At 42.8% G+C, this 67,513-nt stretch overlaps 2 protein-coding genes and 1 pseudogene across 4 annotated transcripts; all 3 read right to left on the bottom strand.

The window, feature by feature from the left end:
* Positions 1 to 6,317: 6,317 nt before the first annotated feature.
* LOC112629828 lies at positions 6,318 to 7,162 on the bottom strand (annotated as a pseudogene).
* A 10,511-nt stretch (positions 7,163 to 17,673) lies between these two features.
* On the bottom strand, positions 17,674 to 54,443 carry ADHFE1 (alcohol dehydrogenase, iron containing 1). Of its 2 annotated transcripts, XM_025393456.1 has the most exons (14): positions 54,347 to 54,443; positions 46,732 to 46,769; positions 44,006 to 44,052; positions 42,445 to 42,498; positions 42,118 to 42,272; positions 41,465 to 41,661; positions 39,245 to 39,322; positions 37,633 to 37,738; positions 34,556 to 34,708; positions 32,493 to 32,591; positions 29,703 to 29,781; positions 29,432 to 29,528; positions 26,035 to 26,192; positions 17,674 to 18,202 (listed from the first exon to the last, which is right to left on the bottom strand). In XM_025393456.1, exons 1-14 carry the CDS (start codon positions 54,403 to 54,405, stop codon positions 18,119 to 18,121), a joined length of 1,404 nt encoding a protein of 467 aa, XP_025249241.1. In that variant the 5' UTR covers positions 54,406 to 54,443; the 3' UTR covers positions 17,674 to 18,118. The 2 variants fall into 2 exon arrangements, with proteins under 2 accessions (XP_025249241.1, XP_025249242.1); XM_025393457.1 differs by lacking the exons at positions 42,445 to 42,498; positions 44,006 to 44,052; positions 46,732 to 46,769 and having other exon boundaries at positions 54,347 to 54,412.
* On the bottom strand, positions 41,555 to 57,924 carry RRS1 (ribosome biogenesis regulator homolog). 2 transcript variants are annotated; one of them, XM_025393458.1, is made up of 5 exons: positions 56,564 to 57,924; positions 44,006 to 44,052; positions 42,445 to 42,498; positions 42,118 to 42,272; positions 41,555 to 41,661 (listed from the first exon to the last, which is right to left on the bottom strand). In XM_025393458.1, exon 1 carries the CDS (start codon positions 57,806 to 57,808, stop codon positions 56,714 to 56,716), a length of 1,095 nt encoding a protein of 364 aa, XP_025249243.1. In that variant the 5' UTR covers positions 57,809 to 57,924; the 3' UTR covers positions 41,555 to 41,661; positions 42,118 to 42,272; positions 42,445 to 42,498; positions 44,006 to 44,052; positions 56,564 to 56,713. The 2 variants fall into 2 exon arrangements, with proteins under 2 accessions (XP_025249243.1, XP_025249244.1); XM_025393459.1 differs by lacking the exon at positions 44,006 to 44,052 and having other exon boundaries at positions 41,635 to 41,661.
* Between the last annotated feature and the right edge of the window lie 9,589 nt (positions 57,925 to 67,513).

Here is a 67,513-nt window from a genome sequence, read left to right as displayed (position 1 = left end):
AACATTTATAGTTCTCCTTCTTTTAGCAGATATGTAGGAGATCACTGTGTTATAGAAATTTATCCACTCTTCTTGATAGATCCATCGCTTACTTACATTATTTAAAATTAGACTCAATGCAGCAAAGTGCATCCTTGTGATGTATCTTTATACATACTTCTAATATTTTTATAGGTTGCATTACTAGCTGCAGAAGTGCTAGTCATAGCATATGTATGTTTTAAATTTTGAGGGTTTTTTTTCCAAATTGTCTACCAAAAATTCTTAATCTGTTGACACTTTCAGTAATAGGCCATGAGGGGCTTATTCCCCACACCCTTTGCAATACTCGATATTATCAGTTTTAATTTCTTGCTGAAATGATCTTGTTTGGCTTTTGTGCTCAGCGCCCAGAATCTTGATCGTATTAGACTATTAGGGTCCTCCTAGCCCAGGTACTTTGTAGTTCGTGGAGAGGTGGATGGCTGAGGCCTCATTTTGGAATGCAAACAGTGTAACCCACATGGAGCAGTAAGTATATGCCACACCTGTGAGTACTGGTGGTAGCTTCTGTCCAGGACAAGGTTAAGCCTAAGGTCAACTCTGTTCTGGTCTCGGTTCCTCTTTTCCCAGGTCCAGGGAACTCACTGCTGAGGGTTCCATCCTGACTGCACACCAGTGCTCACTTACTGCTGTTTTTACGTTTGACTTCTACATTTACTGAAAGGGCAGTCAATTGATGTCAATGGAAGACTCTATTTTTTAATTTTTTTTTTTTTTTAAAATTTTTAGAGACAGGTCTTGTTCTGTTGCCCAGGCTGGAGTACAGTGGTTTGATAACAGCTCACTGCAGCCTTGAACTCCTGTACACAGGTGATTCTCCTGCCTCAGCCTCCTAAGTAGCTGGTGCCACAGGCACATGACACCACACTTGGCTGATTAAAAAAAAAAAAAAAAATTTTTTTTTTTTTTTGGTAGAAACAGGGTCCTGCTATGTTACCCAGGCTGGGCTTGAACTTCTGGCCTCAAGTGATCCTCCCACCTTGGCCTCCCAAAGTGCTGGGATTACAGGGGTAAGCTACCATGCCTGGCCACAGTGGGAGACTCTTTCTTTCCGGGGTTCTCTGTAAAAAGCTTGCCACGTGCTTGACCAGCGAGTGGCTGTGTTTCCCTCTCCAATCTGAGAGTTCTGAAGATCTAGCCCACCAAAGGCACTAGAATAAGCCCTGTCTGGGCTGGGTGCGGTTGCTCATGCTTGTAATCCCAGAACTTTGGGAGGCTGAGGTGGGTGGATCACTTGAGGTCAGGAGTTTGAGACCAGCCTAGCCAACATGGCAAAACCCTGTCTCTACTAAAAATAAGACAATTAGCTGGGTGTGTGCCTGTGGTCCCAGCTACTCGGGAGGCCAATATCGCACCACTGCACTCCAGCCTGGGAGACAGAGTGAGACTAAAAAAAAAAGAGCCCTGTCTGAGGAAGCTACATTTAGGCTGAAACCTAAGCAGTGCTCAGACTCTAGCATGGGTACGAATCACCAGGGGAGCTTGTTAAGATGCAGATTCTGGTTCTGAAGGTCTGGGATGGAATGTGGCTTGTCCCGGGCACACTGTGGAGTTAGAGCAGAATTGCCTTAAGGAGAGCAGAAGTTCCTGACCAGGATGCATTAGAATTATGAGCAGCTCAGGTCCTCCCCTAGACTATTTAAATTCAATTACTAAGGGTTCAGGCACAGGTATTTAAAAACACCTTTGGTGGTTAAAATATGCTAGGGTTGTGGGAGGTTGAGGCTGCAGTAAGCTGTGATCACACCACGGCACTCCAGCCTGGGCAACAGAGCAAGACTCTGTCTCAAAAAAAAAAAAAAAAAAAAAGCAAAAAAAAAAAAAGCTAGGGTTGAGAGCCATGGATGTGGCACAGTAATTCTCAAATTGTCCCCAGAGAGCAGCATCAGCATCACCTGGGAACTTGTTAGACATGCCAGTTCTTGGCCCCATCCTGTCTGCCAAATCAGGAACTGTGGGACAGGGCCCAGCGTCTGTTTGAACAAGCTTTTTAGGGGATGCTCATCCTTGCCACTGTTGAATGGAGCATCTTGATAAACATTCACAAGCCTGGATCCCAGCCTCATTCTTTCTAATTCCAAAATCTTGGAGTGGTTCCCAGAAGTATGTGGCTTTAAAAGCACCCATAAGGTGCTGATTCAGTGGCTGAGCAGAGGGGTGGCAGCTCTCAGCATGAGTGGGGGCTTATGTATGGCCTCCTGGCTCATGCTGTACAGTGTTCATCCATCACCTCTCAGGGGTCAAACTCAGACAAGATGCTGATGATGTTACTGTCAAACACTTACTATGTACCAGGCACTTTATACATGAGCCCTACAACAACCCGGAAAGGTGGGCCTATCATGGTTTTACGAAAGCGAGTCTCTAACCCAGGTCCGTCATGACTCTAAAACCCGGGCTTTCCACCATCTCAGAGTATCAGTTTTGGCAGATTAGGGGGGCACCAGGCTGTGGGCCTCTGAGAAACCTCTGTTGTGTAATCTTCAGTGGCTTATTTTGTGAAATTGGAGATATATTTGTAATTTTAGCAGTATAACATTCTCCTTTCAGTTCCTCTGAGGGAAAGAGAGGTGGTTTCAATCTTTAACTTATGCAAAGCGATGTTCTTTGTCTGTGAAGAGGACTCCTTTAATCAGAGGGCAGGTGCTTGGTATGTCAGGTTGTTAGAAAAAATACAGGATATCCAGTTAAATTTGACTTTACAATAAATAGAAAATAGGCTTTAAAAAATTATAAGTATGTCCCAAATATTGCATGAGGCATATTTATACTAAAAATTAGTTTTTATTAATAGAGATTCAAATCTAACTGAGCATCCTGTATTTTTATTTGCTACATCAGGCAAGCCTATTACAGTGAGTTTTCTGGCTTTAGTAATGAACCTGCCTCATTCTTCTGCAACCCGGGATGCTCATGTGTTAGAAGATGCGGCCAGGACTTGAGAAGGAGCAGAACTAAAACTTACCTGTCAGGCTCTGCAGTGACTGAGACAATCAGACACAGCCTGAACCTAATAACCCTTAAAAAAAAAAATAGCACTTATGTGCCAAGCACTATGCTATGAGTCTTTCATTCACTATTTTATTTAATTCTCACAGTCCTACGACTAGGCCCAGTAGTAGTATCACTATTTTACAGATGGGAAAAGTGAGGTCAAGAAAAGCTTAGTGATTGGTCTAAGGCAGGATTTCTCAGTTACAGCACTATCAGCATTTGGGGCCAAATAATTCCTTAAGCAGTTTATTTTTATTTTATTTTTTGAGACAGGGTCTCACTCTGTCACCCAGGCTGGAGTGCAGTGGCACGATCATGACTCACTGGTTATTTTTTGTATTTTTTGTAGAGATGGAATTTCACCATGTTGCCCGGGCTGGTCTCGAACTCGTGGGCTCAAGTGTGATCTGCCCACCCTGGGATCCCAAATTGCCGGGAATAGAGAGTGAGACACTGTGCCTGGCTAATTCTTTGCTGTGTGGTCTGTCCTGTGCATTTTAGGATGTGTAGCAGCACCCCTGGCCCTTATCTTGAGGGAGACAGGTGACAAACAGGATAAGTAAGTAGAATATAAAGCATATTAGAGAGTGATAAGGTAAAAAAAAAAAAAAAAAAAAAAAAGGGAGAAAAAATAAAGCAAGGAAGAGAGAATATGAGGGCTTAGAATGGATACTTGAACTTTTAAAATGGGTGACCTGGAAAATCAACCTCATTGAAAAGGCGATCTTTGTGTGAGGGAGCTGCAGCTATCTTGGGGAAGAGCATTTCAGGCAAGGGAACAGCTGGTGCAAAAGCCTGGAGGCAGAGATTTTTCTGTGTCTTTGAGGACTATTCTGGAGTCACTGGAATGGGGTGAGTGGGGACGGGGATGGGTAGTAGGAGGTGATTTCCAAGAGGTAGCAGGAGGTAGGGTGACCATATAATTTGTAATCCAAATGGGGCTAAGTGGTCACTGTTAAAACTATGCTGGGACAACAGATACAAACTAGGATTATCCCAGGCATGCTGGGTTAGTAAGGATTTAGTCATTACTCTAAGTGACTTGGCTTTGGGCAGAGCTGCAACATGACCTGACTCAAGACCTCTGTTTTGATTACTCTGTTGGAAGGGACTCAAGGCCAGTAAGGCTGAATTAGGGAGAATAGCTTGCGGGGGCGCCACCACAATACCCAAAGTGAGAGAAGATGGGGGTGTAGATCAGGGGCAATGGCAAAGGGGCCCTGAAAACTGGTCAAATTCTGGATATAATTTGAAGGTAGAACCAATAGGATTTCTGACCCTTACTAGGCTATGGGTGTGAGAGAAAGACAGGAGTAAAGACGGCACCAGCAGAAAATGAAAAGAGGAAGAAATGTGGGAGGAAGATCGTGTTGCAGGTCAAGTTCACAGGAAGCAGACCCAGATGAAATGATCATGCGAGAGGTTTGCTGGCCAGGGCTTTTGTGATCAATACCTGAGAGAGAAGCAGAACAAGAAGGATGTGTTGGAGGAAGTTGCTGGGTAGCCACTTGGTCCCAACAAGGGACTTGACCAACCCGATGGGGGAACTCTGAAGTTGGTCAGGCCCTTCAGAGTTACTCCAATGGGGCAAGTCAGCCAGGTCTCACACTTGACTTTCTGACTGTCGCTGAGTGAAGGTAGTTCTGGGAAGGGTTAGACCTCAGGCAAGGTGGCTCTCCTCCGTGGAAGTCAAGCTTTGGAGTGGGGTTGGGTTGTCAGTCACCAACACTCTCAGTGGCTGGGGAAAAGGGTGCCTTGGTCCCAGAGAATCTGGGTAGTGACTACAGCATCCATTACAGATTTGGCACTCAGTTTTGTACCTAGGAAGTTTGAGACAGCCCCTAGATAGTCAAGGGGGGATGCTAAGTGACTCTTGTCCCTTTTCTGCTGACTCCAGGGGCCAGCACAGCTTCTGAGTTCTTTCAAGGTGGCTTGCAACCCTTACTCTTTCCTAGCTTATGCTGAACTTCTGGAGCAGCATATTCCATAGAAATACAGTCCCAGACACACGGCTAACTTATTATTATTATTAGTAGTAGTAGTATTATTGAGCAAATCTTGCTCTGTCATCCATGCTGAGTGCAGTGGGATGATCACAGGTCACTGCAGCCTCGAACTCCTGGGCTCAAGGGATTCTCCCACCTCAGGCTCCCGAGTAGCTGAGACCACAGGCATGTGCCACCATGACTGACTAATTTTTTTAATCTCATTTTTTGTAGAAATGGGAGTCTTGCTATGTTGCCAAGGCTGGTTTTGAATGCCTGGACTCAAGGGATCCTCCAGCCTTGGTTTCCCAAAGTGCTAGGATTGCAGGTGTGAGCTACCATGCCCAGCTATGCATATCTAACTTAAAGTGGTATTGTATTCACACTTTAAAAGTTCAAAGAAATGGGTGAAATTTAATAATGTATTTTTTTTGAAACAAGCCTTGTTAAATGTTTGAACCGTTATATAAACATTTTTTTCCTTTTTCTTTGAAAAAAGGTAAAATTATGCAAAAATGCTTATGCTAAACAATAGGCTGGACACAATGGCTCAGGCTTGTAATCCCAGCACTTTGAGAGGCCAAGGCAGGTGGATTGCTTAGACCTAGGAGTTCAAGACCAGTCTGGGCAACATGGCGAAACTCTGTCTCTACAAAAAATACAAAAATTAGTCAGATGTGGTGGTGGGCACCTTTAGGTAGTGGCAGCTACTCAAGAGGCTGAGGTGGGAGGATTCCTTGAGCCCAGGAGATCAAGGCTGCAGTGAGCCGAGATCATGCCATTGCTGCCTGGGTGACAGAGGGAGACCCTGTCTAAAAAAAAAAAAAGAAGCTACCATTTTCCAGTTATCTTTGAATGTTATCTTTTATGTTTTACTTTTCATTGTGAATCATTGTGAACATATACAAAGATGAAAAGTGGAGCATATAGTACAATGAATCCTCAGTTACTTATCAGTGAACTTTAACAATGATCAACTCACTGCCAAACTTAAAAAAAAAAAACTTTTGTGTTTATTTATTTATTTATTTATTTATTTATTTTTAAGATGGGGTCTCACTTTGTCACCCAGGCTGGAGTGCAGTGGTGTGATCTTGGCTCCCCATAGCCTCCACCTCCCAGGCTGAAGAGATCCTCTCACCTCAGCCTCCTGAGTAGCCGGGACCACCTTTCTACTATCTACTGGTTAGTCTTGCAATATGATTTTAATAAAGTGTTACTTATTCTTGAACAATTTCTATGATGTCAACAGAGAGATATCAACAACAGTGATTGTAAAGTAGCTAGTCTTATAAGTCAAGAGTTAGGATCTTTGGTCCATTGCTCAGTCCATTTCAGGATCTAATCTATATTATTTTCTAGCTCTTATGGTTTATTGCTTGGCAGCTGATGCATGATTTCTTCCATGCAGGATGCTGTGACTTATTAATAAAGAACTTGAAAAATCTTACACTGAGTATTGTCTATTAGTTTCTTCTCAGTATAACCCCTTGCTTCAAGTCTTTCATACAATACATTGGTATCTGTTCCCAGCACAAAAACTATAATATATGAAACCAGTGTTCAGGGAAGAAGTCACCAGCATGGTAATAAACAGTAACTACCTTCTCTCATTTGGTTATCTAACTCATCAACTACTCTTTATCTTCACCTAAAATGAGACAATCACTCTTCATCATAGCCATCACACAACTGCTCTTCTTGAGCTAAATCACCCACATTAATGTTGTATTTCAGTCCTGAATTTTTTTTATTTTTATTTTATTTTTGAGACGGAGTAGTCTCACTCAGTCACCCAGGCTAGAGTGCAGTGGCGCCATGTTGGCTCACTGCAACCTCCGCCTCCCAGGTTCAAGCAATTCTCCTGCCTCAGCCTCCTGAGTGGCTGGGACTACAAGCATGTGCCACCACACCTGGCTAATTTTTGTATTTTTAGTAGAGATGGGGTTTCTCCATGTTGGCCAGGCTGTTCTTGAACTCCTGACCTCAAGTGATCTGCCTGCCTCAGCCTCTCAAAGTGCTGGAATTACAGGCGTGAGCCACCACGCTCGGCCTCAGTCCTGATTTTGATGTGAGTTTTTTGCCTAGTGTGTTTTTCCTATCCCTGGTTTACTGGTGAGCAGGATGTTTGGAAGCAACATGGTTCCTCGCTGTGATGGCTCTGAGTGCCTTGCTCACGCACCCTACCCTAAACACTACCCAAGCTTTTTCATCTATCTGTCCACATACTCCCTCATCCCATTTTATTTTGTAACCAATTCCACATATCGTATGATTACATCTGTTTACATCTGTAAGTATTTGAGTGTGGATCTGAAAAAGTTTTTTTTTTTTTACTTAGAAGAATGCTGTTTCGGCATCCTTTACTACTTCTGGTTTTTTGGTGAGATCAGAATTGCAAGTCAGGTCTCTAGGCTGAATGTTATGGCAAACTCTTATGTATTTAAACGGATGGCTTATTAATGACATGAGCAACCAGAGTTGCTATTAGCTGTTGATTTATGAAGCCACATGTTCAGCTTGTATGATGGATGTCATTAACATCAGGCTTGGCGGGCTCATTCATCTGTCTCTGCCCAGTGCTCTGCCGTCCTGAACGCGCTCAACAGATGGGGAATTTCATGGCCACAAATGGAATTGTTTATCCTCTCATTGTTCCCGTGTCAGCAATCAAACTAAATCCATTACACACCAATAAAAAGATCAGCCTGCTGCCAGTTCAGCTGTGGAAGGGGCCAAAGCTATGTTGAAGGGATTTAGAGTTTTAGAAGGGATAAAAAAGTAATAAGAAGCCACATAAAAATTAAGATCCCAGAGAAGAGTCTGAGTCTTTCATTCTAAAGCTGAAGGCTTTAAAGGATTTAAAAGGAAAGGCCAAGTAATTCAATATTTTCTTTAACACAAAATATACTCTAGAGACCCCTCTTTATGGATAGTGCATAGCTTTTATTGTGTGTTGATGGCTTTATTATCTCATTTCAAAAAGTCACAAGCACTCAAACTAGGCTTTGAACAAGGAGGAAATGTCAGATTCATAATGGAAAAGCTGCTAAAACTTTAATAGTGTTACTACTGGTAGGAAGATTTTCTTTTGTGTGGATAAATAGTTGTCTGTTCTTATAAAGTTGTTCCTCTTTGGTTTAGCTAGCAGGTTCTCTGTACACTGATTTGTAAAAGGAGGGTCCTCAGTTCTGTGGACCCCCCAGGCTGCCCTCCCAACATTCTCAATGGACTGTGGACCATAAATTTTTATTTATTTATTTATTTATTTATTTATTTATTTATTTATTTGAGACAGGATCTCGCTCTGTCACCCAGGCTGAAGAGCAGTGGCACAATCATGGCTCATTGCAACCTCAACCTCCCAGGCTTAAGCAATCCTTCCACCTCGGCTCCCTGAGTAACTGGGACTACAGGCATGTGCCACCATGTCTAGCTAATTTTAAAATTTTTTTTAGGGATAAGGTCTCACTATGTTGCCCAGACTGGTCTTGAACTCCTGGCCTCAAGGCATCCTCCTGCCTTGACCTCCCAAAATACTAGGATTACAGGCTTGAGCCCCTGTGCCTGGCCTGACCATGACTTTTAAAAGTGGACCTTGGACGCTTTTTGCTTTTTGCCAGATTGGTTTTATATCAGGATGTAAAAGGCAAGAGACCTTGGTGTCATCATTCACTGGTTATAGCTGAGTATCTGGGACATGCAGATTTCAAATTTATTTACTCAAAAAAGTTAGAGACGTTGGCCAATGGAAAATCAGGTTATCTGTAAAAAAAGAAATAAGACTGGTTGCATTGCTCTCTTTTTCATTCTATTCTGCAAATACTTAACGTACTACTGAATATGGCAGCTATTACGCTGGATGATAAGGATCTTAGATGATTAAGACAGTCTCCCCCTCTTAATAGATTAGATGGGGAGATAGACAAAAACACAAATGCTTGTAAGATGTGTTTACAGCACAGAGTGGTAAGTGGAGGCCTGAAGAGGATATTCTGAGAACTCAAAGGAGACCTCAACTTAGGGTTCCTTGACTTCCCTGGAGAGAAGGGTGGTGGAGAGGTGACAGGGCTAAGGAGTGAAGAATGGGCAGTAGTTTGCCATGAGGTTTGGAAGGTTATTTCAGGCACAGGTAAGAGCCTGAACAAAGCTATGGAGGCCTGAGATGGTTCCTGAGGGTGTGTGAAGCTGGGGAGACAGGAGACTGAAAATGGGGGAAAAGGCTAAGCTATGGTCAGACAATTTATCTTTTATCAAAGCACTCCTGGATGCAGGGTGGAGAATGGATTGCAGGGGGTTAAGAAATGGAAGCAGCGAAACCGTTAGGAAGCCGATTGCAGTGATCCAGGTGAGAAGTGGAGGGCCTGAATCAAGGGGTATTCGAGTGTGTCTGTATGTTTGGGGTGAAGAGGAAGGTGTGATAATAACTCAAAAGGTTGTTGAATTGAAAACCTTGAAAAATATGTAAAGTTCTTAGAATAGAACTTGTGTAACCTACACTGAATCAATGTTAACTCATATTTCTCTTTTTCCTCTTTGCGACTGTCTTAGTCAGCTTGGACTGCTATAACAAACTACCATAACCTGGGTTGCTTACTATCCATTTCTTACAGTTTTGGAGGCTGGGAATTCCAAAACCAAGCTCCCAGATGATTCGGTTTCCAGTGAAGGCTTTCTTCCCTGTTGGCAGGCAGCCAACTTCTCACTGTATTCATGTGGTAGAGACAGAGAGCTCTGGTCCCTTATCTCCATTGTAAGGGCACTAATCTCACCATGGGGCCCCACCTTCATAACGTCATCTAAATCTAATCACCCCCCAAAGGCCCCACTTCCTAATACCATCACTTTAAGGGTTGGGGCTTCAACATATGATTTTTTGGACGACATAGACATGCGCTTCATAGCAGGGACTGAGTAAATCCCAGTGGTAATAGCATAGCAGAATGGAAAAGCAGGAAGAGGAGTAAATGGAGGCATATGAGGAGCCAGGAAAGAAGAAGGTCATAAGTGAGAGGGGAGAGCACCCCTCCACATCATCTCCTGAAGTCTCTGCCCTGTGGGAAGAAGGGGAGGTGAGTTTGGTATTGGAGGTCTTGTGAGATGGTGGGAGTTTTGGGAACATTGAGGTCACAGCTGCCCTGGGCAGCAGCTGTAGCTGAGCTTGACTATTTCATGGAGCTGTGAGTGAACAGTTTGCCGTTCTTTCTGGATGACCAGTTTCTGCCAGCTTTTCTGTTTTGATATTTCATGATATGGCAGTCTCTTTCTTTATATTTAAGAGTTTTTAGTCATTATTGCCTGGCATAAACTGATCAGGATAACTGGAGGCAGATGGATGACCGGGTTTAGGGAATTTTTTCTACTTTCTGCTAGAAAGAATTATCTTCTACATAAGGTATGACAAACATTAGATCTGTCCAAGAAGCCAGCCATTTCACTTAGCCATTCAGTCAACAAATGTTACTGAGCGCCTCTAATACTGGTAAGGCATCTTACCACCTGGGGTTGCTGCTGCTTCAGGAATCAAGCTATGAACATGATTGTTTCCCCTGATGGATTGTGTGCTCCTTAAGGGATGGGACTGAGTCTTATTCATCTTTGTAGCCCCAGAACCTGGCACAGTAGTTGACACTAGGTGGTTATCAAGAGCAAGATCTATGTCTAGGTCCAAATCACTTGCTACCACTTGCTAGTAGTGTGACCTTGGTCAATTTATACAGCCTCTAAGGTTTGGTACAATCATTTGTAAAACAAAGATAATAGTAACATCTGCCCCATCATAATATTATACCATCACATTAGGGGTTAGGGCTTCAACTTATGAATTTTGGGAGGACACAAACATGCAGTCCTTAATAGAGAGTGAGCAAATCTCTATGGTCATAGCATAGCTATGTTTTGAGCATTAAATAACACAAACATGTAAAGCAGCTATAGTGTCTGGCACATAGGGGTTCAATCATATTATCGGTATTAGGTTTACAATAAATGTAATTGAACTGATGCCCTAGGACCTAGTCCGACAATGCTTCTTTGTATATAAACTTGGGCAAGACATTTTACCTCTTGGAGTCTCTGTTTTTAAAGTTTATCTGTCAAACAGAAATACCTGCACAGGTACCTAACAGAATTAAAATGAAAATAGAAAAGATTGCTCTGTTTCTTGATTACAAAAATAACCTAAATCCAGTAAATTAAGCATAAATATCAGAGAGTAAGAAAAGCTACCATGCTACTAGAACACCTTCAAAAGATGACACAAATTCCTTAACTTGATAAAGAGAATCTATAAAAGATCTATAGCTAACATCATACTCAGTGTGAAAGTCTGAATGCTTTCCTCCTAGGACAGGGGACAGGACAAGGATATCTGCTCTCACCACTCTTATTCAACACAGTAGTGGAATAGTATGCCAGTGCAAAAATGCCAGGAAAGGAAATAAAAGGCATATACATTGGATACAAAGGAATAAAACTGTCCCTATTCACAGGTGGATAATTATAGAAAATCACAAGAAATCCACATGAAACTTCTAGGATTAATAAGTAGTGCAAAAAGTTTGCAGGATACAAGATCAACATACAAAAATCAATCACATTTCTGTGTACTAACAATGAACATGTGAAAACAAAATTCAGAGCACAATGACATTTACAATTGCTCCAAAGAAAATGAAATACTTAGGTAGAATTGTAACAGAACATATAGAGGATCTGTGTCCTGAAAATTTTAAAATGTTGATGAATTAAATCAAAGAAGACCTAAATAAATGCAGAGATATACTGGATTTGTGGATTGGAAGAATCAGCATACTAAAAATGTCAGCTCTCACCAAATTATCAATAGGATTAATGCAGTTCCTATAAAATCCCAGCAAGAATATTTTGTCAACATAGATAAGGTTATCCTAAAATTTACATTGAAATGTGCAGGACTAGAATAGCTACGACAGTTTTGAAAAAGAAGGATAGGCCAGGCTACTTGGGAGGCTGAGGCAGAAGAGTCACTTGAACCCGGGAGGTGGAGGTTGCAATGAGCCAAGATCATGCCATTGCACTCCAGCCTGGGCAACAAGAGTGAAACTCTGTCTCAAAAAAAAAAGAAAGAAAGAAAGAAAAAGAAAAAGAAGGATAAAGGAGAGGAATCGCTCTACCAGTGTTAAAGATTACTATTTAACTGTAGTAATCAAAACAGGGTGGTATTGGTGGAGACAGACACACGCACTAGAACACAACAGGGAACCTAGAAGCAGAACCACACAAATATGCCCAACTGATTTTTGACAAAGGTATAAAAACAATTCAATGGATGAAAGAGTATCTTTTCCACAAATGAACACATGATACTACAGATAGCCCAGGTGTGCTCATGTGTGCATGCATACACACACTCCCCCCCTCAAATCTCACACCGTATACACAAATTAACTCAAAGTAGATCACAGACTTACATGTGAAACTAAAAGTTTTAGGAAAACACTTAAGAGAAAATCTTGAGATTTATGGGTAGGTAGAGTTCTTTGACTTGACATCAAAAGCATGATGAATAAAAAGGAAAAGGTGGTAAATTGAACTTCATCAAATTAAGAACCTTTCGTCTGTGAAAGACCTTGTAAGAGAATAAAAAGACAAGCCACAGACTGGGAGAAAAGATTCGTAAACCACATATCTAAGAAAAAACTTGTATTTAGAATATATAAAGCATCATCACAATTCAACAGTAAAAAACAAAACAAAACAAAACAATCCAATTAGAAGATGGACAAAAGACATGAACAGACATTTCAACACAAAGGAGATACAGATAGCAAATCAGCATGTGAAAAGATGTTCAGCATCACATGCCATTAGAGAAACACAAATTAAAACCACAATGAGGCTGGACGCAGTAGCTCCTGCCTGTAATCCCAGCACTTTGAGGGGCCAAGGTGGGGGGATCCCCTGAGGCCAGGAGTTTGCGACTAGCCTGGCCAACATGGTGAAACCCTGTCTCTACTAAAAATGCAAAAATTAACTGGGCGTAGTGGCAACACGCCTGTAATTTCAGCTACTGGGGAGGCTGAGGCAGGAGAATCGCTTGAACCCGTGAGGCAGAGGTTGTGGCGAGCCCAGATCGCATCATTGCACTCCAGCCTGGGGGACAGAGTGAAACTCTGTCTGAGAAGAAAAAAAAAAAAAAAAACCACACACACACACTGAGAGCTCACTACACACCTACCAGCAGCAACACCAAAATAAAATAAAATATAGTGGTTTGTTTGACAAGCATTATTCTCTTTTCCCACATGCAATAGATGGTATGAAGTTCACCCTGGTCCCAGGTAAATGTTGCCAAAGCCATTATGGGCCTATGTGCATGGTCACAAAGGTTTGAGAGGTTTCTGATTAGAGAAGCAACTTAGAGCCTTGGAAGGGATCTTGGTGGAGGTAGTTCTTTGGTCTCACTCACCTCCCTTGCAGTGCAGCAAATCATTTCACTCACAGGCCTGAGTGGTTTTAGAACACCCTTGTAGGAAAGAATATATGTTACTCCCTTGGGTCTTTTTTCTTTGCCAGCAAAACTGAAGACCATGAAAGTAATAATACAGACCTATAGGCTTAGGAGCCCATAGAGGGCTCTAGAAGGAAAAAAAAAAGTAAGTAAAAAAGAGATTTGGGAGTCTTAAAATTTCACTTAAGAGGCAAGGATATAACACCAAATTTTTGTAAGTTTGTTTGAAAATTGTAATCCCTGTGAACTGTTAAGCTGTACTGACATTAAAAAAAAAAAAAACCACCACTGACTTGCAGGTTGGCACAAATAGTCTAGTCTGGTCCATACTTGCAAATGAACTTTGTTTCATTTCTTGTTGCTTTGAACTAGTATTTATTTTGCAGAGAAGATTGAATGAGAGGGGAAGCAACATTTAAGGCAATTCTGAGTTATATATAATTTGACACTGTGAGCCAAGAGTCATAAAAATATCTACACCAGGCCAGGTGTGGTGACTCATGACTGTAATTCCAGCACTTTGGGAGGCCAAGGTGGGAAGATCACTTGAGGCCAGGAGTTTGAGATCAGCTTGGGCAACATAGCGAGATCCTATCTCTACAAAAAAAAATTTAAAAATTAGTCAAGTGTGATGGTGCTCGCATATACTCCCAGCTACTGGGGAAGCTAAGGCAGGAGAATCTCTTGAGCCCATGAGTTTGAGGTTACAGTGAGCTATGACCATGTACTGCACTTCATTGCGGGTGACAGAATGAGACCTTATCTCTTAAAAAAAAAAAAAAGAAAAAGGAAAAAAAATCTATATTGTAATGTTGAAATTGACTGTAGGGGAACCTAACCTGTGAAATTAATTTAGAATGTGAAAAAAGCCATATAAACATTATTCATCTATTCATTGCTAAGTTATTGGTAGGAGTAAAAATTTGGAAGCAATTTGATGACCTCTAATAAGAATAAATTATTAAATTCTTATTTAATAAACTATTACATACATTTGCATATGATTATGAAGATTATGCAGCAACACGGAAAATCCTTAAAATGTCATGTCTTAAGAGAAAAAAGCTGAAGATTACACTATCCAAATGAAAAAGATGGAAAGGAAATATATCAAATGTTAACAGCTGTGTTTGGGTAATAGGATGATTAGTTGTTTTTTTCTTCCTTTTCTCTCATGATTATTTTAATCAGTTTCCAATTTTATAAATTGGAAAATCAATTTAAAGCACCCAACTGAAAAAGACAAAAACTTAAAGCCAGAAAGAATGAAGTGCAGTTACTTTGAAGTTAGCTGTTGTGCGCATAGCTTCATGAGGCATTTCACAGGGGACGAAATCTCAAAACAGTTATTGCAATTTGTTAGGCGATTGCATTTATTCTGAGAGTGATTGGAGTGGTTGGAAAAACAGTGGAATAATAGCACGAGAAACTAGACCCTCCCACCCCCAGCTGCCAGTAATTCAACCTAGGGCTTTAAGAACCAATTTCTGTCCATTCAAAGTGTGCTTGGCCCTGGAGACTGCCTCCCCCAGGCCATTGTGATGGTGATGGCCTGGTCCCTTCAACAGCTCCCTGAGGACCAGGCACTTACTGGCAGAGCCTGGGCAGCTGTCTGGCGTGGTGTTGCGGGTCGTCGGAGACTCGCAGCCTGTGCAACGATGACCTGGAGGTGAACAGTCCCCTTTCTCATACCTACTCCCTGGAGGCAACAGCCCCCTCATTAGGGTACGGTTTCTAATCCAAACAACCATTAATCTTTCTCAGGGTTAAAAGGCCAGGAAAGCAATTTTTGCGCATTCGCGCTATTTTGATACTGTACTTGTCTGTATTTTACAAGAGCAGACTTACTTCATTGACCACTTGAAAACACCCCACAGCTGTGTCCACAGCTACTCAAACAATGCCAAGCCCAACATAGCCCTTCCTGTGCATAGAGAGAGACAGGAGTGCCAAATGAGCCAGCTATTTATTGTGGCACTCAACAATAACATAGAAACATGACCTATTTGGAACAAATCAGTATTCTGTATCAAAAAATAAATTAGGTATATGCATATATTTTAAGTGAAAATGCCACCATATTATGATAGTTTCATGAACATAGTATTTTTCAAACTCTTGAATACCATTCTATTAAATGTCCTTGCCTTGGTAAGTATTTTAATCCATATAAATGGAGTGGTGGCTCTTAAGAATTTTTCTTTAAGAAAATCTAAAGAAAAATAGGCTACAGAATTAGAAAAAATACACTTAATTATAGTCTCTGAAACATGAAAGTGTTTGATTTACAGAAATGGGCCTAATCTAGCTTATCCTCTTTTAATAGCTAGTGAGTCACAAAACTCACCTTTTCCATGTTCTCTAATTGTAAGGGACAGAATGATGGGTATCAAGATAAAAACACCGAGGCTTCCTAAATCTGTTCTTCATGCTTGACCTTTAAATTCTTCCTCTACAGAGTCATCATCAATATGAATACCAAACACTCCTCTTGGTGAGTCACATTTAGACGTCTGGCTACTGTTAGCAAAGGCATTGAACATTTGAGGCGGGGTGGGGGGAGAATGCATATTTGTATCTCAAATTATTTTACATCAAATTTTCCCAATTCAAAAATCTCACATTAAGGACCAGGTAATACATAAAACCTAGTCATAGTATTTTCTTTCTTTCTTTTCTTTTTTTTTGACAGAGTTTTGCTCTGTTGCCCAGGATAGAGTGCAGTGATGTGGTCTCCACTCACTGCAACCTCCACCTCCCAGGTTCAAGTGATTTTCATGCCTCAGCCTCCCGAGTAGCTAGGACTACAGGTATGTACCACCACACCCAGCTAATTTTTGTATTTTTTGTAGATATGGGGTTTCACCATGCCACGTTGCCCAGGCTGGTCTCAAAACTCCTGGACTCAAGCAATCCTCCTGCCTCAGCCTCCACTGTGCCCGGTCTCATAGCATTTTCAACCTGGAAGAGGCCTTGGTTGAATGAACTAAGAATCAGACAAAACTGAAATAAAATCCAGGGCCCTTGAACCCTAGCCTAATGCTCTTCTAATAATGTCATATCACATTGCAGAATGTATTATAAGTGTTCTCAAACTTTAAAAAGAAACAACAACAGAAAACAACTTATTCACCAGAGGATTGGTCTCTAATATTTTACCGCTGTGGATTTGTTTTTACCTTTTAAATATGTTACTAGTATTTTTATAAAATAAGATGAATCTGACCTAAAACATTAAAATGACATTTTTCTTTCCTCTCCCTTCCCTTTTGAAAAAATTAGAAAAGTAATACAAGCTTGTAACAAATCCAAACAATACAGAAGTTTATAAAATAAAAAATGAGGCTGGGAGTGGTGGCTCATGCCTGTAATCCCACCACTTTGGGAGGCCAAGGTGGGAGGATCACTTGAGCTCAGGAGTTTGAGACCAGCCTAGGCAACATGGCAACACCCTGTCTCTACAAAAAATACAAAAATAAATAAATAAATAAATAAATAAATGAATAAATAAGCCAGGCATGGTGGTGCATGCCTGTAGTCCCAGCTACTCAGCAGGTTGAGGTGGGAGGATCATGCCTGTATTCCCAGCGCTTTTGGAGGTTGAGGCAGGAGGATTGCTTGAGGTCAGGAGTTCGAGACCAGCCTGGTCAACACGGTGAAACTCCATCTATACTAAAAATACAAAAATTAGCCAGGTGTGATGGTGGGTGCCTGTAATCCCAGCTACTCAGGAGGCTGAGGCAGGAGAATTGCTTGAACCCAGGAGGTGGAGGTTGCAGTGAGCCGAGATCGCACCACTGCACTCCAGCCTGGGAGACAGAGCGTGACTCCATTTCAAAAAAATAAAAATTAAAAAAAATAAATAAATAAAATAAAGTGAACATTTTCTCTTAGTTCTCCACACCCCAAATTCCATTTCTCCAGTGATAACGTTTAACATTTTGATGTGCATCTTCCTTTTGTATGTATATGTAGATATATGTTTATGTATAGTTGAAAAAATAAAAATCAGATCATACTAATATATAACTATTCGGTAGCTTACTTTCTGCAAGCTTCCCAGTATATTACGGACACATTTCCAAGAGATTTACTTCATCTTTATTAACAGTACCATAGTATTCCACTGTCTAGTATACTATAAATAATGAACGCTTAAGGTTGTTTCAAATATTTTATTATTAGAAAAGTGCTGCCAGAAACATCCTTGCCATGCTTCTGTATGTACTGGTGCTAATGTTCCTATCAGACAAATTTCTAGACATGCAGTGAATTACTAGGCATAGGAAATATAATTTACACTTTTGAGTTTTTGCTCATTTGCTCATGAAGCAGGGGCAGAGTATTCTGTGTGGGGTTTGGTACAGGAACACTGACCCCTGAAGTCGACCCTGGGGGTCTAACATAGTGGTCATTTGTCCAGCCTGTTTTATGGAAGGAGCTGGACTCTGAGCTTTGGGGAATTTCTTGCAAGATAAATTTATATCCCACCTGTACTGGTAACAGCTAAGTTATGCCAAAGATGAAAAGACAAAGCCCTAGCTAAATCAGCTCTTGCTCTCAGCACTACAATGGCCAGTAGTAATTCTTTCAGTTAAAATGACAACTAATACAGTTTCATTGAAGCTTCAAACAGGGCAGCCAGATCCTCTTCTGACTGGGGACGGGGTGCAAGCTTGGTGACCCTTTCCTGAAACAGTAAATGAAAGGAGTTACCCAGGGCTTTGAAAAGGCAGTTTGTAAAAGCTACAAAGTTATGGAAATTAACTTGGTCATAAGAATAAATGACTTGATAAATGCTGTATCTTTAAAAACGGTATTTCTTGTATGCTTCATATGACTGGACCCCCAGCTCAGAGGTTTATCACATATCACATCATACCTCTTTCCCCACAGAGCTTTCAAAAGCCACTGCCCTTTGCCTGATGCCCTGGCAACAGCCTTCTGCCCAAACCAACCTTGGGAAAAACACCCCTATCATGACAAAACTAGGTCAGTCAACAACCTCTGCCAGGTTCTCCGTACGCACAGAGCTCTGTCCTGGGCACAACCAGTGCTGTCAAGGAAGACAGAACTGGGTCATCCCCGACATCTAAGACCATGTATTTTGCAACTTGGACTTAAGGTATATTCAAAAGGACTTCAGTAGAACATTAACTTTCATGCTATGTGCAACAAGTGACTCCATTTTTTTCTATTAACTAAGGTTTCATCTCTGCGTTCCCAAGTAAATCCAGTGATTTTTTAATTGCTCCAACGATTATTGAGTCAATTCAGCAAAGACACCCAGCACATCCTACTTCTGTTTATATTCTGGTCAGTAGCTTCCCGGGGACAGGGGCTAAAAGGTACAGCGATGACTCCCCTGGTGCCTGTATGAAACTGAGGAATGTCCAATTTGAGGTTCCATTTTCACGGGTCTCTGGGCATGTTTTCTGTTGCTGGCATGTGTTTGGGAGTGTAGGTGGTGGAAGGGAAGCTTGTGAGGCCAGGGGCTCAGCTGTGTGCGCTGCTTTCTGCCCTGCGCCTACCGAAGGGCTTGACACAGTAAGTAGATGCTCAACAGTTATCTGCTGAATTAGTGAAGATGGTGTGGAGGAGATACTGGCATCTCAAAGTTCACATATACAAGATAGAACTCTGACTCTCCCACCCCACCGCTCCTCCCATTTTCTCATCTCAGAAATGACACCCAATAGCTCAGGCAAAACCCAGAAACCAACCTTGATTCCCCTTTCCCTTGCTCTGCAAGTTCAACTCATCAGCAAGAGTGTCAGTCCTACCTCCAAAATGAAGCCCCAGTCGGAGCGCTTCTCACCTCCTGTGGTACCACAGCCAGCATCCAGGGCACTGCTATCACTCACCTGTCCAGCTTGAAAACCTTCCTAAAATGTCTGTTTCCACTTTTGCTCCATTCTTGCCCCGCAGAGGTCATTCTCCCCACAGCAGCCAAAGTGATTTTTTTCCAGTATAAACTGAATCCTACCATTCCTGTGCTTAATGCTCGCAGATAAATTCCCGTGGCAATTACAACAAAACCATGGCCTCTAAGGCTACCCTGATCTGGCTCTGTTTCCCACCCCAGCTCTAACACCTCACTTAGTCCTACCATCCCTTTTAAGTTCCTTGAACATGCCTACCTTGACCCTGCCCCAGGGCCTTCCCCTCTGCCTGGAAAGCATTGCCCTATCATCCTGCACCTTCCCAACAGCCTGGCTGGAGTTCTCTCCACACTTTCCCCATGAGATCACTCTCTATTTCATTATGCAGATTTTCCTTCATACACTAATCATTATCTGAAATGATTTCATTTGTATCTTATTTATAGATGTTCACTGTCTCCCCTCACTAGAAGGTAAGCTTCACAAAGGAGAAAAGGGACTTTATTTTCCTTCTGTTAGTGTACCATACAATGCATGGTATACAGTAGGCACTCAATCAATATTTGTCAGGTAAAAGGAATGAAAAGAAGGATGGATGTATTCAAAAAATTCACTCAAAATGGATAACAAACCTAAATGTAAGAGCTAGGACCCTAAAACTCTTAGAAGAATAATTAGGGAAAAATCTTCATGATATTGGATTTGGCAACGATTTCTTGGATATAACACTGGAAGCACAGGGAGTCCAGTGCGGTGGTTCACACCTATAAGCCCAGCACTTTGGGAGGCTGAGGCAGCCGGATCACTTGAGGTCAGGAGTTCGAGACCAGCCTGGCCAACATGGTGAGACCCTGTCTCTACTAAAAATACACACACACACACACACACAAATCAGCTGGGTGTGGTGGCGGACAGCTGTAATACCCCCTACTCAGGAGGCTGAGGCAGGAGAATCACTTGAGCCTGGGAGACGGAGGTTGCAGTGAGCTGAGACTGCACCACTGCACTCCAACCTGGCCAACACAGCAAGACTCTGTCTCTAAAAAAAGAAAAAAAAAGAAAAAAGAAAAAGCACAGGGGAAAAAAACCCAGATAAACTAGACTGAATAAAAATTTAAACACTTTTGTGCATCAAAGGACACTGTCAAGAAAGTGAAAAGACAACAAAATTTTTAAAAATTGCAAATCATATATCTGATAAGGGATTAATATTCAGGATATAAAAATTATTCTGGTTGGGCGCGGTGGCTCATGTCTGTAATCCAAGCACTTTGGGAGGCTGAGGTGGGAGGATCACGAGGTCAAGAGATCGAGACCATCCTGGCCAACAAAGTGAAACCCCGTCTCTACTAAAAACACAAAAATTAGCTGGGTGTGGTGGTGTGCACCTGTAGTCCCAGCTACTCAGGAGGCTAAGGCAGGAGAATTGCTTGAACTCAGGAAGTGGAGGTTGCAGTGAGCCAAGATCGCACCACTGCACTCCAGCCTGGTGACACAGCGAGAATCTGTCTCAAAAAAAAAAAAAAAAAATTTCTTCTTACAACTCACCAACAAAAAACCTCAAACAGCTCAATTCAAAAATGGGCATAGGACTTGATTAGTTATTTCTCCAAAGAATATATATAAATAGCCAATAAACACATGAAAAGATGCTTACCATCCTTAGTCATCTGAGAAATGCAAATCAAAACAATAAGATACCACTTCACACCGTTAGAATGGCTATTCTACACACACACAAAAAGAAAAATAACAAGTGTTGTTGAGGATGTGAAGAAATTGAAGCCCTGGTGCACTGTTAATGGAAATGTAAAATGGTGCAGCCACTACAGAAAACAGTTCAGCAGTTCCTCAGAAAGTTAAACATAGAGTTACTACATGATACAACAATCCTACTCCTAGGTATGTACCCCCAAAGAATTGAAAGCAGGGACTCAAGTAGATACTTGTACACCAATATTCATCACAGCATTATTCATGACAGTCAAAAGGTGGAAACAACCCAAGTGTCTATCAATAGGTAAATGTATAACCAAAATGTAGTATATCCATACAATGGAATATTATTCAGCCATAAAAAAGGAATAAAATTCTGACACATGCTACAACATGGATGAACACTAACGGCACTGTGCTGGGTGAAATGAGCCAGTCACAAAAGGACAAATATTGTATGATTTCGCTTACATGAGGTATCCAGGATAGGCAAATTCATGGGGACAGAAAGTAGGACAGAGGTTCCCAAAGGCTAAGAGAAGGGGAGAATGGGGAGTTCGTGCTTAATAGACATACCACTTGTTTGGCATGATTAAAAAAAAAGTTCTGAAAATGGATAGTGGTGATGGTTGCACAACATTGTGCATGTACTTAATGGCATGGAATTGTACACTTAAAAATGGTTAAAATCCCCGGGAGGCAGAGCTTGGAGTGAGCCGAGATCCTACCACTGCACTCCAGTCTGGGTGACAGAGTGAGACTCCGTCTCAAAAAAAAAAAAAAAAAAAAAAGAGGTTAAAATGGTAAATTTTATGTTATACATATTTTATCACAATTTAACAGATAGTTAAAGAAGGAAGGAAGGATAGAGGGACAGATGAGAGAGGGGAGGGGTGGGGGACAATGCCGATGAATATGGGTGAGGTAAAGACAATGTCACATCCCAGCAGATTTTTAAGAGACCCTAAGGAATTTTGGAAATCCATAGCAAGGCAGAGGGTCTCATTATGTATATGTTTATGCAGGGTCAAGAACTGAAGTTCAGTGTTTGCCATAACTGCAGATGACGGCAAGTTACTTTGTTCATAATGGGAGAGAGTCTTATCTGATAAGCTTAAAGGCCCTTGACATGATCCTGTTTATCTTTGGTGGAGCAGTGCAGGACTCTTAGAAGTACTTGAAGCCAATCCTGAGTTCAGTTCTGTTTCGCATTTCTGGCCCCCAGTGATTGGTTAAGTTTTTGATATGACCCTACACATATCAGCTCTGCCATATGAAAGCTAAACTCTCCCAGAATTAAGATGTGTTAAGCAATGATGTGCTATTATTTATGGGCATGTAAGACTGAAGGACAACTCATTAACATGGGCACGAAATAAATTCAGACATCTACTTTTAGCACATTCATAAAATAACAACATTTCAGCTGGCCTGTCTACCAGGGAGTGGAAGTGCTCATTTGGGTAGACAGCGCTCCTCAGTAATGAAATGTTTTGATTTGAAATGTAAATGTTTCTTTCCAGGGGTTTCAGAAATCCAGCTTGGAAGATTAATATATTCTTGCCTGCTCCCCTTGCAGCCTGGCTATGGCAGTTGAAAGCCTCTGTACACAGGGCTGCTATTAGCTGTCACCAGTATGAGCTGTGTTTGGTCAAGAATACTGGCCTAGTTGTTCCTTCCAGAGAAAACCAATCCCTCACTGCTAAACAGAAAAGAACCTTCATCAAATGTCAACTACATTGAATAACCTTTCTGGCGATGTTCTTTGCAGGAGCCAGTATATTCTCACTACCTTAATCCTGGAGATGCTAATAAGTGAAGATTAGTCTACTGCGTGTGTAAAACTCTGAAATGGCCACAGCATTCCTGTAAAACAGTCACTGCCATCAAACAAACAAACAAAATTCCATAGTAGTTATTAATCTGCAAAATGGACAAGCTTATTTCTAAGATTCCTACCACAGTCCTATCAATCTGTGAATATATGTATATCTCAATCACATAGACTCCAAGTGAACCTAGAGCTAGTTAATTAAAATTAACTCTATTTCTCTGAATCATGAAAACATGATCGGAGGGAAAAAGGCAGCAGATGCCTTAGGGTGCTTTATGAATACAGCTTGAGGAAAATCTGGCTTCCCACTTTAAGACACAACTTACATCCAAAAGATTCCATTTACCTCCCATCTTTTGTGAAATTAAGAAATTTGTTTTGTCCAATTAAAGTTTTGCTATCTGTGATTTCCCAGCATCGCATGTGCACGGAGGCATTCAGAGTGGTATCTAATCAACTTGCTATTGAGTGTTCATTTAGTGCTATTTGAGTGGTCTCAAATGTTAGGCTGGATCTGCTGCTGTGTGGAATCGCTTCGAAAGTGACAGTCTGGGCCGTGTATGGTGGGTCACGCCTGTAATCCCAACACTTTGGGAGGCCATTTTTGATCACCTGAGGTCAGGAGTTCGAGACCAGCCTGGTCAATATGGTGAAACCCCCTCTCTCCTAAAAATACAAAATGTAGCCGGGCATGGTGGTGTGTGCCTGTAATACCAGCTACTCGGGAGGCTGAGGCAGGAGAATCACTTGAACCCGGCAGGCAGAGGTTGCAATGAGCCAAAACTGCACCAATGCACTCCGGCCTGGGCAACAAGAGTGAAACTCTGTCTCAAAAACAAAAAACCAAACAAACAAACAAAAGAAAGTGACAGTCTGACCGCAGTAGAATTAGAACAGTAAACACCTGTCAGTGTGCACTGATGACCAGCAATCAAATGGCCAAGGATATGACAGTTTCATCTGAAAATCATGGATACCATTCTTGGAGGTGGACACACACATTTTCCTGAACAATTTCCTGGGCTAAACAAGCAGAACCTTTTGGAGGGCCCCTGGCAGGGTGGACAGTGTCACTGGGACCATGCCATAAAGCCAGAAGCTACATTAAAATTGCGGTGACTGCCAGGTACTGTGACTCATATCTATAATCCTAGGACTTTGGTAAGCTAAGGCAGGAGGATTTCTTGAGCTCAGGAATTCGAGACCAGCCTAGGTAACACAGTGAGACCTCATCCGGACAAAAAGTAAAAAAAAAATTAGCCGGGTGTGGTGGCACACACCTATAGTCTTGGCTACTCGGGAGGCTGAGGACAGAGGATCACTTGAGCCTGGGAGGTCAAGGCTGTGGTGAGCTATGATTATGCCACTGCACTCCAGCCCTGTCTCTCCCCTGGGAAAAATTCACTATGACCATTCAGTGTAGGGTGTCCCTGAGCTTTCACGGCTCCCCTGCCTTTGGTTGAGTCCTAGTCAGTATAAGCAAACTTCAAAAAGTTATCCCCAGTCAGCCATTAAAGCTTAGCTAGACAGAAGACTTAGGAGGAGAGCAATGGAGGTACATGTTCATTTAATATGTTTACTAGCCTGTGCTAGGTGCAATGGAAAATGGATGAGCCAAGCAGACAGATTCCTGCCCTCACAGAACTTACAGGCTGGTAGGTTTGGATAAAATAACTGTGAGGGCCTTAGAGGGTCTGATTTTTTTAGTGATTTGGTCCCTTGGACTTATGGGTTAGAATTAAGGGTTAGTCCAGGGTCTCTGCTATACTTTGAGACTCCTTTGTTTCTTGTTCATTTCTATTTCTAGATGCAATTGAATTCATTGAGCCTGAATCCAAATCAGGGAAACTGGTGGCTCATGGACTACGTTTCATTTGTGCATTGGAAACCAGGGAATTCAACACAAACATCCAGATTGCTGATTTTTCTTGAGAGTTGGAAGTTCTACCAACACTGGGACCTGAATTTCTGCTTGGTGATGATAAACTAGCTGAGCTGCTCACCCAATTAGATGGGTCACAAATATTATCTTAAGTGAATGGTGAGGCTATCAACATTCTAAGCACTAGCAAAGTGGGGAGGAAGAAGCTACTTTGAGGCCCTTGCCTACTTGGAGTGGGGTGAGGGAAAAGCACCAGCACTTGTGGCAAGCGGGCTGCTGTGTGAGTGGATGTTTCAGCTGCTAACTCTGTTTCATGGTCAAGGAGAGATCCACAATGCCTTAGCATGTGGCAGAAGATCCTTATCCTCATACCCTCATAGCATTGAGGTGACCTCTGCCTTTCCCATACTGGCCAGGAGGACTAAAGGAGTATTCTGGGCATGGTGACTATGATGTGGTCCACCAATAAAGTGCTCATGCTCTGAGCTCTCTGCTTTATAGTGAATTGCAATGAACAGGACCTTGGCCTATTAGGATCTGATGTGCTAGCTCAAGAGAGGTCCACTGAGGGATCAGAGCTCTTCATGAGAACCTCGGAAGAGCAAACTTTACACCTAGTATGACTCTACTGAATTAGGGATGCAGCTCCATTTACATTCTTCACAAACATTTAAGAAATGAAACCAGATCCATAGTGACACAGGTATGTATCAAGTATACAATCTCCCACATTCATCAAAAGCAATTTGGTGATAGTGTTAGTTGAAAGGCCATGCCTATTCTTCACAAAATAGTAGAGATCTGTAACTTTTTTACAATGGAAAATAATATTGGTGGTCCTTTTGGAACAGCTTCACATAGTTATTTATAGGAGCCCTTCAAAGAACAGAAATGGGGAAAAGGGAAATTTTGCCATAGTTCAAGATCAGTTTGGTTGTTTTTGCCTTGAATTTTCATCAAGGATCCATCCCTTCATGAAAATTTTCATAAAAGCCTCACCTCAGCTACAGCTGTATGGATGAACAGAAAGGCGAGGGCCTGGCTCTGTTGCACCAGGAAAGGACAGAACTGCTGTCTGCTGTGGAAGAGATCCAAGAACCACCGGGGACCCCTGGTTTCCATCCCCGCTGGCCCACCACCAATGGAGCATGTCTTTCTGGGGGCGCTGGACTCCTTCGCAGGGAGTGAGGAGCGTGCCGGTCTCTTACCTGGGGCAGCGTCCCTTTCACTAGTGCGGGGATATCAGCTTTGGAGTAACCAATGGCTGCTAGGCCATCATCAACATCCAGATCAAATAAGAATTTGCGGAGCGTGTCTGCTAACACCAGCCCTGCATCTTGGATCCTGGTAGTGCGAGTATCAGCTCCTAGAAGACATAAAGCACTGACTGTAGGGAGAGGTGAAGAAACTGGCTCTGAGTGGTGTTCAGTCACAAGATCAGTGAATACACCATGCACACCCACGGGGTCTCCCTAACGCCCAGCACGGGGCCATGGTGTGCCTCCCCAGGAGGGCCAGAGTTGGCTGGGGAAGCTCACTTAGCTCCGATATTTCAGAGGGGCTCCAGGTCCTACATGCTGGCCCCTTGTGTGGTGGGAAGAAGAGGAAGAGACAAAAAAGAGAGGTGCAGAAGGAGGCAAGAAAATCAGCTGGTGCTAGGATGGAGGAATGAGTATTTGAAGAACACATAGCTTATGTAATTTCAAGGCTTGGAATTTGCTGACATCTAGAGGTGTACGATATGCTCAACGTCTTTTCCCACAGCAACATCTTAGAAAAAGATAAATCCTTTGCAAACACCCTGTGAGACAAGCTTACAGAAGTACAAAAGCTCCAAAATTAACCACCAAAAAGGAAGAAAATAAGCACGACAAAAATGGATTATGTGTGAACAGGGAAGAAAATTTTTCTCCTCTATAGCTATAAAACTTTTAATTTTAGATTCTGTTGCCAAAGGGCAGGGTAGGTTCCTCTAAATAAATATTGTAGAACCAGCTGGGCAGGACCAAGAATATGAAGGCTCTCAGAAAACAGTGTTTCATATGCAGATAATAATGGTATTGATGAAAGAAGATTCATAAGGGCAGAATTTTTACATGATTAGTAATTAGTAATTAAGAGGCTGGGCCTGGTGGCTCACATCTGTAATCCCAGCACTTTGGGAGGCTGAGGCAGGAGGATCACTTGAGTCCTGGGGTTCAAGACCAACGTGGGAGTGAGACCCTGTCTCTATTAAATATATGTATGTGTGTATATATATACACACACACATATATATACACATATATACATATACATATATACATATATACACACACATAAATATATATGTATATACGTATATATATGTGTGTATATAATAAAAATTTAAAAATGCACATAATCATGGAAATGGCAATCTGGAAGACCCATGCAGGAGTTTCTGCCCTCAGGCAGGGTGACAAAGTTCCCAGAGGAAGGGAACTGATTTCACAACCCTTAGCACCCTGCATTCTCATGTATTCTAGCCAAACACATTCACTGCCAAGAAGTAAAGCCCTCTACAGAGTGTAGCATTATATGAAGTCTATGCAAAATGCCTCCTACTGTAGTCTAAGTTCACTTTCTCCTGTATTGTTCAAAAGGAGATCATGACTCCTATCACCTCCATATTGAAGCACATTATTAAATTGGTTTTTAGCTTTCTCTTCCATGACAGTGAGAACCCTTAGGAATCCAGGAAAAGGTATGAATAGAACCAGATATGGGGTTGGCTGGGAGAGCAGCCGGATGAAAGGTAAACCTTGCCTGACAAGACCAGTCTGTATTACCCAGCGGCAGCTAAAATATGGATTAGGTGGAGTGGTGACACATGATACAAAGTTTATGAAGTTTTAATGTTCCTGGGAATGCTGCCATAAAACACACCATTGAAACCTCTGCATTTTCCTATGAAGTGTTACAGAAAAAAAGAGATGGTAGGAAAAAGAATATATCAGTCTAAAGCTAAGAAAATCTAAGATGACATGGAGAATCAAAATATTTCATAGTATGGGATAGCTAAGTGTAGATAACATTAAAATTTCCCATTCAGGAAGGAAGAATCAATGGGTTCTTCCAGCCTGGAATCTAACAGAGGAACTCCCTTCTCAGCAGTGTTGCCAGTTGCCTGGAGTGTTAACTTTAAGTTCTCTAAGATTTTCCCATTTACCATAAATGTAGCCTATGATTTGAGCTCTCCACTTATTTACATGGTTTGAATATTTACAAAGGTAGCTGAATCCCAAAATATGGCCGAACAACATCTCCAGTCCGAAAGAGAAAAGGGACACAGATTCTTGGCAAAGTTGCACTGTTTCCCCTCAGCACCCTCTGGGAAATGGAGCCCCTGGCCCCTCTCTGCCCTGGGCTTGTGTCATTAACATTCCCAGCACAGCACCTGGGGCTCAGCGGGAGCTCCTGCAGAAGGATGTCTGCGGTCCTTCCTACCTCCCTGGAAATAATCTCTCCAACGGCTGGGCTAGGAGAGCATAATGAAGTTTTCTTTTTAGCCTTTCCCTTCCTGCCCTAACTAAACACAAGTGGCGGAATAAGATGTTTTGCAAGTTAATAAAATATTCAAGTCTACTTAAAAGAGTTCTTGTATTAGCAAAACACCAACATTTTACTTACCACTAAAGCTATCCTGAATATCATTTTATTTCTGGTAAGATTCAAAAGGTACTGTGGATGTCTTATTATTGACATTATTTATTCTACAGTATGGCAAACAGACTCCTCTTTCAGGATATTTTTATAAAGTTTCTAATTGATCAGGAGCTTTGCAGGCTTTGATGAAAAGAGTTTCCAGTTGTTTTGATTCTCTATAATTGGGAATTTACTCTTGCTTCCTGATATAGATTCATTTTATTATTGAACATAGCAAAAGTTATAACCTTAAAAAATAAAAATAATTATACTTTCTCTTGAGATAGAAACAGGAAACAGTATTACTACAAACGTAACAGATTCAATACTCTCAGAAGCATAATAATGACAGAATTTTAGTGCTAGATAGGGCTTTGGTCAAGTCACTGACATTTTCAATCAATATATTTATGTTTAAACGTGTTTTTAAAGAAACGGGATCTCACTGTATTGCCCAGGCTGGTCTCAAACTTCTGGGCTTAAGCTATCCTCTAGCCTCAGCCTCCCAAAGTGTTAGGATTACAGGTATGAGCTGCTGTGCCCAGCCTGACGTTTCATTATTAAGCTATTGCAAAGCAATATTTTTTGGTATTGTCCTTTATGGTTCTTTTTTTTTTTTTTTTTGAGAGGGAGTCTCACTCTGTCTCCCAGGCTGGAGTGCAGTGGCATGATAACAGCTCACTGCAGCCTCAACTTCCTGGGCTCAGGTGATTCTCCCACCTCAGTCTCCTGAGTGGCTGGGACTACAGGCTTGCACTACCATGCCTGGCTAATTTTTTTTTTTTTTTTTGTAGAGATGGGGTTTTGCCATGTTGCCCAGGCTGGTCTCGAACTCCTGGGCTCAAGTGATCCACCCACCTTGGCCTCCCAAAATGCTGGGATTACAGGTGGGAGCCACCGTGCCTGGCCAGTCACAGAATTTTGAGTAATGGTTCATACCCAGTATTTCTGCTGTCTCCAGGTGTCGCTCTGGAAACATCTGGGCCGTGAAAGTGAACACCGCTGGGGACGTTAGCACCACAGAAAGGCCGTGGGGCTGGGGAGAAACGAAACACAGTGACTGGCAGATGACAAAGCTGTTCTTCCCTGTGTATTCTAGATATTAAGTTACTTTACCCCATACTCTGAGCAGGTGAGAATTGGCAAATACATTTATGGAAATTGGGAGGATTATAATATTTAATGAAATAATTTATTCTTATGATTTTACCACCAGTGGGTGATCCACATTGTAATCCTTTGCTTTATACGTCTTCACTAAACCTGAAATTGGGTAAGACATTCCATGGCTAGAAAAGAAAGAAAATCCTTATGTTGATACAGTTATCAATATTCAAGTCAACAATAGAAAGATACTCTTATGGGGATGCCTGTCACAGTCTCTAGACAGTATCATTACCTGAAAAAGTGATATGTTCTGTTTTCTTGGATATAAGGATATATTACGATGTCTGGGACATGTATGTAGTGCACTCATTAACAAAACCTCTGAAAATGGTCAAATTCAAATGCTTATGGAATTGTATGACATTAAAAAGTATTGATCCAGAAGTAACTCCCTGAACCCATTAATTAACATTATGATCTCAAAGACTGGGGAATTCACTTTGAAGTTTCTGTAATAAGCTCTGGGCATGTGTTTTCTGTTTTTTCCTGGCAGCTCCTTGGCAGTGTGCTCCCAGATGATGTCAGGGGAATTTTGTGAGTCAGGATGTGCTGTATTTGATGATGTGCAAGCTTGACCCACCAGTGATCTGCCCCACCAGTAACTGACAGATCCCTTCAAATGTTACATACTCATGGAGTCCAATCAGAAATGATTATTCTAGCCTGACAGGCTATGTTAATCAGTTCTGGTTTGACTGATTTCTCTGGCCTGAATTCTACCCCAAGGATTTGTTTAGATTTAGTTGACATCAAGAAATGGCATCATGGTTTTTGTTTTTACTGAAAAATTCTTTTTCTTTTCTTTCTTTCTTTTTTTTTTTTTTTGTGATGGTATCTCAATCTGTCACCCAGGTTAAAGTGCAATGGTGTGATCATAGCTCAATGCAACCTTGACTTCCTGGGTTCAAGTGAGGAAGGATCCAGCCACCATGCTCAGTGAAAAAATTTTTATATCCTCCTGAAATATTGATGAACAAATAGGAAAATATTATAGTTTTTTGTTGTTTTTGTTGTTTGAGTTTTTTTGAGACAGGGTCTCACTCTGTTGCCCGGGATGGAGTGGTGCAATCCTGGCTCACTGCTGCCTTGACCTCCCTGGCTTAAGCGATCCTCCCTCCTCAGGATGGCTGAGACTACAGGTGTTTGGGTAGCTGGGACTACAGGCACGTACCACCACACCTGGCTAATTTTTGTATTTTCTTTTGTAGAGATGGGGTTTCACCATGTTGTCCAGGTTGGTCTTGAACTCCTGGGTTTAGTTCAAGGGATCCGCCCAACTTGGCCTCCCAAAGAATTGGTACTACAGGTGTGAGCCACCGCGCCCAGCCATGGGTATTTCTTCAGGCTAGATTCCTAGAAGTGAATTGGTGGGCCAAGGGGCATAAATATTTTTTCAGGCTCTGGGCACATTTTGCTCACTTACTTTTTGGAAAGGTGTTGCCAATTTATGCTCCCATCAGTGGTAGATCATCAGAGGCTGATCATTCCTTGCGCTCACCCTAGCAAAGGCCTATTCTTAATTTTCAAAGTTCAATGGTTTTCAAATTTAAAGCAACATACCAATAAAGTTTCAATCAAAGAGATTAATTCTGGGCTATTGACAAGCATTCTGATCCCTTTCTTTTGTGAGAGATTGGGGGAAAACATCCTACATTTAAGTTTAAAAAATCCACAACACATGGTGAGTATGTGGAGAAATCAGAACCTTCACCCACTGCAGGTGGGAATGTAAAGCAGCACAGATGCCGTGGAAAACAGTCTGTCAGTATCTCAAAATTTAAACACAGAATTACCATATGACCCAGCAATTCCGCTCCTACATATATAACAAGAGAAAGGAAAATCTATGTCCATAGAGAAGAAACAAGCTAGATACAAAAGACCACATATTCTATGATTCCATTTACATGAAATGTCTAGAATGGGGAAGTCTACAGAGATAGAAAGTAGGCTGGGTGCAGTGGCTCATGCCTGTAATCCCAGCACTTTGGGAGGTGGAGGCGGGAGGATAACTAAGGTCAGGAGTTTGAGATCAGCCAGGCCAACATGGTGAAACCCTGTCTCTCCTTAAAAAATATTTAAAAATCAGCTGGGTGGTGCATATCTATAATCCCAACTAATCAGGAGGCTGAGGCAGAAGAATTGCTTGAACCTGGGAGATGGAGGTTGCAGTGAGTCAAGATTGTGCCACTGCACTCCATCCTGAACAACAGAGTGAGACTCCGTCTCAAAAATAAATAAATAAATAAATAAATAAATAAATAAATAAATAAAAATTAAAAAAAAATAAAAGAAAAAGTAAACTGGTAGTTGCTAAGTATCGGGGAAGGTGGGGGGCTTGGTGGATGACAGCTAGGAGGTATGGGATTTCTTTTTGGGGTGGTAAGATGTTCTAAAATTGATTGTGGTGATGGTGGCATAACTTTGTGAATATATTAGAAACTAATGTTCTGTACATTTTAAATGGGTGAGTTGTATATAGTATGTGAATTATACCTTAAAAATATGTTATTTAAAAACCCAGTAAACCACATTCAATTTAAAAATACATTTAGGTTTCTACTTTAGCTGGTGGTGGAAAAAAGAAAAAAAGAAAAAGAATACATTTAGGAACATAAAGGAATACATTTAGGAACCACATTCAATTTAAGAATACATTTAGGTTTCCTGGTAGTGGAAAAAAAAAAAAAAAAGAATACATCTAGGAACATAAAGTTAAATTTCTTCCTTCTATAGCATATTTAAATTTTACCACCTGTCCTGAATTATAAACATTAAACAAAATTTTAAAGCAATAGCTTGAGTAAAGAAATGAAATCTCAGATTTGCTCACCACAGATGAACACCAGCATTTCCAAAGCCAATGCCAGCAAAAGCACTTGCCAAGTGCATATGAGACCTTGCTTCAAGATCATCGGGATTTCTGACAGCCCTGTGAATGATATAAACACCTAACAATAACACGTCAACATTGGCAATTCCTACAGAATAAGGAGCTGCCTTAGGGAAAGATATAGGGGCAAAAAAGAAAAAAAAGAAATGCTACTAGGTAGAAAGAAAAATTAGGCAAGTTATTCAAATGATGCCTTGTCTTCTAAATGAAAACTGAAGGGAAACATATTTTCTCATCAACCGTTTCAGCAAAAGCATAATAAATACGCTGTCAGCTGCTCATGTGATGTAAAAGCGCCGGGGGAGGCAACACGCTGCTCCCTGGATGGCGAGGGCCACTCCAGGAAGGTGCCCTGAGACTCATTCTTCTTCATTTGTCAGTGCTGTTGACGGCCCTGTGAAGGGATGTAAACATTCTCAGACGCCTGGGGCTACCTGCCGGCCAGGCCAGCGCTCTTTCTCTCTGAGACACTGCCTCCCATTGGACCCACTAGGGGCCTCTTGGTCCCTGTGGTTGCTGCGCCTCTATGCTAACATTATTGTGGAAGTGGATGTTATTGTTGAATGAGCCTTAGCTTGCTCTGGGTGTCCCCAGTGCCACTTTGGAAAAGTAAATTCTCAAAAGCCCCTTTCTGATTGTGCATAGCCTTCCTGCATTTGCTGCTAAAACCTTGCCCCAGGGAAGAAGCCTGAAGACTGTCAAGGGAACCTACTTTTCATGTGGGCTTTTTTGCAATTTTGCCTTGCGTAAGAGTTCCTGTTGCGAAATAAAAATGCACAGCCTTTTCTTCTCCTTTCATTTGAAATGGTCCTTTCACGTGGAATGGTTGGGTGTTCCTGCCTCCTTTCCGAAACCCCATGTTAGTTCCTAATTCCCCCAATGACAAGGTGAAGTAGCAGATGATGGAGCTTTCAGCCTTTCCTCTGTCTGTCTCTCCTTATCTCCCACCGCTGTGCCATTGCCAAGCCTCTGTCCCTGTCAAACAAACTGGCTCCCCATGATGCATGTCTGCTTGGACCTAGTCAAGTGCTGCTGTGCTGTCCTGGAAGTCCCCCACAAACCTGAAATAGTATTGGGTTCCTTCCTGCTGCTCTGCTACAAAATGCAATTCCAAGGCTCCTTTATCAGTGGAGCTTCTAGCTCAAGGCCAGAGGAAGCATTGTGCTCATGTCTAGGCCTAGCCTACCTGTGGCTGTTCTGTCCATTACGTATAAATACAAAAGTGAGTCCGATTTTGAGTATGTCCTAATATCTCAGGTATCAGCTTTCATCTTAAGTATATCTTTGCTCTCTCAGGAGCTGATTGCTATTTGCTCTCCTGTAGCTTATAGCTATACATGTATGTATATACTTGTATTCATAAATCTTTTACAGCCTCTTAGGGATCTTTTTACATTTTCTGCCTTTTATATCTCCTGGGACAGCAATGTCTACTATTTTCTTTTCTTTTTTAAATTGAGACAGGGTCTTGCTCTGTCACCCAGGCTGGAGTGCAGTGGTGCAATCATAGCTAACTGCAACCTCAAACTCAAGGCAGCCATCCTCCTGCCTTGGCCTCCCAAAGTGCTGGGATTACTGATGTGAGTCATTGTGCCCAGCCCACATTTATTTCTTAAGTTTAGTTCATTTGAGTTAACTCAATGGATGGATTCTGTGTGTCTTCAGACGGGGCCTGGATGGGCGTAGCCAACATCTGCCAGCGTGGGTCTCATTTCTGCCCTGGGGAGCCAAATCTCAAAGGACACTGCCCTTCATCCTAGCTTGGCTCCTAGTTTGTCCCCTGGCTGTCTTTGCCTTTTAGGAACTGAAGGACCCAGTTTTCATCTGCCTGTCCCTTGGCTCCCTCCAGAGGCTGCTGGTGTCTGGGGCTTCTGCGCATCCACTGACTGCTTTTCTGGTGAACAGACCTGCTCAGGATATTTCAGGCTCAGGCATGTCATGTTTCACGTGCTGGCAGAATGTGGGCCTCCTGTTCTATTTCTATCCCCTTCGGGGTGACATACCTCTTCAGATACTTAGCCACGATCCGCAGCGCGTGGATAGCCCAAATGTCGCTGATTGGGTTGCTGCCCTGGTACGCAGGCCGTGTGATGGGATTTGAAGGGCAGGGGCTCCGCAGGTGGTAGGGCAGGGCAGTGTATGACTCCAGGGCATGGCTAACAAGAAATATTGAAAATACACAGATGGAAAGCGTGGTCTTCCTCCTTCCCTCCATTTAGATGACAAACTGTCTTGGAGCTGTTTGGCACTCAACCCACGGTGGATATATTACCTAACACTGATGATCTCAGTACATTCTACCAGCCCACCTCTTGCCTACAACAGCCATTACTTATAATATAAATTAACACAGTTGAGTTTACATTAACAGCATTACAGTATTTTTGAATAGTATGTATAAAATTACATATGGACCTTTTCTAGTGTCAATACATTTTTATGGTGTTGAATTATATATTTGAGCCACAAAAAAAGCACTGAATCTAAAAAATGACTTCCTTGTGGAAGATATTTACCATTTTATACCTTGCATTGATCAAATACCATATAGCCAAAGGTGGGTCATAGCTACACCAGACTCCTATGAAAATTACAGTGTAATGAGCAAGAACATAGACTTTGGGGTCAGCTGCCCAGATGTCAATCCTGGAGCTAGATATTTCTGCTGTGGACCTGGTGTGAGGCAGTATCCTTCTTGTGACTCTAAGACAGGGATAAATAATAGTACTGGTTCTTGATGTGGCTGTGAAAATTTGATGAGTTGACACATGTAAAGTATTTAGAATAGTGAATAGTGCCTGGCACATTGTATACCTTAGTATTCACTATTATTATTAATTCTTGGCCTGAAGAAAAAGCAGATCTTTTCCTCTCATGTACCCTAAACTCAGAGTTTGCTATTTCAAGAACTAAGCTTCAAAGCTGCCTCCACCTGCCGGTCTGCCATGGCTTCTAGCCCATCAACTGCAGAAGAGAACAGACATCACCGTCTAGATCAGTGATGCACTGGAAACACAGTGTAACATGAACTATGGTTCGCATGAATTATAGTTTTCAGTATAATTCCCCATGGGGGCCTCTGTAGTGTTTCTGGGACACTCTCCTTTCACTTGACTGTGAAGGGAGATGACACCATGTTTTGCACGAAGTATAACTTTCATTTTCCCTAGAATGGAGGAATTACTCTCTTCTACATATGAGAAGCAGATAATGTTTTTTGGACAAATCATTAGAAAATTGTTTTGGAAATTAGTTTGTAGATGGATATGAAGGCCTTGTGGTTCTAAGCAGGGAATGTATGAATAATGCAAGAATGAGGTGTCCACATGGGGAAGTTGGGGTGGCCGGTGAGGCCACTGTAGTCAGAGTGTTTCCTCTGTCTTGCAGCACATCTAGACTGCATCTAGATCCCAAATCCCAGCGCAGATTTGTTTCTCGGGGCGGACTCACTGGGTTGAGCTCACAGGAACTACGTGTAAAGCCTGGAAGTCAGCTTAATACTTTATGACAAGGAACGTAACTGCTGAGCAGACATCTGAGTCTTCAAGATGGCACCTTCTCTCCCTACAGTCAAGCCGTAGGATGGCCACTTTATGATCAGAAGTCCATGGAGTCCTAATGAGGGGAGTTATCTCGAAGATTTAATACATGGCTTGTCTACCTTCAGAATAGGCCACTGGGCCTTAAGGGCAGATTCCTCGGGCCAGGTGTTCTTTCCTTTGGGCAGTACTTGAAAGAGCAACTGCCATTATTCTCCTGCCTTCTGAGCCCACTCCCGACTTTGATTGACAGTGAAGTCTTTGGGCCTGTGAGTTACCCACTTAAGGGTGACTGCTTTGGGTCACGATGTATTTATTATGCACTTTACAGTTAGGAAGGATAATCTCATTCCCCACCTTTCCAGGTTATTAGGGGACAGCTCATCAAAGTTCTGACAATATTGACCAGAATGGAGTTAGACACAATTTTCTACAGTCTCTTGGCAGGCAGCATAACATAGTGAGGGAAGCAGAACGTGGCCCTGAGGGACCTGGATGTGAGTTCTGACTCTGTCACCTCCTGCTTGTGTGACAAGCAGTATACAAGTACTTAGGATGTGACAGTCACTGTACAGGGATGTGCAGGCATGTGCCACCATGCTCGACTAATTTGTAAAAAACTTTTTTTGTGGAGACGAGGTGTCACTTTGTTGCCCAGGTTGGTCTCAAACTCCTGGCCTCAAGTGATCCTCCTACCTTGGCCTCCCAAAGTGCTGGGAATACAGGCGTGAGCCACTGTGCCCAGCCTGCACTGTTTTTAAAATACATACCACTGAGGATGAAAACATACTGTGACGCCACACATTTTAAGATACGTCCTGATTTCGGAGGTGTTAAAATGTGAAAAAAATGTGCACGTGCACATAGATGAACGAGAGTCATTTGGCACATGCTGAATGTGAAGTGCCTGTGGGGACTTTATGAGGCCTGGAGCTCAGGAGCAAGGTCTGTGATAGAAATACTGATTAGGGGGCCATCGGCACAATGCAGCTGAAGCCGAGGGAACATACAGTAAGACTATGGGCAAGTCACTAAACATCTCAAACCCAGTTTTCTTGTTCAATAAAACAAAGGTCCCGTATCACACAGAGCTGCAGTGAAGTGGCGATGTATGTGAGGTGCTGACACAATGTACATGGTCTGGGGGTGCTCTGGAGGTGTTAGCTATGTTCCCTGCCCTCTTCCATGACATGAAGCCTTGGGCATTGCCTAGTTAGTGAGGCCATAAAGGTAGCTGGTGTGTCCCTGAGACACTGCACACCAGCTCCAACTGCCCCCTTAGTGGCATCCCTATGGCCCTGGTTGTGGCTTGGGGGGGGGGGTCCATCCTGAAGAGCAGGTTTGTGGCCCACACCAGATGTCACCTAGTCACCAACCTCTAAAGCTTGAATGTTTTGATTTAGGATAGGGGGTAATGACAGCCAAAGCTAGGAGTGTTGTGAGGTGCTAATCAATGAATACTTAGCATGTGCTTTGAGCAACAAAATACTATCCATAGACCCAGTACTAAAAAAGCCCCTCCAGGCAGCACCAGCACTTACCAAAGCACATCAAAGCCACTGTTGGCGACCACTCGGGCAGGCATGTGGAGGGTGTGCAGAGGATCAATCAGTCCCAGTGTGGGTTTGATGGCTCTCGAAGCGATGCCTAAAATATAAGGATTTTCAGTAGAGGCTGAAGCCATGGGCATCATTTTAAGAAGGCAAATGACTTCAGGATAATAAATCACCCTAAAAATAAAAATATGAGAAAACGTTCATTTTCATGTAGTGAAGCAGCAAGGAGCAGCAGAAAGTGATTTAGAGTCAGAAGCCTGGGGTTTTCAGTGGTGTGCTGGAGCTGGCTCCTCCTGGTTTCCAAGGGCCATGTGTATGCATCTCTTTCCAACTCTTGGATGAGTGATGTCATTGGCCATCGTGAGAGTATTTACACCACAGAAATGGGCCAACACTACAAGTCAGGGCTTACTTGTTTATTATTAAATTCCAGAGAGCCAGTTTACTAGTACACCACTGGTCCTCTCTCTGCAACTTACTTTGTGTCTTTGGGCAAGTCACTTAGCCTCTCTGAGTTCTCTATAAGATTAGACTATAATAGCACAGGGCCTCCAGCTCTCATTGAGCTGTCGTAGGGATCAAACGGAGAATATTAGGTAAAAGTCTTTAGAAACTGTGAGGTAGAATGTAAGTGTTGGCCATTATTATCGTCAACGTAAGAAATGTCAAAGGATAGTGCAATTTAATTTTAAAAAGAAAAGTTACTAAAAATGTGCAGTTAAATGTCAATTTATTCTGCTACAAAGATCTGAAAGTAGGATATTGAGCCAGACTAAAAAGAGAGACATTTCTACCACATTATCCAAGAGTCCACGACAGAGAAGACAGCATAAAAGAACAGAGGTTACCTGGAAAAAGGACTGGAGGGATTGCTGGGACGCAGCATGAGGAAACTTTCTGGAGTGATGGGAATGTTTTGTATCTTGATTGGGGCGGTGGTTACATGAACATATATGTTTGTCAAGGCTCATCAAACCAGAGTCTTAAAATGTGTGCATTTTATTATACAAAAATCACATCTCAATAAAGTTGATTTAAAATGGAAAAAATACATCAGAGAAAGGAAACAGTCATTTATCATTGATATACAGTCACTAACTTGGGCAGAGAATAGCCAATTAAGATTCATGGCATTTCAATATGCTTTCAGTGGTAATTCTCAAAAAGAAGTTTATTACATTGTTTCATATTTTTATATGTACTTGGAAAAGGAAAGAAAATGTGTATATATACATACCCTTTCCTTGACTCCTTGATTTTTTTCCTTTCTTTTTAAACTTGATACAAAATATTTAACATATTTTTAGGGTACATGTGAGTATTGGTTACATACATAGAATGTGTGATGATCAAGTCAGGTTATGTGGGATATCCATCACTCTGAGTACTTTTGGGGAACATTTCAAGTCCTCTCTTCTAGCTACTCTGAAATATACAACACATTGTTGCTGACTATCATCACCTTACTCTGCTATAGAACATTGGGGCTTATTCTAACTGTATCATAACTGCTTGATTTTTAAATATTAGGATTTAAAGAAGAGTGTGGAGTTGAAAGGTAAGAGAGATAATTCAAAATTATGGGCAAAGTTCTTACCAGTTTTTACTTTCAAGTGTTCATAGTCAAAAATGGCAACCCCAGTAGTTTCACTCCCGGTTCCTGAGGTAGTTGGCACTTGAACAAAATAATATTAATTTTAATAAAGCATCTAAATAAAGGTTAGTGGAGATACCTAATTCAGCCTTAGGACTGAGGAACAAAATTAGAGAAGGAAACTTTGCTGACCCTCTTGTCTGCATGATGTATATGAATTAACATATATGGAAGCCTGACATGTATGATGTCTATGTCTGAATTAACATGTATGTAAATCTAACATGTAGGATGTCAGTGTCTGTGTTATCATGCATGTAAGTCCAGTGTGTATGATGTCTGTATCTGCATTAACAGACATGCATGAGGTCTGTATCTATATTGGCATGCATGTATGTTTAGCACGTACATTGATGTCTGTGCCTGCATTAATGCACTTGTATGTTTGACATGTATCATGACTGCTGGATGAATGTTTATGTTGTTTTTTTTTTTTTTGAGACGGAGTCTCGCTCTGTCGCCCAGGCTGGAGTGCAGTGGCCGGATCTCAGCTCACTGCAAGCTCCGCCTCCCGGGTTCACACCATTCTCCAGCCTCAGCCTCCCGAGTAGCTGGGACTACAGGCGCCCGCCACCTCGCCCGGCTAGTTTTTTTGTATTTCTTAATAGAGACGGGGTTTCACCCTGTTAGCCAGGATGGTCTCGATCTCCTGACCTCGTGATCCGCCCGTCTCGGCCTCCCAAAGTGCTGGGATTACAGGCTTGAGCCACCGCGCCCGGCCGTTTATGTTGTTTAATATGCATAATATCTGTGTCTATATTAATATGTATGTATATTTAATATGTATGTGTGACCTCTGTATCTGTGTTAGCATGCATGTATGATGTCCATGTCTGCATTAACATACATGCATGTTTAGCATGCATGTGTGTTTAATATGCATTTCTGTGTCTGCATGAACATAGTCATGTTTAATATGCATATTGCCTGCTTCTGCATAAATATGAGTGTCAATATGTATGGTGTCTGTACTAACATATATGTGTGTTTAATATGTATGTGATCTCTGTATCTGTGTTAACATGCACGTATGATTTCTGTGTCTTTGTTAACATATATGTATGTTAATCATGCACATGTGTGACAACTGTGGTGTATTAATAGCAGTGAGCTCTGGGAACTTCAGGCTCCTTGGGGGCCAGAGCTTAAGCAGCTGCAGCTGGGTCAATGCAGGCTGCCCGGCACCTCTGGTAACAAAACTCATATTTGCTCTCCCTAAAAGACATCTTTATTCCCTCTTGGCAGCAAGCACAGTGACGCTCTGCCTTTGCTGGGCTCCGTGGTTTTGTGGTTCTGTCAAGTTTCTAAACTTTACTAATCACCCTTCTGTGTGATGCTGACACAGTTTCACCAGAGGGTTCCATTTGCCAGACACCAATTATGCTGCTCCCTGCTGATCCCTCATTCACAACACAGCAGTTCATCTGCCATCGACTTACTCACATCCCATCACAAGGCCTCTTCACAATGGGTAGGAGAGGGGAGAAGAAAGGGCAAAACTTTAAACTGAGGATATGTCCCAGTTACCAGTTAGTGCATGTTAGCTATAAAACTTTAAATAGTAATATGCTAGCAGCCATAAAAATGGCAGAGAAGAAAAGACCAGAAAATCTCAAGGTCCCCTGTGGAACAAATGAGCTATTCTGATTTGGATTTGTATGTCTGTGCCCTGGGTAGCCACAGAGCAGATGTCACCCAGAGTGATGGGCCATGCTGGCCACATGTCCCAGGGAAGAGACAAAGCCTGAGGTCAGCTGAAGAGCCATTATGTAGAAGAAAGGGTTGAGTCAACACCAGAAAAATAACAGCTAATGTTCTCCTTAAACTCTACAGTGGCTGGCAAAACAGAACAAAACAGAGAGCAGTTTAGAGGACAAAGCTGCTAACAGAGGGATCTCATATATCAGTGATGACCTTCCCCCTTTTCCACATGGTGACCCCATAGCTTAAATCTGCAAACTTTCTTTCCACTGACCCAAATTGTCTTTATCTATACAATAACAAAGATCAGAATTTTAAAATGAATGATTGGTCTCCAAACAAGGCATTGATTTGAAATGAACAAACCAGAAAGCTTTAGAAATGTATATGTTAAAAGGACTGGCTTGCATCTTTCTTAAGACCTTTTGCTAACTGCAAAATAAAGAAATAAACAGTCTTTACCTGCAATCAGAGGCTTAAGAGGCACAGACACAGGCTTTCCCTTGCCAATGGGGGCACTGACATAATCTAGGAAATCAGAATGAGGGCTGGATGCATACAGATTAGCAGCCTTACAGGTGTCCATGGTAGAGCCGCCACCAACAGCAACATAGGCATCAAAAGCTCCCTTTTGGGCAAACTCAATAGCTTCCATGAAGCTTGGAGAAGGGAAAATAAAAATCATGATGTTATATTTTTCAGAAATAAATTGCCATGCCATTAACTAAGGCTTGGGGTAAGTTTTGTGGGTTTTTTTTTTTTTTTTTTTTTTGAGAGTCTCACTCTGTCGCTCAGGTTGCAGTGCAGTAGCACAATCTTGACTCACTGCAACCTATGCCTCCTGCATTGAAGTGATTCTTCCACCTCAGCTTCCCGAGTAGCTGGAATTACAGGTGCCTGTCACCATGCCTGGCTAATTTTTGTATTTTTAGTAGAGACAGGGTTTCACCATGTTGGCCAGACTTGTCTTTAACTCCCAACCTCAAGCAAACTGCCCGCTTTAGCCTCCCAAAGTTTTGGGGTTACAGGTGTGAGCCACTGTGCCAGGCTGGGGGCAAGTTTTAATCAACAGTTAGCTTCTGCTTAAAGAAACAATAACAACAATACAAGAATACCTTGCATCCGTTGGTTCCACTCTCACATTATCATAAACCGTAAAGGGGATGCCATTCTTCACTAGGGAATCCATAGCTACTTGCACAGGAGGGAGCTGGGAAAGGTTCTTATCTGTCATCAAGCACACATTTTTAGCACCCATGTTTTGTAGGTCCTACAAGAAAACCTATGTTAAGTTCAACTGCACTAGAACTGCAATAGACTCTTCTGGCAAACTCACATTGTACATTTTTAAAAATAGAGGACGTGATTGTTGTCAGTTAGCATGTGTCTTATGAGATATGTAACATTTACAGTAGGAGACTGTAGACATCTCGAATACTTGCCATTCCCACTTCCTTTGTAACTCCTGCTCCATATCTAATATTTGAAACAGCCATCTGAAAAAAATAAAAAGGTTTAGATGTAGGGAGTATTTGAGAGCTGACCAATCCATTTCTAAAAACCTGAAATGGTTTCCTGTTGCCTAGAGCATAGAGTATACACTCCTTAGCATGGTCTTCCAGGTCATCTCCCATCTGGTCTCACTTAAAGAAGTGTGAACGCACCACACTTCCTTCAGCAAACCTCAGCTCCTGTCACATTTGAATGACTTGTCTTTTCCCAAACACATCATAAACTCTCAATTGTTCCCTTAGCTTCAAATGCCTGCCTTCCTCTATCTCCACCCGTAAAATAACTCTCAAATGTCGTACTTTCTGTTCATCCACCCACCCTTGCATACCTGCCACCCAGCCAACGTTACTGTCTTCTATGTTCCAGGCACTGTGTAGGCCCTGGTAACTCAACTATGAATAAGAGACACATGGCCTCATAAAGTTTACAGATGAGAGAAAGGCTTTTACACTGATGGACGATGGGTCATGTTTGGCCTGAAATATGTTTTGTTTGATCTGTGTTATGTTTAAATTTCTTTTTTTTTTTGAATTGACTAATAACTCTTAAAAATTAGAATAAAAAAAACTTAATAGGACCATCTGAATTTCACTTTCTCTTGAATAATCCAGCAAACTGGGAATGCATTCCCATATGGCAGTGATCTTATGAGGTTGAGTGGAGTCACACCTTAGATGGGGCCTGTGCCTTCATTGAGCTCAGCATGGTATCACCCAGCCTGGTCATCTGTAGGTTAACCGTCGGGCCCCCGGTGACATTTTAATTAGTAATTCCTGGCCAAGCGCAGTGGCTCACATCTGTAATCCTGGCACCTTGAGAGGCTGAGGTGGTCGGATCACCTGAGGTCAGGAGTTGGAGACCAGCCTGGCCAACATGGCAAAACCCTGTCTCTACTAAAAATACAAAAATTAGCTGGGCATGGTGGTGTGCACCTGTAATCCCAGCTAGTCAGGAGCCTGAGGCAGGAGAATCGCTTGAACCCAGGAGGCGGAGGTGGTAGTGAGCTGAGATCACACCACTGCACTCCTGGGTGACAGAGTGAGACTGTCTAAAAAAAAAAAAAAAAAAAAAAAAAAAAAAAATCCTGGACTAGGAGGAGACAGGGACTTAAATAATTATAAGTAGTTATGTAATTACAGTGTGACAAAAATGCACCAGAATTGTTACTTCACTTTGACCTCTTTTGGGATTGTTATCATTACAAAACTAAAGGTTTAACATATAACAAATATAGCGCAGAATTTGTAGAGTTGGGAATTTATCCTATTTTAGTGACTGTACAAAGACAGCACTCTAGACATTAGCCATGATCTCAGAAGGTTTATATTCCATTATACTAGCCAAGTACTTTGCTAAATATGGTCCGATCAAATAGAGATTATGGAACATGAATTAATAGTAGATTTAAAATAAAATAATTCATTAGCAAAATATTCTAGTTTTATTTTTTCTGGTCATTCATAAAAGAAATAATGGATTGAGTGAATATACCTCAAAGGCATAATCTGTTGTTTTCCCAGAAGGTGAAAGTCCAGGGGCTAGAAATGTAAAATTTAGCATCAAAGTTGAGTCTTTAAAATAAAGCATAAATATTGTTATTTGATAGTAAAATCCAGCAGTGAACATAAGTATTTCCTTTGAAGTCTTACCGAAAATATATTGTTTTCAGGTTTCACTGTTGCACATCAAATTAAAATCAATACCTGCATTTTAAGATAGAATGTAATGCGGCCGGGCGCGGTGGCTCACGCCTGTAATCTCAGCACTTTGGGAGGCCGAGGCTGGCAGATTACCAGGTCAGGAGATCACGACCATCCTGGCTAACACGGTGAAACCCCGCCTCTACTGAAAATGCAAAAAAATTAGCCGGACGTGGTGGTGGGCGCCTGTAGTCCCAGCTGCTCGGGAGGCTGAGGCAGGAGAATAGCTTGAAACCAAGAGGCAGAGGTTGCAGTGAGCCGAGATCATGCCACTGCACTCCAGTCTGGGCAACAAAGTGAGACCCGCTCTCAAAAAAAAAAAAGAATGTAATGCTAACTTGAGGCTAAATTTGTTAAAATAATAAAACATTTCCTCCATTATAATTAAAATATGTGTTTGAAAATATAATGTGTAACAATCCTCTAGAAAAAATATCCCCTAGTCTAGAGTTGGGTTACTATTAGAAAACAACTACTAGAAAGTTCATGAATTAGAGACTTGCTTACACTTCTTATAGCAACTGTGATAACTTGTTTGAATTAATTTTTTTAATTCATAGGGATAACTTACCACAGTAAGGTATTTACATTTCTCAAGCTTATGCATATAAAAAACGTATTTATCTTGGTGAAATTTAAGAAACTTTTTTTTTTTTTGAGATGGAGTTTCGTTCTGTCACCCAGGCTAGAGTGCAGTGGCGGGATCTCGGCTCACTGCAACCTCCACTTCCCAGGTTCAAACTCTTTTTTTTGATATGGAGTTTCGCTCCATCACCCAGGCTGGAGTGCAGTGGCAGGATCTCAGCTCACTGCAACCTCTGCCTCCCAGGTTCAAGGGATTCTTCTGCCTCAGCCTCCCTAGTAGCTGGGACTACAGGCGCGCACCATCATGCCCAGCTTATTTTTGTATTTTTAGTAGAGACAAGGTTTCACCATGCTGACCTTGTTATCCACCCGCCTCAGCCTCCCAAAGTCCTAGGATTACAGGCATGAGCCACCGTGCCCGGCCTAACAAACATTTTTATAAGGTGCTATTTCTTTGCAAAGGATTAGGTTTTAATTATGGTAAAAATGATTTTCTGTCATATTGGAACAATGAAAGGGACCTAATTAAAGATTTTTATCCTTGTTTTTATCTACTTATTTATATCAATACTGGTCAGTCATAAGATAAAGTCTACAGAACAATTTTCACTATGCTTTTTCTTTTCTAAGGAAAATAGATCAGAACTAGACAACAATCTACCTTCAGCTCCCTGAGTGCAAAGGCACCCTTAACCAAAACTCACATTTATTTGATTCCTCTAGGCTTAAAAAAAAATAATCTGTCCAGGTGCAGGAGCTCAAGCCTATAATCCCAACATTGTGGGAGGCCGAGGTGATAGGTTTGCTTGAGCCCAGGAGTTTGAGGGTACAGTGAGCTATGACTGTACCACTGTACTCCAGCCTGGGTGACAGAGGGTGACCCTGTCTCTCTCTGTGTATATAAAAATCTATTATTCCTGTTACTAAATTTTAGATAAAGACATAAATATGACCCTAGGAAATAATGAGAATATCTTTCTGTAAATTATTAATTTTAATCCCTCAAATAGGAAATTAATTGTTGAAACCAACTAAAAATTCGAGAAAATCAGCTGAAGACAAAATTCTGTATATGTTCAGAAGGGCCTTAAAAGCTGGACATGTTTCTGCCTCATAGATGGTGGTTAATGATGGACAGGGAGGTCCCTTGGCTTGTCCTGAAGGGTAAGTCACTCCTTGGGCAAGAGAAAGCCCTTGGTAGGTTACTCTCTCTGTTCTAACTCCCCAACCGGCTTCTCTGTGGGTTTCTGCTTAGGATCCTGGATGGTCAGCCTCTTTCCTTTCCAACTCTTGCCTTAATGTTTAGATCTGACCTTAGAAGACACAAAATCAGTGGTTGTGTCAGTAATCCATGTGACATTCTAAGGACATGCTGAAACTATGTTGAGTTTCTTGCTGCTCTGTGGACCAAAGTGTTTGGCGTTTGGTAATGATTAAGATGTTGTGGTAACTGAAACTTTGTTATTATTTTTAAATATTAGGAAATACAATATTATTTTAAATACAATATTATTTTAAAGATTGATACAAACAAGTTTTGTTTTTCTTTCTAGGAACCACCTTGTTCTTTAACCTCCAGTTTTTAGAGATGTTTTAGAACCTTCCAAAGACTTCACCTTGATTAATTCTGTTTGACCAACTCAGACATTCTTAAAATCCTATCTACATTTTTAGACTTGGCAAGTAATTAAAAGAGAAAAGCGTTATAAGTAGCATTAAATACATATTTGAGACAAACACGTGATTAGTAGTATACATTCAGCTAACTTTGTATAGAGTTACATGTTATCAATTTCACAGTGAAATGGTAACTGTTTTCATGGACCTTGCTCTCACATGCCTTGGTTTTCTTTACATACACTACCCAAATGTATTATAATGTTAAACGCAGAAACCAAAATTGTGGCTAGTTTAAAAATACAGAAGTATTACCTTGGGAGTAAGTATGAGAATGAGTTGGGCACTGGCACCTAGGGAAAATAAAAACGACAGCAAAAAAAAACCTAAGGTGAAAATAGAGACCAAAAAATGAAAAGCCTTAAGCTAACTCAGATTGTAGTCTAGTGCTACGATGCTATCAAACTGGTAGTTCCTGGCAGACACTGTACAACAGAAAAAATATATAGAGACCCAGAAATCACGACGGACAAAAAGTTGACTCAGCGTCTTCCCAGCGCTGTAGCGTCATTCTTTCACGAATTCATTTACTCAAGCAATTCCTATCAAATGCCTGCGGGCAGCTGAGATAAACGCTCTGGGGGTACATGCAAGTTTAAGATGGGGGTCCCTGGTCTCCATGAGGCCCCAGCTCTTGCTGGGTTAGGAGCTGGGTTAGGGTCCCTGGTCTCCAAATCGGCCCAAGGTTAACTCTACCCGTGCGCCTCTTCTTACTTATTACCCTATGCTGGGAACTTGCCTTGTGTATTTCCCAGTGTCTTCAAGATGGCTAATTTTTCTTCAAGCAGGCTCTAGACCCGAGCCTCCAGGAAACCTTCCTGGACCCAAAGACTTCCCTGGTCCCCATCTTTCTCTACCCAGTTGCAGCCCCGGGCTCCGAGCACTCCTCCATCCCCGCCGCGCGGCTCCCCAGCGGCCCCAGCAGCGCGCACACTCGGCGCATCCCGCGCTCCAAGGCGCAACCGCATCTCACTTCTCTCAGTCGGCTTCTCTACAGATTTCCCACGTCCTCCTCTTTGGAAACCCTCCCTCCCCTGGCTCTGGTCTCCCTTTCTGTCCTGGTTGTCTCCTATTTCTTGGACAGTCCCAGTCCCTCCTCTGGCTTCTCTTTCTCCTGCCCCCTCTCTGATCGAGGCTGGGAAGACGGTTTTATGTTTCGTTGGGTTGCGCAAAGAACATTGTCCAGTGGTTGGGTCTCGGTAGATACTTGAGTGCATCACTTCCTCCTCCCCGCCAAAAATTCAAATCTGGAATTAAAACACCCGAGGGGGAAGGTTAGGGAGGAAGGAAAAGGGTTGATCTCAGTGGCCGTCCAGATCTCAAAAATTCGAACTGTGAAGTCAAAGCAGACCAGGCGACGAGTGAGAGCTGGCGCGAGTCGCGGCCGCCATCTAGTGGTCCCCGCTGCGCGCGCCGGGGGAGAGGACGCGGGCCAGGCCAGGCGTGTCCCTTCACGGTGGGCTTTGGTTGGAGGACTTTCCCTGCTTTACACCCTCCAAGGACAAGAAAAGTGAGGTAGAGAGAAGGAAAAAAAAATCCAAACTCAAAGCTTTCCACCGTGAACGCTCCTGGGAGCACTTGCTTCCTTCCCACCCCCCACCTCCCCTTTTTTTTCTTCCCCAAGCTCTGAGGCTATCTCAATTCATTATTTCTACTTCTTACTCGCGGTTTGTATCCTGTCCCCTCTTGCTTTCTCGGGACCTCTACCTGTCCTGTATTTCCTAGTTCTCCCCCTCACTCAATCTTTTTCAGCCTATTGAAGAGTTTTGCGCCTGAAACTTTTCCACCTCCTACCCCCTCTGGCGGGCTCACTCTCCCTCTCTCTCCTCCCGACCTACATTTGCTGGCTTCGTTTCTGGGTCTCGGACACATTCCTTGGCCCCTGAAATCCGGCTGCTGTGTCTGCAAGTCCAGCTGTCCGGCTGTGTCCTCACTTCTCAGACCTGGTAGCATCTCATTCTAGTAGCATAAAACGCATGGTCACACCTTTTTGGGCAGGGGGAACTTTTTCCTGGCTTCCAGGAGCCCTACTTGCCTAGGCTTCCTCTAATTGTTCTTTTACTGGCTCCTTTTTCACTCTGCCTATTCCTTAAATGTTAGGTTCTGCCCTGGGCTGCCTTCAGCCATTCTGACCCTTCCTCCTCCCTCACCCTTTAGAGCTCATTATGCACCAAGGCCTCAAACATGTCTCTACCCAACTCCACCCACTTTTCCTGGGACCCTGCCACTCTCTGGTTCCAATATCACCTCTCAAGTGGATGACTACCAAATTCCCAACTGGCTTCTCATGGCTCCACCTCTGCCACCTCTATTCCCACACTGTAGTCGGGGCATATTTCCAATGATGTCACTCCCTTGTTGAAAGCTGCTTCGATGGCTCCCCATGGCTCTCACATAAAGTTCAGGCCTGCCCCTGCCTGACTGGCCCCTCAACTCACTCCATCTCTGGGTTTGGGCTCCTGGAAAAATTAACTTCTTTCTTTTCCTTGCATGAGCCACAGTCTCTCTCTCTCCTCCAGAACTTTGCCCTTATTATATTCTCTGTCTGCAACATACTTTCCTTCCCTCTTCTTCTGGATAACTTTTGTTCTTTCCTGTCAGTTCCCCTGGGCAGCCTTCCCTGAGGACCGAGGCTGCAGAGAGACACCCTTTCTGGAGCCTCCCTTCGCGTTAAAATGTAGCACAGTGGTGCTATTTTCCTGCTTCTATCTGCCTGTGGATTGTGAATTTAGTGATGCCCAGGTAGGATCTACTGTTTCTCACAACTTTATCCCCTGTGGCTAGCACCAAGTAAGTGCCAGGCACAAAGTAAGCCTTTTGTACTGATTAAATGAGCGAGTAAATGAATAAATAAGTGAATGTAGACATTTTCATTCCCCTGACCCTCTCCTCTCTTTTCCTGGCATGCCAAGACAGAGGGCCTGAACTGGAGTGGGGGAACCAGGCTGTGGGTTCCTGCCTTCTTAGGATGGCCTGAAGGCACTGATGGGCTTCTTTGGACTCCTTCAGAGAAGCAAAGTGAGGCTTGGGGAGAGCAAGGACCTCATCTACCTACCCTCCTGGCTCTGGCCCCATTATTCTGGCTTCCCTCTTGATATCGCTGATTACCTCTTAGTCACACTCTCAGCAAAAGCTAATCTGTCTCCCATTCCCTAAATCGCATCCCCTCTCATCTACTCAAGAACTGCCAGCAGCTCTCCCTTCTCCCCTCTAAATCATCACAATCCCCCTTCCTGTTAGACATTATCTATCAGCAACCAGCATTTTTTTTAGCTTATTCATAAGCACATTTCCTCCATCTTATATAACAAAACCAGAAACCTCTTGTTCCTCTTTCCTCTCCCACTCCCACTTTTACCTCTCTCCTTCCCTTCAGCGGGCTATACCCATTCTTCCGATTTATCTTCTCCCATTCCCTCTGGAACCTCCTGCCATCACCTTTTATCCTGACTCAACTGACCAACTTCCCAGCTCACTAATGCCCTCTACCCAGCTAACCACCCTGCTCAGTTCAGTTCTGTCCTCACGGTACCCAATGTGTCAGCGGCATTCTCCTGGTCACTCCTTCCTTCCTGGAAACATCTTCTTTCCTGGCTTCCAGGGCACTACTCAGTTTTCTTCTCACCACACTGGCTGCTCTTGGCTTCATTTCTTTTCATGATTTTTGACTCCAAATGCTGGAGGGCTCAGGGGTCAGTCCTGGAACATTTTCTTTTCTTTCCACACTCAGTCTCTTAGTAACCTCCCCTGGCCTCATGGTCTCAAATACCTTTGATGCTGATGACTTCCAAATTTATCTTTCTGGCTTGGGCATCTCTCCTGAACTCCAGGTTCACCTGCTCACTTGGCATCTCTGCTTGGAAGTCTATGAAGCGTTAACATTTTCCCTATGGAAGACTGAGTTCCTGGTGTTCTCTCAAGCCTGCTTTTCCCACAGCCTTCCCCATCCCCATCAAATGGCAATTTCATCCTTCCAGTTGTTCGCGCCAGAAAATCTTGGGGTCACCCTTGGCCCCACACTCCCATCTCCCCCCATTCACTCTGCTCCATACCCAGGTATGCTTCACCTCTGCATACCTTCCCTGAAAGCCACAGGGTTTGCTCTCTCCATCCACTGGTCTTTCTGCAACCATTACCTTCTCAGTGAGTGTGGTCAGCTGAGTAGTCGCTCCTGAAGATAAGGTTCTAATCTTGGAATCTGTGAATGTTACCCTATATGGTAAGAGGAACTTTGCAGATATGATTAAGAATCCTGGCTGGGCGAAGTGGTTCACACCTGTAATCCCAGCACTTTGGGAGGCCGAGGCGGGCAGATCACTTGAGGTCAGGAGTTCAAGACCAGTCTGGCTAACATGGCAAAACCCCGTATCTACTAAAAGTACAAAAATTAGCCGGGTGTGTGCCTGTAGTCCCAGCTACTCGGCAGGCTGAGGCAGGAGAATCACTCAAACCCAGGAGGTGGAGGTTGCAGTGAGCCAAGATCACACTACTGTACTCCAGCCTGGGCGACAGAGCAAGACTCCATCTCAAAAAAAAAAAAAAAAAAAAAAAAGAACCTTGTCAGGTGTTGTGGCGCATACCTGTAATCCTAGCACTTTGGGAGGCCGAAGTGGGAGGACTGCTTGAGGCCAGGAGTTCAAGAACAGCCTGGGAAACATAGTGAGACTCCATCTCTACAAAAAATAAAATTAGCTGAGCATGATGGTGTGCACTGTAGTTCCAGCTACTTGGGAGGCTAAGGTGGGAGGATCTTTGAGGAGGCCAGAAATTCGAGATTGCAGTGAGCCGTGATCACATCACTGCACTCCATACTAAGTGACATCAAGACTGTGTCTCAAAAAAAAAAAAAAATCTCGAGATGGGGAGATTGTCCTGGATGATCTGTGTGGGCCCTAAATGCAATCACTCATATCCTTATAAAAGGGAAGCAGAGGGAGATTTGACCCGAAAGACAGAAATGTGAGCACTGAAGCAAGATGGGTGCCAGCTGTGAAGATGGAGGAAGGGGCTACAAGCTAAGGAACCGAAGGTACAGATCCAGAAGCTGGAAAAAAGCAAGTAAGTGGATTCTGCGGCACCTCTGAGCCTTACTCAAGAGGGAGTGTGGCCCTGCTCACACCTTGGCTTCAGCCTAGTAAAACTAATTTTGGACTTCCGACCTCTGGAACTGTTAAGAAGATAAATGTGTGTTACACCACCAGGTTCATGATAATTTGTTACAACAGCTGTAGGAAACTAACACAGTGAGGGCTGCTCTGAACACCTTAAAAATTGCATCCCTTCCTTCAATGTTCCAGTCCACTTTATGTTCTCTTTAATAACTGTCAACAGCTAATGTACTCTCAATTTTACTAACTAGTTTGTCATCTGTCTCCTGTGCCCCATGCATGGCATGGTTAGGTTGTTTTGTTCCCTGCTGTACCCCAGAGAGAACACAGCCAAAGCAGGGCTGCACTGCACATTTTTTTTTTTTTTTTTTTTTTTGAGACGGAGTCTTGCTTTGTAGCCCAGGCTGGAATGAAGCGGCCTGATCTCTGGTCACTGCAAACTATGCCTCCCAGGTTCATGTGATTCTCCTGTCTCAGCCTCCGGGGTAGCTGGGACCACGGGCACCCGCCGCCCTGCCCAGCTAAGGGCTGCACATCTGGAGAGAGAATATGACTCTTGCCCTCTAGGGCATTCCCACAACCTCTCTGGCCAGGCCACACCTTGCCTCTGTCTTCTTCAGTGCTGGTTCTTTCCCCTCCATTCAGTTGTCAGCGCAGCTGCTCTATGGAATGCATTGGGCAGAAGCCCAGAGTGCATGCTCTGTCCAATAGAGGTGGCCACACATCACCCCATGCCCTAGACCACTTTTCCCCGATGAAACATGGGCCCAATGATGTCATTTTCCAATTTTCCAAGATTTTCATCGGAAATCTCCCACTTTTAAAATGTTTACCCTATTAGAAAAATAAGCACGTGCAGAAGAAAGCACCATCTTGCTACTCCTGCTGTGGCAGTGCTGCTCCCCAGGAATTCACCCTCAGCTGTTTCCTTCTAGGTTAGAGTTTTGCTAAGGCTTCAACTGTCCTCTGTACACATGGATGGATGAGTTCCCAACTCACTCTTGAGCCCCAGAACAATGCTTTCAATCACCTACTGAGGGTCTCCATCTGAATGTACCAGAAGCATGCTCAACTCAAAATGCCCTAGACTGAAGTTGCCATCTTCCTCCTAACACTAACCCTCCTACAGTCCCTGCCTTGGTAAATGAGCCCACTGTTTACTTGGTGCCCAAGCCAGAAATCTCAACTATTCAGATACAAAATCCTGTGGATTCTAACCAACCTCTCAACATTTCTATCTTCCCAAGGAACTGCCTCTCCGTGCATGAAGCCATTATCTTTAGACTGGAGCAGGACAATGACCTCTAGTCCTTCCTCTTCACTCCACATTTCCACCAGAATGCGCTAACACAGTTCTGATTATGCCACACTCCCTTCTCATGCAACCGTTCCAAAAACATTCTGTGTGTGACACTGATTCCATGGGATATGAATGGTGTTGTGTGACAAAGAATTCTATGACACAGGTTTAGAACCAAAAATTTCAACACAGCTTTAGTTTTTTTTTGTAGCTTCTTAGACCCCTGCATGTCTAATGTATATTTTGATTCTCCAAGAGGGCGATACAGCAGTAAGGAGCTTCCCAAATTTATTTGGCCATGGAATTCTTTTGTTATGGGACATTTTAAGGTATCAATGTTTCATGGTGAGAAATACTGTTCAATGGCTTTCCATTATCTACAGGACACAATTCAAATTCCTTAGTACAGGCCTGAGAACAAGGACTGGGAAGCCAGAGTATCTGGGTGCAAATTATGACTGTGTCATTTGCTTAGCTGTGTGACGCTGGACAAATTCTTTCCCATGTCTTTATTTCCGTATCTATGAGGATGACAATACCGTATGTCACAGGGTCAGTGAAAGGATTAGAGTTACTATCATGCTGATAGTCCATTCAAAGTGTGTAGGACACTGCCTGGCTCATGGTATTAGCTATATTATTATTCATGGTCTTTTATCAGCTGTCTTCTCCTGTGAAGGTAGGTCTACTTGACTTTTGTGTCCTGGGACTGCATCTCCATCGCTGGTGTTGCTCTTCTCTCTGCCTGACATTCCTCTCCAGTCCCTCGCCTTTCCTCCTACTCATCTCCACCTGTGAGCTCAAACTTGTCCATGTTTCCCAGACAGACTTACGCACTTGCATGGTCAGCAAGTATTTGTCAGGTGACCAGGATGTACCTCGCATTTCTGCAGGGAGTCAGGCGTGTCATAACATTGAATACCCTGACTCCCCGTACATGCCAAGGAGTGTGACTCTGCGACTTCTCACATCCATCCTTCCCTTCTACACCCAGTCTGCTGTGGCCGGTTTTAGCCTCGTCCCCTCATCCCATTCCCCACTAAACCTCAAACTGCTCCAGAGCCTTTCATCTTTGTATCCCCAGAACCTAGAATAGCTTTTGGCACATAATATATGCCCAGTAAATATGTGTCAACTGCATACATGAATTTGTCTTGGCCACCATGCCAAGCTCTCCACTGCCTTCCACGATGTGGGACCAGGTCCTCTCTTGGCCTCAGTTTCCTTAACGGTAGACAGAGTAAAGGCTGCCTCATTGTGCCCTGCGAGGCTGCATCGCGCACTCTGTGACCTGGCTGTTCCGCCTGGCGCGCGGTGGGAGTTCAGGGCGGTATCCCTTTCCCCGAATTCTTGAAAGCAAGCGGAGAAGACTGAGCAGGATCCGAGCCGGTCACACCCAGGGGGCTGTGTGGGCACAGTGGCATCCTGTGGTCCCCTGCCCGCCCGCCGGCCCCGCACTCACGCTGCGCGTTGCAGTTGCCTCAGCAAGTGCGCGACCCGGGCCCGGGCGGCTGCGGCCATGGCGCTGGGAGTCCTCTACCCTCCCCCGGTCCTACACCGCCCCCTCCGCCGGCCAATCAAGGAGGCCGCTCGCCTCCCGCCCCTCGGCCGCGCCTGCCCACCCGCTCTGCCGGGTCACCTGTCTAAGCCCCAGCCCAGTCGGGCTCAGGGCCATTTTCCCACGGAGTAAGAACCAGCACCCCAGCTGCCCCAGCCGCACTCGCACCATCCACCCTAGACATTGCCGTAGAAGGTAACTGCTCTGCAGGGCCTCGGGTCCGGCCTTAAATCTCTTTACTTATCCTCTATTTTTCACATGTTGAGGACTTGGGGAAAGGGAGAGGAACAGGGACATTCTTTTTCCATGTTTAAAGGATTTGTGAATCCTTTAAAATATTACTTTCCCTTCTGGGAGTATTTTAAGTGATCAAGACCCTGCCTTTAAACTGTTTTAACAGTAAACAAGAACCTAGCAGAGCCTGAGGGTCTTTGCTAAATACTGTGTGAATGGCTTTGCTTTTGATGAAAGCAAAATGGTTTCATCAATAGTTAAAACTTGCCATGATTAGGCTATGCTCCGGGAGGGCTTGGCAGTGCCATATCTGCCACGCCCCAGTGGAAAAGCTGATTAACGACGAAGCTCAACTTTATCAGAAAGTATCCAAAGGCAGTAACAACTAAACATGTGCATTTTTAGTAATCTGTTATTATGAAATCTGAATCCTTTACAGGAGATATTAAGTTTTATAGAAATGAATTTGAGATCAAACTGGAAGAGGCTGATGGACAGGAAGAAGACCAAGGACAGCTACATAAACATTTCACCTCCTAACCACACCAGCTCAGGCCAACTTGACAAATGAATCAAAAGATAATAATGTTCTATGAGAACACATGTACACAGGGAAAGGAACAACACACATTGGGGCCTGGGGGCAGGGGACAGAAGGGGGCAGAGAGGCTTAATACTTAGGTGATGGGTTGATGGTGCAGCAAGCCACCATGGCGCACGTTTACCTATGTAACAAACGTGCACATCCTGCACATGTACCCCGGAACTTAAAAAAAAAAAAAAACACCTATAATAATGTGTTAATTAAGAATCTTATGGGTCTGTTTCTTTCTTCCCCAAACAAAACTATACCTGACATCAAGCTTAAAAACAAACACACACACACACAAACACACACACACAACTGGGGATACAAATGTAGAGATTTAAGTGTTTTCTGGGTTAATGAGGATTGTTACCATTAGTCAGTGAAGCCCAAATTGATCATTTACAGGAAATCCATGTGTTCAGTGTTGAAAAGCATAAAATCTTTTTTAAAAAACAGCCATTGGTTTTACTACTTTGAATATTATATTTGATACCAAAAGAAGTATAAGTTTAAAAGTGGTCTCACTGAAACTATTATAATTTAATTGCTTTTTTTTTTTTTTTTTTTTTTTGAGGTCCCTCTGTTGCCCAGGCTGGAGTGGAGTGCAGTGGCGTGATCTGGGCTCACTGCAACCTCCACCTCCCAGGTTCAAACGATCCTCCTGCCTCAGCCTCCCAAGTAGCTGAGACTACAGGTACCAGCCACCATGTCCGGCTAATTTTTTTATTTTTAGTAGAGATGGGGTTTCACTGTGTTGGCCAGGCTGGTGTCAAACTCCTGACCTCAGGTGATCCGCCTGCCTCTGCCTCCCAAAGTGCTGGGACTCTATAGGAGTGAGCCACTGCACCCGGCCTGCTTTGTGTTTTTTAGAAAGTAAACAAAAATAATCTGTACCAGGTATCCAGGTAACTGGCTTCATGTACAATTTTTACCCAATAGTCAGAAAGTTAAAAGCCACACTAGATAAGACATCTTTATTACTTAACCTTTAAAACAGTCACTTGCCTATCCAATTCTGAAACTGTTTTCTTTCCCTTCCCCGCACCCCCCGCTCTGATACACAAGCTTGTTGTAAAAATAATGCAGAAACATATACGTCAATCTAAGTGTGAAATATGGCCAACTCTACCTCACCCTATATCCAAAGTTAAAAATAAAAAAGGCTGTTTAAGAATAGAACTCATTCCTGGTTTCCACCAAATTATTTCCCTAATTCTTAAATCCTCAAATAAGTTCTTAATCTACAGCCAAAGTCTCGGTTGTGGGAAAAACATTAATTTCTGCAGTCCAACACTTACATACTCTCTTAAGGGAAGGGCAATCCTGTCCCTTTAAACTCAATGAAGGCAGCGGCCAGGTCCTTCTGAGTCCCCGTACAAGTACCTAGAACTTAACACTTAAGTATTTATAGTCCTTGGTTTTCAGTCGGGTCCGACGGTGAGAAACTATTACTTCCTCCTCTTTCCTCCTGGGCGCTGTCCTTTTCTCTTGTCACCCAAGCCACGCGGCCCGGAATTCATCTTGCCTCCCAAGCTCCCTTTCCTCTTCCCTCCCTGGCTGGGCGGCCCCCCTTTCCTCTTGCCCCCAGGTCCCTGCCGGCCTCCCTTTCTCTTGCCCTTCTGGCTCATTTTCCTCCTCTTGGCGGCCTCCTCCTGGTCCTCCTCCCTCATCTGCTTATTGGTGGCTCTTGTCACATCCAGCTGAGGCTTCTTGCTGTTCATCACACGAAGCAGCTCCAACTGGTTCTTTTTCTCGGCTGCAAAGTCCCCGAAAAGGGGTTGAAACTTCCTCTTCTTGCCAGAGCCCCGGGGCGCCTTCTCCTTGGGGAGGCGCTCCTGGAAGCGCCCCACAGAGGCGGTGGAGACCTTGGCCACCTGCATAGCGCGGCCCAGCTCCTCCTTACTCTGGTGTCCGGTAGGGTGCAAGCCGGCCGCGCTGGGCAGCTGCATCTTGTGCGCGCGGGCCAGGTTACGCAGCCGGTTCAGCTCGTTCTTGGCCACTCGTTCTTTCTTGGCCTGAATACGCTTGGCGAACTGGTCCTCCAAGGGGTCGGCACTGCCGGGCACCTCAATCAGCCATTCCTTGGTGTCGTCCCGGGCGCGCTGGTAGCCCCAGCGCCGCCGCCACTGGCCGCTCACCTCGTCCCACACCAGGTTGGTCTTCTTCTTGGGACGGATGCCCTTGAGGCGCGCGAACTGCTGCCAGCGTGTAAGTGGCCGCGGCCGGGGCAGAGGCTTCTCTCGCGGCAGGCGTGTGGTGGGCTCCGGCAGCCGCGCCACTATCGTCTCTTCCACGCGCTCCGTGGGCAGCTGCCACAGCTGGTTGATGAGCAATTGCGTATTGTCCCGCGCCAAGGCCCGCAGCTCGGCCTCCGGCGTGGGTCCGGCGCACCGCAGTCCAGTCGGGGGGTTCCGGTCCGAAGCCAGGAGGTTGCCCAGGTCAAACTCCAGCTCCAGCTCCTTGTGCACCGTGATGCGTTGCAACTTCTCTGCCTCGTCCTGCTCTGCCTTTGCCAGCAGCTCCTCCACGCTCTGGCCCTCCATGGCTCCGGCTCGGCTCACTCGCTTTGGGGCTGCAGCTGAAGTTACTTTTCTTACAGCGGCGGCCCAAACTCCGGCAACATAACCACGTGCAGACGCCGGGATGCCCAATCCGGAAAAGAAAGGTTCGCTTCCGGAGCGCCCGGAACCGGCTCGCCATCCGGGCAACCAGAGGAAAGGCCGGCAGAGGGCGGTATGGAGAGATTATAGGATTAGAAGCGGGACCTTAGGCTGACGCCTGATAGAGGCGGAGCTGGCGCCAGCAGCCGGCACTACTCGTTCCAGAGCAGGATTGGGACTACGATTCCCAGGATGCAGCGGGGCGCGGGGGCGGTCCAGGGGGCGGTCCTGGGACAGTCTCGCTGACGGTCTAGAGAGGGCGGTCCTGGGAGGCGGTCTAGGGGGCGGTCCTGGGGGGGGGCAGTTCTGGGTGTGGTGTTAGGATGGTGGTCCGGGGACAGTCTTGGGGCGCAATCCGGAGGGGCGGTCCAGGACCAGGGCGGGTACAAATTCCTGGGACTGCCTGTGGTGTGGGTTTCCAATCAAGTGCATGTTACAATTTCTGTGTAAATCCGTTGTGAAGATGTTTAGACAATCACCCTTCTTAGGGCCAAATTGTTTCACCGGAGTCATAATTTGCTTTCAGGGTTCCTAGTTGTGGCACGAGAAACATAACATCCCACAGATACACACAGAGCTAATTGTAGAAGATTGGTTTTGTTTTGGGAGTCAGTGGCTCTGGCAATGAAGCTGCCCCGAGTGGGCGCAGGTGTGCACCGACCCTAGCGAGCTAGCTGACTTGGAGCTCCGGGGTTCTGCAGTTACAGAACCTAGTCTAGTTCAATCAGTCTAGTACAATGCTGAAACTACGCTACGCTCTGCAGTTACATTCTCCGCCAGGCTCTGCAGTTGCACTGCCTAGTTTCCAATCCTGACGGTGCCACTGTTGGTCCTTCAGCAATTTTACTTGTTGAGGTCATTTTAAGGCCTGTGAGATAAGGATAAAAATACTTTCTAGGGTGGTTATAAGATAAATGAGTTAATATCTTCCAAGGGAGGGTTAAACGAGGGCCTGGAGCATATGAGTACTCGATACAAGTTAGCTAAATACCGATTATTATTTCGTTTTCGTAGGCTCTGGGAGCTAAGCTGAAGAGGCAGTGCTACATGGTGTTCTGCAGTGGTTCTTGAGTCAAACGGCCTACAGTCAGGTATCAGGTCACAATTACTTGGAGAGGATGTTTGACCTAAAGCCTTATTTATAAATTGACAAACATGAAACATTAGTTCCTGCTACATAGTAAGAACTCAATATGTGTTAGCTATTAGTATTAACTGTTATTAATTATTATATTAGCTATATTATTTTCACAGATGAAACAAGGAGGGCTCAGAGAGGTGAAATGACTTATCTAAAGTTATGCAACTAGGAAGTATAAGAACAAGAGATATGTTAACTCTGGCTTTAAGTCTGTAGATGTGTTCTCTGATTGTCATCCAAGCTCTTGATACTTTATTAAAGTGTGGTCTGCATACCAGCAGCATAATATCCCCTGGGAGCTTGTTGGAAATGCAGAATCTCAGGCCTCACTCTAGATGTAATTTATCAGAACGTTTATTTTAATAAGATCTGTAGGTGACTAGTATGTACATTTGAGTATCAGAGGCACTGCTGATTGTGTGGTTTACAGGATTTATCTTCCTTTCCCTGGGGGCCAGGTTTATCCTAGAGGGGGTTATGCTGGAGAATTAACCAATGAAATTAACTTAACAGCAATTAGCAAATAGACTCAGTTTAGTTTCAGCATTGAACTAGCCTTTCTCTTATCCGAAAGCATTTTAGAATTTGCTGGTTTTTTTCCCCCTGAATCTACTTTAACTTCAGCATCAAGGCTTTAACATCAGTCATCCCATGTAGCCAAGGCTATGTCAAAGACATATTAGCTAACTGCCTTGAGCCTTAAACTTTTGGGATTTGCCATAGGAGAGAGTTGAATGTATTGATATGACTGCTACAGGCTTGGCTTGGTTTCTTATTCATTCATTCACTTGACACACATTTAGTTGAATGGCTACCATGTGCCAGACACTAGGTGCAAAGATAACTGAGACCTTATGATGGAATACTGGGGAAGAAAGGTAAGAAGAAATTAACTATATAATGTAACATCATTGGACCTTTAATAGGAAGTACAGATATATAGGAGTTAGCTTCTCTGTCAGTCTTCTGAATTGGGAAAAAAAGAGCAGAGGTTGACAAGTGTTAAATGGTATGATCTGGAGCATACAGAGCAGCTTTTAATTGAGCTCTGTTTTATGTTCAGTGGTTTTTTTTTTTTTTTTTTTTTTTTTTTTTTTTAAGACGGGGTGTCACTTTGTCACCCAGGCCGGAGTGAAGTGGCACGATCTCGGCTCACTGCAGCCTCAACTGCCTCAGCCCCCTACGAAGCTGGGACTACAGGCATGTGCCACTACACCTGGCTGTTTGTGTGTGTATGTGTGTGTATTTTTTGTGGAGCCGGGGTTTTGCCATGTGACCCAGGCTGGTCTCAAACTCCTGATCCACCTACCTTGGCCTTTCAAAGTGCTAGGATTACAGGCGTGAATGACCATGCTCAGCCATATTCAGTGGTTTTTTTAATAATCTAAATTGATTTTAATTTCCTTGAAGACTAGAGACTGATTTTTACTTCCACGTAGTGCTGGGCATATATTAGGCATTCAATAAATGATTGTTTGAAAGCATAAACATTATAGGGTTATCTAATTAAAGGTTATTAATATTGATTGTGTTAGATTCAAGGTGAGCAGAAACAGTAAGATTGGGATTTTGGGCTTAAAAAAAATCTTACTGAGGTAAGTGAGTAAGTTGTGGTCTCCAGGTTGCATTTGTATCATTCTTATTTTAGGCAAGACTATACGGTGTCCAGAAAAAGAAGGCCCTGGCCAGGTGTGGTGGCTCACACCTGTAATCTCAGAACATTGGGAGGCCAAGGCGGGAAGATCCCTTGAGACCGGGAGTTTGAGACCAGTGTGAGCAAGATGGTGAGACCCTGTCTCTACAAAAAACAAAAAAATTAGCTGGCCATGGTGGCATGTGTTTGTAGTCCCAGCTACTAGGAGGCTGAGGAAGGCTCCCTTGAGTTTGAAGTTACACTCAGCTGTGATGGTGCCACTGCACTCCAGCCTGGGCAACAGAGCAAGACCCTGATTCTGAAATAAATAAATAAATAAATAAAAGTCCCCTTCATTAAAAAAAGAAAAAGAAGGCCTACCAGAGATGTAGAAATATATATGAATATATATTAATAGTACAACAAATGGTGGTATATGTTGTCTTTTTCCTTTGTTGGTTTCCCTTCCTCCTTATGTCCCATAAATACAGAGAGATCCTAAGTTTGGTCATCAGATCCCACTTTTTCTCTCTATGTGCTCTCTATGACATATCATCCACTTGCATGGTGTCAGCTACCACTTTTGTGCAGCTGGTTCTTACAGGTACGTCTTTCTTTCTTTTTCAGAGCTCTAGGATTAAATCTTCAACTACCTACTGGGCTTTTTCAACATATTCTAAACTCAGTATGGCTAAAACGACATAACACATCATCATCTCCCAAATTTGCTTCTCCTTCCATCATCCATCCATCCATTCATCCATCCATCCATCCATCCATCCATTCATCCATCCATCCGTCATCCAGCCCCTCTTTTTCTCCCAGGAAATGTTTATAGAAGGCTTTGATGCCTGAGGCACTGTGCTGGCATTGAGAATTAGTAAAGACCAACTCAGTTGATGTTGTCATCATTCTAGTCTAGAACTTGGGCTTGAAACTATGACATCATCCTTGACTTTTCTCTTCTTATCTCCAAATCCAATCAATGTAAAAGTTTTGTTTGGTTTATCTCTGTATTATACCTTTTCCATTCCCACTGCCATGACCTTGCCACTATTTTCCTAGACTGGATCTCTTTCATCTGCTTCTCTATATTCTTTCTCCACTCTGTCCGTGGCTTCCAACTGGGTTTGGTCAGCAGGGGCAGTGACAGAAGATCAGAAGGTGTGAAGAGAGTGAGGGCATGTATACAGGTTGCCATCAAAAGTCCATCAAAAGGCCACAGCTCCCATCAGGTAGCCCTGTCCACGCAGCCATCCTCCTCCTGCTCCTCTAGCTGCTCCCTTGGTTGCTGCAGGCCTAGGAGTGATTATAGTTCTCTGCTAATGCAGCACTACCGTTCTTTGTTAGTTTCCTTAAACTGCCCACGTCTCTGCAAGTATTCTTTGTTTATCTTTCTTAAATTACCCACTGCCTGTTTGCTGCCCTGACTGATATCCTGGGAACCATCCTAGGAGCATCCCAACATTTCCTGCTTCCATATTCTTTTCAGGGCAGTCCTGAAGCTTTACCTTTTGTGCATCTGGCCAAATCACTCTTCTCAAAGACTCTCCTTTCTCCTTGATGGAATAGCGACTGTTCTTGGTCTTGGATGTTCATGATCTGGCCCCAAACAACTATGTTTTAGTCACATGTCATGATAGTCCTCATTATGCTTGTTTTCCAAGTATTTCTTTCCCACTCTTATTTTCCATCTTAGATCTCTCTAGAGCCTTAAGAACATTCCTCAAGAAAGGCAAAAGTGAGGTGAGGTGCAGGGCAGAAAAAGCAGCAATTATATTTTTGTAGCAATTATTGTAAAGTGAACCCGGAAGGGAGAGTTTTTCCCAAAACAGGAACAAGAAGGTTAAAGCCATGAAAGCAATACCTTTCATGTTCCCTCAAAACATAACTATGTTGGTCAGTAAAACATTTTTGTAAGAAGTTTCTTTTTCATTCTTTGATGCCACATTAACTTAGATTTACTTTCTAAATGTCTCTTTTTTCAGTTGCCTCTTTTTGGTAGCGGAAATTGTCAGGGATGATTCAACCATTCTTTAATCCTGCTGTGAACATAGTTTATAAAAGTATTTTTGTCTGGGAAATTCAATGTGCCAGTAATTTGATAAAATAGGAGAAAAGGGCCCTTGAAATGCTTACATTATTTTCACATGGCTCATTTTTACTGATTTGTAATTTCAATTTGGAAGTACTTAAAGGAAAAAAAGTTTCTTAATCATAGACAAAACTTGTATTTATGTATTTCAGTCTTAGTGAGAAACCTGTACTAAAAGTTTGTTTTATTTTAAAGAGGAACAAAGAAGATATAGCATTTTGTATAGTTAATATTAGAAGCAGATAGAAAAATGATCAAACTTTGTACATTCACCTACAAAGAACTTTGGATTTTAGGATAGTAAAAATGATGGTAGACTTTTGGAACTGATTTAAGTTGTTTTGGACTCTGTTGCGGGGTGAAAATGCTGTGATACCATTCCTTAGCCCTCAAAAGGGTCATGGCTGCCGGGAGCGGTGGCTCATGCCTATAATCCCAGCACTTTAGGAGGCTGAGGTGGGCAGATCACCTGAGGTCAGGAGTTTGAGACCAGCCTGGCCAACATGGTAAAACCCCATCTCTACTAAAAATACAAAAATTAGCCAGACGTGGTGGCGGGCGCCTGTAATCCCAGCTACTTAGGAGACTGAGGCAGGAGAATCACTTGAACCTGGGAGGTTGGAGGTTGCAGCGAGCCGAGATTGGGCCACTGCACTCCAGCCTGGCTGACAGAGCATCTCAAAAAAAAAAAAAAAAAAAAAAAAGGAGGCAGGTTGTCATGTTTGACACTCCTATAACAAAAGACAGGTTAACAAGACAAAAGCACGGCAAATTTATTCAGTCAAAGTTTTGCATGACACGGAAGCCTTCACAGTGAAGACCCAAAGACCTAAGGGAAAACTGTCCATTTTTATGCTTAGATTCAATGAAGAGTGGACAACCATGTAAAAATGGGATTGGACAAAAAGGAAATAATCTTATTTAATAGATTGAAGGGGAACAACCCAACAAGGCCTGTCTATTTGGATTCTTCTTGGCCTCTCTGTGTGGCATTCCTTCCTCCTCGGTATAGAGCTAAGACCCCTTCTGGAATAAGGGTTTTATGATCTACTATCAGACAAGGTAGACCAGAGAATTTCTTTATGACCAGCTCATATGCAGAAAGGCAATGGAAGTTGAGAGAAATATGTTTAGTTTCTATGACCCACTGTGGGGAAGAGGAATTCTGATTTCTATGGCCTGCCTTAGGGTAAAAGAGGGACCAGGAGACAGGAGGGCAGGAGAAGACCAGAGAGAAGCTTTGTTTCTAGGGTCCTTCCAGTATCCTCCAGCTCAAAGTACTCAGCATGCCAAAGCACCTTACTTTGGGGCATTGTTTTTCTGAGCTCCAATGCCGTAAAAGACACAATGGTTTTTATTTTCCAAAAATTGCTAGATACAGTTTTTTGCACTTGCCACAATCTTATTATGGCCTATAAGATAAATAAGTACCACTAACTGATAGTTTTTATTCATAAAACATCATCATCGTATCCTAAGAGAATGAGATTGGTATTAGTCTTTAGATTTTACTTCTATAAGGAGATCAGTTACATGGATGAAAAACTGATATAAAATGGAAAGCTAAATTTCCAGAATTTTAGGGATATTTGCACTTGAAGAATCTAATAACAGAAAATTTACATCTGCTTATTAATCTATCATTTTAATTGCATTTTAATTTTTGAATTTAAAGTTACAATGAGTAAAAAATCCTTTTGGATTTGTATTAATCAGTAACACCTGAACAGTTTTTGTAAACTGCTTTAGAGTAGATTTACTCCAGACGAGGCAGATGAGTCCGGAATATCTTTCCCCGAAGGAAAGCAACCTTGTTGCCATGCAGCCTTCAATTTGCCTTTGTAGTCATAGACCATGTATGAAATATCAATCCCTTCTAAATGAAGTAACTGCCAATCAAATTTTTCTTTTAAACTTCCCACTAGAGCAATATTAAGAATACACAGGGAAGTTATGAAGTTGTGACTATGCCTAATAAACATGAATTCCTGGCCCTTCTTAACCGTGAATTATTTCTAAACATTATTAACCCATTATTTTTTAGAACACATCTATGAAAAGTGAAAACAATGGATAGAAAAACCAAAACTCTGACCACATATGTGGTCAGTTCTGTAGCCTACACTTCTTTTTCAAAGTGTTTTTACTTGCCAAAGGAAGACAGCAAAGGGAAGAACCTCTTAGTGGCAAGTAGGTGTCACTGTGTACTTGTCAGCCTCTGAGAGTGCACCAGTCTTGTCAGCTCCCTGGGCCGCTTGGGGATGCAGAAGATCCAGTTGATTCTAGCATAGGTGCTTTCCCCCAGGCCTAAACAGAACTTATTTAGAATGTATAAATAATGTTCCTGGCATTTCCTAATGTTTATTTCCCTTGCCTCATTATCCAAAATACTGTGAATTTGTGGCTGAGGAAGCTGACTTCTTATGGTGTATCTGGGATTTTCTTCCCCGGAAAGCCTATGAATTTCAAAGGAAACAAAGTTTAGGTCTTATTTATCTTGAAAATGAAGGGTTTTGAAGAGGTGGCCTTTACAGTTCATCTCTATGATCCTTTTCTTTTGTTTCAAACCTCCATCCTTCAGGTGCTCCAGTGTTGTTTTCTTATAAAGTGCTTTCTTTCCTAGTTGTTGATTCAAGTTTTTTTCAGGATATCTCATTTTACAAACCTCCCCCTCTTTCTGAGTCATTTATCTCATTTCCTAGGCTGACTGTATGATTTCACTTATTGAAACAGCTTCCTGTGTGCACAAGGAGTCTGTGACTATACAAATGTCAATCAGTTTTTAATTATGTGGAGGCTGATTATTGTGTTTTATAACTTATTTGTAATTCTTTTCTTTTTTCTTTGCTTACCATTAAAGAGAGAATGTGCAGCATATAGTCCATTTTATTGTTTGCTACTTGTTCTGGCAAAATGTCATAGAGAAGAAGATAGAGGAGATATTTATAAAATATTTATGTTTATAAAGTTGAATCTGAGAATGGAAGCATTGTGGATTGACTATCTCTTTTTTAGCTCAAGATCTAGAACTGATGATGTCCTTTGATTATTACAGTTACAGAAAAGTTTTAAAGACAGCTTCAAAATTAACTTCCCCAAATAATAAAATTGGGACAGGTTTGTGCTTCCTAGTTTGATGTTGCTTCAGAGAAAGTTAGTGAGGAAACTTTAATACAAGGAAGTAAAGTAAAAAAAAAATGAAAACAAAAACAAAACATTACTAGTATGTTTAGTAATTATTATTCTGAGTATGAGTCTTGGGATTTTTGGCCTGATTACCTGGGGATAAATTCCCTAAGAGATCATCACCCCACCTGAAAAATGGGCTAACATGATTTCTCAGTTTTAGAGTTTTATGAGTTGGAGATTAGTTTGTCAAGCACACTTTTGCAAAGAACTCTACAGGACTAGTCAGGGGACAGCCTCCAGCTCCATCTCTGTCACTCCACAGCTGTATATGACTTTGGCCAGTCACTTTACTTCTCTGTGAATTTCCTTATGTATGAAGTGAGCTTCACCAGCTTCTCTGTGTGCCTCTTCCAGCTCCATGTAGCAGTCTGTGCTTTTGTTAAGATGGCCTCAGCAGAACAGGGTGGGTGATGGTGAACCACAGACTTGAAGTCAGATGTTTGTAATTGGGGATCCATGGGTGAGCTTTACAGGGACATGAATCCCTTGACGTTTTATGCAAATGTGTGTATGCATGGGCATTTTTATGAGTAGAAGATTTTTTCCCATCAGATTCTCAAAGGCATCGGTGACTCTCTGTCCCTCTTTCACAAGGTTAAGAACTACTGTATTGTAGGAGAGGGAGATAAATGAAGGCTGTAGGGAGTAACTGATGAAGGCTTTATTAAAGAGGAAGATCCTGAGTTGGCTTTTGAGCCTGAGTTTTAATAGACAGGAGAAGGAAAGGAGCATTCCAGTAGATGGTAACAATATGAATAAAGGTGTGTAGCTAATACTTACGGCAAGTGTAATATGTCAGGCACTGATTGTCTGTATAATTCCTCACAATAGGCCTAAGAGGTAGATGTTATCAATATCCTCATCTTATAGATGAGAAGACTGAGGGTCATAAAGATTAAGTTATTAAGTTACTATGCAGTTAATAGTTGGTAGAATCAGGATTTGAACCTTTGCAGTCCAATCTCAGAGTCCATGAACATAAACACTACATCATAAAGCTTCTTCTTTCTGGTTCACTAGCAGTTTGATTTGCCTAGAATAGATGATTTGTGTTGGGGACAGGTAAGAAATAAGCTTGGCAAATGGTCAGGATGGTGCCAACTGTGGTGCAACTTTAGGATCAAGAAGAAGAATTTCAATTTGATACTATAGGCAATAGGGAGTCATGGAAGGTTTTAGACCGGTGAAGACATAATCACAATGGTATTTTCTTAACTTTATTATTTAAATCTTCCATGTTCTTACTAATTTTGTGTTTTCTTGATCTATCAGTTACTGTAAGATGTGTTGAAACTTTCTACTTTGATTATAAATTCCCATTCTATATTTGATGCTCTAATATTAAAAACATAACATTTTGAATTGCTGAATCTTCCTGGTGATGTTTTCCTTTTATCTTTTTATTATAACATAGCAACCATCTTTATTCCTAAAAATGCTTTCGATGACACTATAGCTATGTTGTTCGTGGTTAGTGTATACATGGTACATCTTTTTTCATTTTTTATTTTCAACCTCTTTGCATCTTTT

This window comes from Theropithecus gelada, chromosome 8, assembly GCF_003255815.1.
Source record: "Theropithecus gelada isolate Dixy chromosome 8, Tgel_1.0, whole genome shotgun sequence".
Taxonomy (NCBI): domain Eukaryota; kingdom Metazoa; phylum Chordata; class Mammalia; order Primates; family Cercopithecidae; genus Theropithecus; species Theropithecus gelada.
The sequence above is the reverse complement of the archived record's forward strand: the minus strand, read 5'-3'. Positions and strand labels throughout refer to the sequence as shown.

What these genes read in the sequence shown, in the direction of transcription:
- ADHFE1 (XM_025393456.1), bottom strand. Translation starts at nt 54,405, where the DNA reads ATGGCCGCAGCCGCCCGGGCCCGGGTCGCGCACTTGCTGAGGCAACTG. An exon ending in GGAGACAGCAGAAATACTGG is followed by an intron (nt 26,193 to 29,431) that starts GTATGAACCATT and finishes TATGTCTTCTAG; the next exon opens with GAGCTGATACTCGCACTACC. An exon ending in TGAAAGGGACGCTGCCCCAG is followed by an intron (nt 18,203 to 26,034) that starts GTAAGAGACCGG and finishes TTACTGTTTCAG; the next exon opens with GAAAGGGTCACCAAGCTTGC.
- RRS1 (XM_025393458.1), bottom strand. Translation starts at nt 57,808, where the DNA reads ATGGAGGGCCAGAGCGTGGAGGAGCTGCTGGCAAAGGCAGAGCAGGAC.